The sequence below is a fragment of the Corythoichthys intestinalis genome, chromosome 8 (assembly GCF_030265065.1).
Source record: "Corythoichthys intestinalis isolate RoL2023-P3 chromosome 8, ASM3026506v1, whole genome shotgun sequence".
In the NCBI taxonomy this organism is placed as follows: Eukaryota; Metazoa; Chordata; class Actinopteri; order Syngnathiformes; family Syngnathidae; genus Corythoichthys; species Corythoichthys intestinalis.
This window is the reverse complement of record NC_080402.1, coordinates 29,992,417-30,064,505: the sequence shown is the minus strand read 5'-3', so window position 1 is coordinate 30,064,505 and position 72,089 is coordinate 29,992,417. Positions and strand designations below refer to the sequence as shown.

At 38.3% G+C, this 72,089-nt stretch overlaps 2 protein-coding genes across 2 annotated transcripts; both read right to left on the bottom strand.

Annotated features, from left to right (window-relative positions):
• Window positions 1-14,003: 14,003 nt before the first annotated feature.
• On the bottom strand, window positions 14,004-26,053 carry LOC130919882 (uncharacterized). The gene is made up of 5 exons (XM_057842503.1): window positions 25,993-26,053; window positions 19,025-19,451; window positions 16,112-16,174; window positions 15,755-15,834; window positions 14,004-14,482 (listed from the first exon to the last, which is right to left on the bottom strand). Exons 2-5 carry the CDS (start codon window positions 19,441-19,443, stop codon window positions 14,313-14,315), a joined length of 732 nt encoding a protein of 243 aa, XP_057698486.1. The 5' UTR covers window positions 19,444-19,451; window positions 25,993-26,053; the 3' UTR covers window positions 14,004-14,312.
• A 55-nt stretch (window positions 26,054-26,108) lies between these two features.
• rab11fip4b (RAB11 family interacting protein 4 (class II) b) lies at window positions 26,109-54,422 on the bottom strand. The gene is made up of 13 exons (XM_057843910.1): window positions 54,042-54,422; window positions 38,368-38,600; window positions 38,091-38,276; window positions 36,340-36,474; window positions 34,892-34,927; window positions 33,803-33,902; window positions 33,538-33,641; window positions 33,316-33,456; window positions 33,124-33,205; window positions 32,860-32,997; window positions 32,623-32,781; window positions 30,293-30,436; window positions 26,109-28,068 (listed from the first exon to the last, which is right to left on the bottom strand). The coding sequence occupies exons 1-13, from the start codon at window positions 54,117-54,119 to the stop codon at window positions 27,952-27,954; spliced, it is 1,653 nt and encodes a 550-aa protein (XP_057699893.1). The 5' UTR covers window positions 54,120-54,422; the 3' UTR covers window positions 26,109-27,951.
• Between the last annotated feature and the right edge of the window lie 17,667 nt (window positions 54,423-72,089).

Genomic DNA, 72,089 nt, shown 5'->3' with positions numbered 1-72,089 from the left:
GCAGCCCGAGTGTGTAATATGTTTACATAAAATGATGCTGCTGTACAGCTGTTATTCCTGTTGCACTCTTTTTCAAGTTTTGATATGTTCTACAATATGCATTTATTTTTTAGTTAATTGATAAAGAAGAATGGTAGTTATAAGATTTCAAAGTAGGTCCACGTTGTTTTGCTTGGAGTAAAATTACAGCTCTGTTGGATATAAAAATTCGGATGTGCATCATTAATCTTGGTGTGGCACACTGATTGACAAGAAAATTTGAAAGTGGCACTCCACACTACAGATGTCCCCATCCGATATTTGGATTGGATCGGACGCTGATATGGGCAAAAAAATGCGCATCGGTATCGGATCGGCCAACGGAAAAATTCCGATCCAGACTTACGATCCAGTTTTTTTTGAAAGTCCGGTCCGGGTTTTCCAGCACACCGATTTACATAATCCATTCCAGTTTTTGCTTCAGTTTCCCTAAAACCCGGTCCGCATTTTACGGCACACCTTCAACACACTACATTTACATTACCGTCTCCCAATTTACCGAGAGACTTTATCGGTAAAAATGTCAGCTGTGTGGGATCATTTCACCTTAAAGGATGACAAAGACGAAGAGTCAGAGTGCAACATATGTCACAATAAAGTCAAGCGTGGTGGTAAGGCTGTAAGAAGTTTTAATACAACCAATCTAATCAAGCATTTAGCGAAATACCACCACAAACAATATAAGAAGTATGTTAAGAAAACCGAAGACAAAAAGAAAGGTCCTACGCAACTAACACTGGCAGAAACTTTTGCTATGCGTGACAAACTGGCACTCGACAGTCCCAAAGCCCAGGGAATAACAAGAGTTATTGCCGAAGAATTCATTCTGGATGACGAGCCATTATCTCTCGTGAGTAAAGACGCACTATCCAACACTTAGAACCACGGTACAACATGCCCAGCCGTCGTTACATCCTTGAGCGATTCGGCCGTGGAAGATTCGAGAACGATTCACAAACATCCAAATTCCGATTATTGAAATACTGTATGTCAAGTAAAGCGGAACTAATACACAGCGGGGTCTTCGGGACGCAATGAGAAACTGACCGCATTGCGTCCCGAGAGTAAACATAATGCTTGTCATAGACCCGAGTAATGCCAATGCTCAACTCACGGCTTTAGCTCAACTCATGCCGCTGGATAAAAACACAAGAATACCTGACTGCTGCTGACAGCCGCTACAAACAACGTCAACATCGTTTTACTGTAGATAATAGATATCATATGTATATAGAACTAGATGCAAAATGACAGACTCGACGGCGTTAGCAACATTGAAGTAGTTGCGTTAGTAAACAGCCGCCATTTTAAAGCAGGAGACTTCCCTAGTAGGCTGTTGTGAACCTTCCAAGCGAACCTAATTAACTTTTTATCTAAAATACTCCTAAATCGGCAAAATCATGACTTGAATCTATCTTCAAAACAGTTTTAAAACTTTCACATGTCGAAAGTAGACAGACGGGACATTATGGTATAACGGGAGCAATTTTAACAACTTTAACAGTTGATTCGCAAAATTAAATGAATTGAATGTAGTTTAAAGCTGCTGATACAGAATGGGGACTTGAGTATTTTATTTACTGTTTTAAAATGTTAACTTGATACTGAAATAGTCATTTATTTAAACCTGAGAGGCTTTTTATACAATTTTTGTAACTAATGCACGAAACATTAAAAGCATCTAATAGCTTGTGGGGTTTGTGGGATTTTCCACTGAGGTTGTTTGTGTGCTTTGCTTTTTTTAAAGACAGTTTACAATATTATTTGCACCTTTTACTGACTGACTATGCCATTTCTGTCTGTTATTTATAATGTTTTTTGTTTGTCACTGAATAAACAGGTCCGTTTCTTGTTAGCAAACGTTGTGTGTTATTCAAACTCACCTTATTCAGCTGGCTAGTTGTTATCAAGAGTATTAAAACCTTTTTCAACATGAGTCTGATAACCAAGTAAGGAGGCTAAATAACTTTAAACTTTAACACATGCTCAGACAGGCCGGTATCGGTATCGGCCAGTATCGGTGTCGGATCGAAAGCGCAAAACAATATCGGATCGGAAGTGCAAAAACCTGGATTGGGACATCCCTACTCCACACCAAAAAGGTTGCTGACCTCTGCTGTAGAGTGCAGCATTAATTTCTTCTGTAGGATTTTTCCAGTGCAAGGATTTTAATAGCAAAGCTTAAATAATGAATTCTTGCAATGATAAAACTATATTCCCAGTGAACCAAGTCCTGTAGGTATGCTTAAAAATGTCACAGATCACACTTGATCAAATGAAACCCAATATGAAAGAAATGGCACCAGAGCTCATTTGAACTAAAACAAGTAAGAATATACAAATTGACATAATAATTTAGCATCAGTGTCGAGGCAACAGACGAGACACAACATGTGACAACCTATAACATGAACTGATGAACCTCGTAAAATGGCTGTGCTGAACACCAATTACACCCTTGAAATGCTTAACAAGAGGTTTAATCACACGACTAAAATGCAGCTTCACTTCGTGTGGCTCCGTGTATGCAATGGCGAAAATACATCAGATGATTGACGACTGTCTCTCTGAGGTGTCTGCTCTCATTTTTATGAGTTCACAGCCCAATTTAGAAAAGAATTCCACGTGAGCGGTGCAAGCAGAATATTAAGTAGACGCGGCTAAACAATCTGACTGCGCGGAGTCGCGGCACCAGCTGAGCAAAAGACAGTGAGTGTTAATTGGGGTAATCCGAAAACCATATTAATTTGCTGATTCAGTTGCTGCCTTGTTTGGCTCGCAAATTGATGAATAGCACCTCTCCCTACAAGCCTCAATCTAATAGGTTTAGTCTCTTTTATGCAGAGTTCTTGTCTCCCCTCTTCCCTGTGACCAGCTGTTTGTTTTGCACTCAAGTGTGCGTTTCGACCAGAGCGACGGATAGCAGAGTCTATTTTTTCCACCTGGAAGCTTCAAACCAAGGCAAAGGGAAACTCAAGATTGGTTTCAGCCACTTCCTGGAACCAAGAGGGAGGCCCACGGGCAGACAGGGGAAAGGGGACTGTGTGCCAGGGTGAACCTTCTGGTCAACAGATAAGGAATATGTGTGAATGAGTGGGAGTGTTTGTGTGTGCTTGAGAGAAAAATGACAGAATAGTAAAGAGCACACTCCAGCCGGGGGGATTTGCTGATGCCCGCAAAGATCTGTTTACACTGAGTGCCCCTGATGACCCCCCAGAGGATGCAGCCAGCCCTGCCAACACACAAACACACACACGTAACCACGCGCACCACCACAAACACACAAGCACATACACCTTTCTCTTCACGGAGAAACATTTCTCAGCAGACATACTGTCGATGTGAGGTGTTTAGGGCACCTGTTAGAAACATCCGGCAGGCAAATTCCCAACCCAACATGTATCTTGAACACAGCACTAAAAAACCTGACTGGCTCTGAATTTTAGAAGTGCACGAAGGGAAATGTACCTCGAATTCAGACATAGTGGATTTCTGAGCGAGGTTTGCAACACAGGTCAACAAGGAGTGTACATGTGGGAGTTTGAAAAAAGACTCCTTGCAAGTCCTGAAGGGAGAGAGACTGGAAGCAGGGTGCGCAGAGGCAACGCTTAAAAAGAGTTTTTGGAACAAATAAGGACTATGGAAGAATGACAACAGAAGAAAGGGTATAGCCATTTGTATTGATCTCTGTATGCCTATATAGTTTTATTTGACGTGCAGTAAGACATGATTGGCAGATATATGAGGTGGAACTGACTTATGAGCCAGGCAGGCTTCTTTCCTTACATTGTAAGCGCGTTGTGCCACAGTAGTAGTTCCCTCCAGCAGATAATTCCTTGTGCAGTTTTTGCACTCAGGTTATTCGCATACTCATTTCACCCCTAACAGTGATGATTGTTTAGATTAAGCCTTCACAATTAATTTCATCTACTTTGTGCTTTTACTGCAACAGTATAAACGCATACACAATGCACACAAACACCCCCACCCGAGCGCACACACACACACAGTGGTTAAACCTAACCTTAAGTATTTGAAATAAATAAATAAATAAATAAATAGTAAAAGGGAAAAAAAACAAAAAAACAAGTGTGCAGGCAGTGGGAACACCAACTCTTGCATATTTGGAGACCGCAAACCCATACCTGTCAAGTTGTACGGTTTCGGCGTAATTTGTACAAGTGAACGCTGATTTTGAAATGTGTACGCCATACTTTCAAAATCTGTACGTTTTTCGTGCATTACGTTTTTTTTCTCCATTAGGACTTTGTCACCGTTTCGGCAACGAGACAATGTGTGTTACTATGTGTTGCTACATTGGTTGAATGACACGAGAAAAGTCAGAGACCCGAGAGAGAAGAGCGGGAGTGGGAAAGAGGGAGTTGTGACGCCGTTGCAAATGCGATGCTAGATTAGGTGGCTCCAATAATACCTGACTGTAACCGACAGCCTAAAAACTACGCCCACATGATGCAACGCTGGATATCACATGTATATGAACTGATGCGAAACGATACACATGCTGGTGTTGGTAAACAGCCGCCATCTTAAAGCAGTAGACTTCTCAGAAAGGCTCTGTTGTAGCGAACATTCCTAGTGAACCTAAGTAAATTTTTATCTAAAATGTTCCTAAATCGGCAAAATCTTGACTTGAATCTATCTTTAAATGATGAAACAGTTTTAAAACTTTCACATGTCGAAAGTAGACAGAAAGGAACTAATGCAAAAACAGGAGCAATTCTAACACCTTAAACGGTTGATTCACGACATTAAATGACTTCCAAACATAGCAAAGGTTACTATGTTTTTTTTGGGTTTTTTTTTTGAAAAATTTCAGTGTCATAAAGATGCAGTGTACAGAATGAAAAGTGATTAAAGCAGAGCTTTTATGCTGCCAATTTGTTGCCAAACACAATTTGCCAGCAACTATTGCTGATCACTTCTCAGAATTAGAATAAGAAATGTTCCCTAACTCAAAGATTGCATCGGTAAGTTAATTTTATCAATTGACCTTTTTAATTTATAATTGGATACACTAACAAACTACCTTCAAGTCAAACTGAATTGCGAGCTGAAGTGCAGCCATCAAAAGACATGATAGAAATTGTGAGGGCATACGCCACTATTTGTAAGATTGCCAACGGCCTCGGGTTGACAGGTATGCAAACCCTATGTCCATCATCACTGTGTTTAAGACATAGCTATTGGAGAAGATGTTGATGTTCATTTCGGGATTCAATTTAATTTTGTGTTGAATACCTCTACATAAATTCTTGAGTGCAAGGATTTCTTGTATTTACACAATAACCTAAGAAATGGGTGTGTACTGTTCTGAAGCAACCTTGTAAACTTGTTCTAATTTAATAGTAAAGTTTTATTTTTTTAATTACAATTTAGTAGTAATAATAGTAATTATTTTTTTTCCACATCATCAGTTTCCTTTTACTACTTTGGAGATTACAGTTTAAGCGATAATAGCAGTGCTTTACACATAATAGATAACATGTGGCACAGTGTAAATTTGCTATAAGATGTCGTTCAAGTGTTCCCCATTCACCCTGATCTTCATCTTTGCCCTCTAGATTAGCACTGCTGTGATTTTCACATTTGCACACCGTCGTGAGGTTTGGATCCTGTCTGTTACATTTCGCTCGGAGGAGCCCCTTTTGACTCACATGGACGTGCACGCCAGCTGACTCACCAACCTTGTCTGTCACAGTGATTAATGCTGTGTGGAAACCATGGCTTGCTAATGTGTAATAATAGGAGCAGCACAAAATTGGACTGGTTGAGATTTACAAATGGCTGAGACAAAACAAAGTCAATGATTAACTCGTCATAAGCTTTTAAACTCACTGGGCATCACTATGGTTTAATAATGTGTGTTGAAGTCCAAGGTGGCTATACAGTAGGTGGTGTAGACAGGCACAGTAATGCATATTCAACAAGTCCACTTAATGTGAATGTACAGGCTCAGAAGATCTGATGTTGTCTTTTGGTCATATATAAATATAAGCATTTGTGCGGGCAAAACATTAAAGATACAAGCAGAAAGTGGGACAGAATCCCGCCTCTCCTTCTCTTTCCGCTCTCTTTCTGCGAAGGAGGTCACCAGCACCTACGAGCACTCAATCAACCTGCAGACGACCTTGCTCGTCCTAGATACAGTGTCCCCACTGTTTGTCTGTCTGCTCTGCAGCCATTACTGTGCTGCCTGTTCCAGGTTACAGAGTCATGAGCATGGAGGTTCCATTCCACTAAACACACACTGCTCAAGTGAAAGCATGCAACAATGTAGTATGTAGGTGTACCTTTATGTTTCATTTAGAGAAATTTACTGACACACATTATGACCTAACTTACTCAGAAATACTGTATAAAAAGTGTGTGTTTTTTTCCCATACTAGGAATGATTTGTTAGGGGAACAACTTTTGTTGAATTGAACGAAACCGAAGCTTGTTTCCTAATAAATGCTGCTCAAGAATTCACTTCTCGAAGCAGAAAAAGGGAAAAACAGCTGGAAATATGTAAGTGATAGATGACCACGATTCGACCACTGACAAGACTTTCTCCAGTGGTACCATTATGACTATTTTGACAATAAGGTGGGAGCATTTCAATGCCTTTTGTCAACAATGGTGTTTGATGGTTAATTATGAATATTTTTAAAATAAGTACTGAAGAGGGTATTAATAATTTGCTCAGGGTAACAATCAGGTTCCAATAACCCCCCCCCCCCCTCCATGTCATGTTTGCCTTGTTGTTTGGCAGACATTTTGAAAAAGTGATGAATTAAAATCAATACTTCACAGTATCTTATTTTTAACAGCATCCAGAACATTGTTGCTCTCCAAATATTTCTAACCAATTGTTTCCAATGCGGGGCTAATAAGGTGTGAAAAACAAATTGGATTTGTCATTTTGTAATATCATTACATTTTATGTGTGGGCTATACCAAAAAATGGGTGGGAATTGTTGCATTGACCTGAACTGAAAAGCACAAGAAGTATGTTCAAGATGTGTAAAATAATGACAGGTTGTTTACCATTTTGGATTAAATAAAGAAAATGAATGATCTTGATCTCTTGTTCAACAGACTCTTTTAGGCAACACAGCAAATGCCTTGAGCCATTGTAAATCATTTTCTAATAAATGAAAAGAAGCAATGTGACAAACTTGAATTCTGAAAGGGTTTCACACAGGCAGGATTATGTGATGAAAAAAATAAAAAATAAAAAAAAACAGGTTATGTCAAACAGCAGCGACTGGAGAGGTGCAAATTAACACACAAGGGCGCGGACATCAGCTGTGACAGTCAGGTCAAATTCCTTTCTTATGTGCGGCCTGATGGGCCTTCCCCCTCAAGAATGCTACTTAAAAACATGGATGCAGCTGCAACCACGCTGCTACAAAAGGTATGGAAAGACAACACACAGGTTGATGGAGGGGAGGGAGTGGGTGTAAATGGTTATGTTTGTGTATCAAACTACAACTCCATGTGTGTATTTAAAAGCAAACGGGAATGTGGGAGAGACAGGCAGCCGGGGAAGTTAATCTGTAAAAGGCCAGATTCCTGGGTGATGTCCATGTCCATGTGTATAGAGTAGAACTAGGCGTGGGAGGTATATGTGCATATTAGCTACAAGCCCTTATCGCTGCATGGAGCAATGTGGAAAATGAGGATGCTGGGTTCTACCCTGTTGATCAAAAGAATGAAGAACGGCTGGAGCTAATTTGCTCACTTTCCATTGTGCTCTCTCAAGCAAAAATTCTGTCATACGTACACACACCAATGAAAGGATGACAAGCTGAGCAAACATTTTGCAAGCTAATGCTACGAGCAACAACTCTGTGCTGAATGAGTTGTCAGTCAGTGTAGCTAAACATGTGGGTTTGGCTTAGAATCCACACTTGTTTTTCGATGTCCTTTTTGGACTTGGTGCCGTGTTCCAGGAAAGCTGGAAAATTCTAACCTGGCTGCTTGAAGTTGGAATTCCTTCTTGGCATGACGTCATTATTTGTGGCAGCCAGAGAAATAAAACTCGACAACGATCCTGCCACTGTCCAATGAAAACTGTGCATGTCACCCCCCCTTACTGAAGAGCAATAAAACCAGTTTTACAGGGGCGTATCTCATAAAATGACCACAAATGTCAGTTAATACATTCTTTGCGACAGAAACAACTGTTTTCAGAGCCATCCCTGTAATATTTTGAAGTAAACAATCATTCATTTATATTTACCAATGTCTCTATTCTGAAAAATGATCATCAGGACATCAAGTGAGGTTGAGTGCGCTTAAGGTTATCTGAAATGGTAAGGTTTGCTGACAGACATGTTGATTCACAAAAAAAGCAGTTACATCATAAAACCTGTTTATTGTTTGTTGGACTGGATATTGGGATAATTTTATTTTACTAACAGCCTTGAATGCAAAGTTACATTCCAGAATAATGAAAGTAGTCATCCAACCAACAGTCATTCACATCTGTGCACAAGTCTGAGTCTTCAACAAACCTAACATGCATTTTTTTTTTTAATATGGGAAGCAGGAGTCTCACGAGCACGGTGAGAACACTGCATACCGGAAAGCCTGAGGCAACATTCAAAAATTTGGATCGCTCCACTAGACTTTTAGCCAACGACTATTACATGATAATGCCCTAAAAGTACCCACTAGAGCTTAAATATTTATCTTATGTTTTTGAATGACAAATCATTCACTGATGACAGTGGTCATAATGGCTAATGTTGTGTTTGTCTTATCAGGGATTACATTAGTCATCACAATGATGTTGTTTAAGTGTACACATATGAAATGCAGTAAGAGTTTAACTTGCTAAATCGCAAAAACAGTCATCGTTGCAGTCTTTATACAAACAGTCCATGAGTGTCAATTGAATAAGAGGAGCAGCAAAACAGCCAAAAAACAATCACAATTACAGACCTTTTTTGGCACTGTCAATTCATCTCCTTTCAAATTTAGCTGTATAATTTGCGTAAACTTTCAATTTGTTTATTCCTTTAACTGTCACATGCTCCACCAGCCTTGCCTGTTCCCTACTCACGTACATGAGTAATCTGTGGGGCGCTTGTTATCCAGCACCAATCCTGACATCACTTGGCAGGGGAGCCAGACAGCCACAAACTGGAAAGTGTGCACAAAGACAATAGACAAGCGAAGTGAATGAACCTCTTAGACGCTACTGCAGTAAAATTAATGGGGAGGAAAGAGAGTAAGAGTGTGTGTGATGAAACAGTGCAGGTAGGAGTGGCGATAAGGCCATCTTGTCGGAGGCAGACAGGTGGGCAGAGCAGCCAGACAAGCATGTCGTTACAGGCTGGCGTAGAGCTGGAGGCTGAGCTACGAGCTCAGCATCTCAACAGACTAGAGTCACTAGAGCTGTGCTGATAGATACTGCCCCTATTTGGGCCTGGATAGGTACTGCAGCATGGAAAGAAAACTGGAGAGCACACAGGCTAGAGGTTCTTCAACTGATTTCCAGGACTCATTACACCAGACCAGATTTTTCAGACACCTCATATTCTCTATGTAAATTCAACATACTGTAACTACAAAGTGCATCCCTCTAAAAACAGACACTACAAACATACAGTAGGTACTACTCTATCTTATTATATATATATATATATATATATATATATATATATATATATATATATATATATATATATGATTATGTCAGGTTTGGGATACTTCACAATCATATTATTTAATTGGTCCCAAACCAAAGATTTAATAGGAAGGACTGATTTGCATTAGGGTTGTTCCGATCATGTTTTTTTGCTCCCGATCCGATCCCGATCGTTTTAGTTTGAGTATCTGCCGATCCCGATATTTCCCGAGCCGATTGCTTTTTTTTGCTCCCGATTCAATTCCAATCATTCCCGATCATATACATTTTGGCGATGCATTAAGAAAAAAATGAATAAAACTCGGACGAATATATACATTCAACATACAGTACATAAGTACTGTATTTGTTTATCATGACAATAAATCCTCAAGATGGCATTTACATTATTAACATTCTGTGAGAGGGATCCACGGATGGAAAGACTTGTAAATCTTAAAGGATAAATGTGACTTTGTATATTCTGACTAAATATTGCCATCTAGTGTATTTGTTGAGCTTTCAGTAAATGATACTAATACTGTAGACATTTAACTGTTCTGCCCAAATGCATGATGGGAAGTGCAACCATGACTGTGCGTAGAGGCATCAATTGATATATCTTCTCTGCGTTGGGAAATAACATAGGGTGCTAAGAAAAAGATCAACTACTACCTTTCTTCCCCACATTGCTTCCCACGACATTTCTAATTGATGAGAGAGGGATTGTAAGGCTTTAGCCATTTAATACAAGGCTCCAAAGACTGCCAAAATTTACTCATTTTACGCTGCCTTATAGCTCTATATACAGTGGGGAGCGCTTGCGTTAAATATTTTAACGTGATTAATTTTTAAAAAATTAATTACCGCCGTCAACGCGATAAATTTGATAGCCCTACTTTAAGCCAAAACTAAAGACTCTGGATGAGTGTAAGACATTTTGTCTGTAACGTTAAATACAATTAGAAAACGATTTAATAAAAAAAAAAAAAAAAAAAAAAAAATTTAAAAAGGCATGTCCGATATTTTTTGCTGATTCCGATACTTTGAAAATGACGTGATCGGATGCCGATCGATCGGGACATCTTTATTTTGCATAGTAGGCTAACTACTATATTGTATCTTTCCAATTATTATAAAAGATTGTACACTCCCAAGTTACAGCTGGAAGTTAGTTGCTGTACAAGATACAAAATATGCAAACATCTTTGGATAAAAACTAAATGTGTAGTGATGTTAGCTAACTACTTTGGAAGGAGTAGGTGACCATCACGCAGGCAGGCTCTACATCCACGTGGTGTACTCATATGTCACTGTTAGGGGTTTTCTATTCAAGGCAATGCATGCTTTATTGCTTTCTAATGAACTCGGCCACAAGACAAAGATCATTAACAGTGCCACAATTTTGATCAGTTGAGATGGTCTTTCTTCTTAAAAACATTGTTTTGTTGATTTCCCATTTGTAACTACATCGCTGCAAGCATATTAAGAAATTTACATGGATTTCTCATCTCTTATAAAGGTTTTTCTGAGCACTGCATATTCTGTTATACAGTAAATTTACAAACTTAAGTTTTCGGTAGAGTGCACTCTGATGTAATCCACACCTGTTTGCTGCAAAATCTGTTACTCAACACAAAACATAACACTTTTGCAGGAATGCAGATTTGCGGTTTTAATTAAAAAAAAAAAAAAAACAACAACAAAAAACGCATCTTCTAACCTGATGTAATATGTTTCATCCTAAACCATATTAACCTAAAAAATTTGTGGAAATCTGGGTAGTCAATTCTTAGTCAATGTACAGTTCAAAATTGGGGGTGCGTTCAGGTTGTAGTCAATTCGGTTCAGTTTTCACCCCTTACAATTCAGCACAGGATATTAATGATGAAAGATGGATGTCTCATCACTCTGGTCAAAATAACCAAACCAAAGACTAAGCTTAAAAAAAAACATTTGACTGAACCTCCATGAATACAAGTGTTTTTACAAGGCCACATGTTAACAACTCGAACAAAAATCGGTTTTCAGTAAAAGATAATCAACAACACACAAACACACCCTCATGCACACACAACCACACTGTTTCATGACTAGAAGCAGGAACACTATGCTCCACTTTCACAATATGTTGAAGATTTCACCCCCCAAAAAAGTCCTGACTCACCGACTTGGCTGAATGTGTGGCCTTTCTTTTGTTGACAACATGTGGCAAGACTTCATTTAAGAACAATTCGCTCAAGGGAACCAGTAGTAAATTTATTTTAAAAAACATTGTGTATTGCCATGAGGATTTGCACCATTTTGTGTCCAGACTGCAACGCTGCAATGATCCGTCACCTAGATTGCGACAACCTGGCTCTTTTCCATCTGGGTCAAGTCACAAAGAAAGGATCTTTACAAGAACGAAAGACACACCAGAGAGCTCAAATCATGGAACAATCCATCAAATCCCATCCACCCATTCTATCAAGTCAGAAAGTAATACAATGTAATGGTCAAATATATGTGAGAATAAATTCCAATTTGGCTAAAACTTGCACTTAAGTGGACAGACTGAAGCACATTTTAGGCTCTCTACCTTTAACCGATTTTTACAAGATGACTGCAGACACCAGCTTCTTCCCTAAATGGCAAAATGTAAAACAAAGTTGTTGTTTTTTTCTTTAACTGTTCAGGCCTGGTTGTGGTTAGCTAACTGCTGCCATCTTTGTTTACGTGCCAACATACTGTAAAGGATCAAACAGGACCATTGCTCTGACAATGAGCAGACACTGAGGGCAAGATGAAAAAGACTCAATTGCATGTGAGTCACAGCAGAAGAGAGAATGTGCTGCCTGTGTATGTGTTTTATGTCCAATACAAAACACACACAGAATTGATGCATGCTGTTTGCCTGAGCAAGAGGAATTCATCTGCTAGTGCTGCAATTGATGATGGCCAAATGTGAACTTGCCATGAGCAGATTAGCAAGACTAATGAATGATACAGTGGGGCAAATAAGTATTTAGTCAACCACTAATTGTGCAAGTTCTCCCACTTCAAAATATCAGCGAGGCCTGTAATTGCCAACATGGGTAAAATGAGTTTCTGTATGGGGGTATTTTTGGCCATTCCATCTTACAAAACAACTCCAGTTCCAAGTCAACTAATTTGATGGTTGCCAAGCAAGAACAGATCATCCTACACATTTTCAACGATATTCAGGCCTGGGGACTGGGATGGCCCTTCCACAACATTATCCTGTACTTGCCCCTTTGTATGAATACCAGAGTAGATTTTGAGCAATGTTTCTGAATCGTTGTATTGGTGTAATATCCAGCATTACTTCCAACATTGTGGCTGATTGTCAAACATCCTCAAGACTCATGGTATTGAGCGGAATCCAAGCGACTCTCATTTTTAATTCCCAGTGTTGGAACTGGCCAAACAGCCTTACAGTAGTATGGATCCACCACAGCATTTTACTACGGGTAGCAACTAGCAAATGCTTTTCTTGAAATGCTGTGTTCTTACATTATGAAGCACAACACCCCTTGTTACCCCCAGATAACTCAATCTTTGCTTCATCAGTTTCATTCTTCTAGGGTAATGTATGACAGACACTCGCCCTCAAGTCAAAAAAATGTTTTGGGAGTTTTTTTTTTTTTTTTAAACAATTTGAGTCATTGGTTTTGATTTTTTTCTTCGTTTTTCTGATAGCATCAAGTAGTACACAGAAAGAAAGAAAAAAGCCTTTTATATGCGAATTACAAACACAAAAACACACACACACACACACAAACATTCCCCGTCACGTTTGTAATTTGCAACTTAATGCCGTTTCTGTTGTGTGAAAGGCCCTGGCAATGTGATACATTTTTCTTCTGGACGGAGTTGAAATCCTAAAATCCTACACAGCTAATAGTTTCAACTGAATGTCACAAAATGTGTGCCTAAATGTGGGAAACCAATGGCCAGAGTTGTTTAGAGGCAGCAAATTCATGTGTAACAGCACTTGGCCGTGGATTACACCATTAAATTGCATGATTTTAGATGAACTTTAGATTTTGTGTTTTATTTCTCATAGCATAAAAACAGTTTTAATTGGCATGTTAACAGTTGCCTTGCCTGCATTAAGTGCTTAATGGATGAAACTCCAGGGAGAAATCCAGTCAGTATGCAAGCGAGTCCTTGGAAATAAACCCATTGAACTCCCTTCGCTCAGAGGAAATGACAGGAAGCTGCAACAACAGTACCATCAAGTGGCCAAATGAAGTTATCGCGACATCAAACATATTTTAATGGGCGATCAGACAAACTTGAATAAAAAAAAAGGGTTGCATGTTGGAACATTTGATTTATTTAGGTTATGAGACAAAAAAAAAAAAAAGAGAATCAGAACAAAAGACTTTTAGTTATTTTGTACAATAAACAAGGAATGATGAGAGTTACACTGGTTGTACACGGCACATAATTCAGAACTAATTTGTAATTGTGTGGATATCAACCTAAATTCTTTTGAAATAATGTCTGTAAATAGGCCAACAAACAAAACTATCATAGATATTCTATGAATGACCCTCAATCTTTATAACCACCTTAAGGGATAACGCGTTTGACTGTAAATCAATCATGTTTATACCAGAATAAAAGCTTACTCATCAGCATCGGCAAACTGTTCAGGCTCAGGAGCGACGTCAGAACAGGACAAGAGGAGTGGGCCTGGGTGGTGTACGGCTGGACTGTAACAGGCTGTTAAAGGCATGTTCTTCAATGGTTCCAGTGTTAAATCCCGCAAAGCCATCACACAAGCATCTTCTGGAACTGGAAGGAGCACATAATATTTTCAAAAGACTCATTGGGGTATCTAGACAGTATCGTGGAAGGTCGGTTAGCACATTGAACAGGGTGAATAAAAAAAAAAAAAAAAAAAAAAAAAAAAAAAAAGTTTAAATTTTCTATAGCTGCAAATGTGAGTGTGAATGGCTGCTTGTATGTGGCCTGTAAAAGCGAAATAGTACCGTGATTTCCCGAGTATAACGTGCACTTTTTCCCCCAAAATCAACTTGTAAAATCATGGTGTGCATTTTAAACGGGTACATGGATGGAGACAGAAATACATATATAAACCAATTTTTAAAAAATTGACACGACCACGTTGTGTTGAAGAAACGTATGCGGTGATCCGTTGCCGACCATTACGGTACGTGACGTCGCCATTTTGTTTCGGTAATACTTCACTCTGATCGGCCGAATGGTTTCGTCTGTGTTAAATTCTGCTTTTTTCACTATTCATAAAGCACAGAATTTAGTTTCTTGAACTCATTTGATTCAACGTTTATTGCAGCTCCGCAACTCGGACCATAACAAACGTAACAACACAGACTTCCTGTGTGTGTCCGTCAACTATATCTGTCCCTCGGGAAACTCAAACCCAAACAACAATAGTTCTTATTGTTACTGTCGTGTCGACAGCAATGAGCTCTGTCGGATTTCTGACTTACGTTCTCACTTTCATTTTACAGTATCAATCCATGCAAGAAACATTTATTCATCATGATGAAACGAGCAAGTTATACAGCAGCCTTTAAAAGAAAAGTGACATCTGTTTTGTTTTCTCCTAGATTCTATTAAGTTGGAGAAGTTGTCAAATCATATTATTACCGTAAATATTGTCAGTTTATGGTAATGTTTTGAACTACCAATATGCTGTGCTTGTGCTGTGTTTCACCAGTCAGTAAAATGACATTTCTGTATCTGTACACGAGCTCTGTTTTCTTGTATTCTTCTATTTATTGGTGCTAAAATTAGGGCGCGCGTTATAAACGGGTACAATAATTTCCCCTAGATTTTACAAGTAAATTTGGGGTGCGCATTATATTCGGGAAATTACGGTATTTGATTTCAGAAATCAGAATTTTTTCCCCCCACCATGAATAAATTACCAAAGAAATGGAAATCAACAATATGAGGCAATTTGAGGAATCATAGTAATCCAGAGAACAAGGGCACCACATTTCATCAATGTGTGTTCACATTACAGTGGCAGACATAGTGTAACAATACTAGTCAAGAGTAAAAATAGAAATTCTTTACCACAGGTTTGGACTTCAACTCTCTTTTCCAAGTCGGCCGGGTACTCTTTTTCCCAGTCTTCTTCCTCCGGTGGCTGCTGGCTAAATTTGTTTTAACATGCAATAGAAGCTCAGGTGGGTTACTTGGGGTACAATGTGAATTAAAACATAGTATGTCACCACTGAAGGAAATAAGGTAATTTAATTGATAATGACATGTTTTTATAGGGCTTTTCAATAGGTTGGCCCTAGTTGTTCCACATTCTTCCGTATTCCTAGTTGTAAATGGCAAGTCGAGGTTATCAAGGGATAGGGTTAGTGATGAGTTGAAATACCAGTGTTGAGATTTTTGATGTGATGTCAGACATGTAGGATTTACCTTAAAATAAATTGTGTGGTCTTCAAACGACCACCAGGAAGCACCTCCCTCCTACTTTTATTCCTATACCGAAACAATGTAGGAAATGAACTTAGTGCCGTTTTTGTGATTGGAATTTGAGTTCATCATTTTGTTTAAGTGTTGCTATAGATAACAATATACAGCAGCATTTACAAACAATGGGAAAATGACAAGAAAACCATCAAAACATTAAAAGACATTTTTATTATTGGAACAATCAACATTAAACCATTTCTTCCAGATGATTACCATATTTTTAGGACTTCAAGCCGCTACCTCATTCTGTTTGTACCATGCAGCTTTTAAAACAAAGCGTCTTAAAGAGTATTTAGAATTTTAACACTGACAGTTTTATTTTTTTTAAACATTAAATTAAATAAAACAAATTAAATATATAATGAACTGAATTACAAATGAAAAAAGTAGGTTATGGATAAAATTATATCTCGATCTTATATATGGCGGAAAATACAGACAAGGCTGAAAAAGGAGTTTCTGCTCTTGCACCCCTCTTTAAAATAAACTACTCTATTTTAAGCCAAAAGAACTGTTGTGTTTGATAGGACATTATGTCTATATGCTGCCACTGCAGGTTCATGGCGCATTAAGCCCCCAAACTATTTTCGTCTGTTTTACCCTGGAAACCCCCGTTTACAGATGTTGCGCAACCGCTTTTGTTTCAACACAGCCACATAAAGAAGGTAATTATATTCATTATTCAAAATGTTTTTCATTTTAAGCTTAGAATCATTAATTGATGTCCAATATTAAAAAAAAAAAAAAAAAAAAAAAAAAAAAATTATTCACTTGCATATATTAAACTTTTAAACAAATTACGTCACAATGAAAAAAAATGGTGTCTGTAAATATGTCACGGATATCTTTTTGTTGTTGTTACTGTAGCATTTTCCCCGATAATTTAGATGATAAATAATTGATCCAAAGAAAAAAATTGAAGAAAAACAAAAAAAAAAGTTTAAAAGGGTAAATATATGAAAAAGAAAATCTCGACCACTCCTTGATGTCTGCGATTTCTGCATCGCTACCCTTGTTATATTACCATGTTTCCCATAAAATTCCCCAAATATCCAGCTGTGGCCATTCACAGCTGTGTCTTGACACTTGGTGATACATGCTACATGGACTTTTTGGATCGAAAAGAGGTAAGAATGTGATAATATCTCGTTACTTAGAATCATGGCGTCTTTAAATATGCTCTCTCACGCTCTCACCTCCAGTTAGGGTTTCGCTGTTCATTTGTATTTTTTTTTTTAAATGCCCCCCTGTTCAAAAATTTTCTTCCCCTAGAAAATTGAGATTTCAAGCTTTCCAATGATGTATCACAAATGTATAAAGGACAATTTTGAAATTTGGCCAAATTGGGGGTCTCAGAGCAGAACTTCAAGTCACCTGAGTGTTTTCCGCCAAATATATACGATATAGACCCCAATCACCAACGTCACACAATCACGTGATCGCTGTATTGTGCCGCCATGTTGTCCGTATTTGTGTGTCCGTATTGTCAATGATTGTAGTTTCTAAAGGTGGATTCACTTGCAAATTATGGAAGCCCCGGTGCTTTCAGACACTGTAAACTCATTGGGTGAGTTGCATAAAAGAGGTTATTTGGAAAAGCTTCGGTCGATCCAGTCGCCAGATCCATATTTGATGCCCAAACCGATGTTTCCTCCCGTCCGGTCCTGTCCCATGCGTCAGAGCTCGTCCTGAGACCACAAAATTTCCAATCATACTCCAGTTTATGTCACGATGAGGAGTCAGGTACCCAAAATCGGCACCAGCCTGAATATAAACCGACATTTGGTCAGCTGAGCGTCACCGTTGTCACGATTGTAAAATGAAACTTGATCGACAACGAGCCGGTGTGTGCCGAAAAATAGCTGCCCCGCGTGAAATGCCCCCCCTGACGGGAGCGCTTATTTATAACGCTTTATTGACGTGAAAACAAATGTTTTCATGGACACATTACAGTAATGGACTCACGACTGTAAGATCCGTTTTAAATAATTAAATTACACAAAATATTAGTACTGTATTTTAGTAACAAATCGTGGCCTGGGCCACCTAACCATCTTTGAACAGAAATGTATTAGTCTACAGGTTTTCACGACCATATCCTAATGACAATCACACAGGTATGACATTTATTAGTTCAAGCAGAGTAAAATAATACATATTCACGGTACAAGAAAGTCGTTTCCGTGTGGGCGCTCCCATCAGAGGGGACATTTCATGCAGGGCGGCTATTTTTTGGCACAACACCTGTTGTTGCGCTCCTCTTCTTGCTGCGCGACCGTGGCAACGAGCTTCGTAGTCTCCGTATGATGTCTGCGATCGTGTTGGCATCATATTGATGTTTTCGCCGCTGTTTAACGGCTGTCGAAACAAACCCGTCATGGACCGAGATAAACAAACTGTGCTGCTTTCGAGATTTGCCCTTTTAACAATGGGCACACAGCCACTACTAAAATGACCGTTTATCTTCTCTGTTACTGCAACCAACCGCCACACATGCCTTCACCATTTTGATGAATCAATGTTAACGATTGTCAGGAAGGTTTTTGGGTTCGTTTACTAGGCGGTGATTCCTTAGACAAGCAGAAAAACACGCAGTAATAGGAGGAATGTATGTAGCGGTAATATGTAAACACGATGAGCTGACGGACAATATGGCGGCACCAGTCAGGGAGGCGGAGTTTCGACGTCACGTGATTGGGGTCTATATACGATATACTAACTGTATAACGTCAGTTTCTGATTGGTGAGCAGCATGTGTAAAACAACAGATCTCAAGTTCTTCAGGGTCTTTTAAAAACAAAACAAAGAACACTGCTTTCATGTTTTTTGACCTAACAATAAATCATTGAGCCTTACCTCCAAATCTTCTTTTTGAAAGTGGTTGTCGAAGGGGGGTCAGCTTCTGTTGCTGGTATCTTAGAGGTGGACAACCCACAGCCCTTATTGGTGGTCCCTTTAACGAAGACGCACCCTGCAGCTGAAAATTTGCTTCTTTGTTTCCTATTACCAGTAGTCCTTGCATGTTTTGCACTGGTAGCCTTGTCCTTATCATGGTTCAAGTATCCATTAACCACATGTAGTGGCTTGCTAACATCTGGTTTGACTGTTTTCATTAGTTTGCTGGCTTCGGAGGCGCCAGATGGGTAGCCATTAGACAATGTCGGTCCTTTAAAAAAACACGGAACTGCATCATGAGGACTATTTGGACAATTGGTGCTACAGATTTTCTCATTGTCTTTCAGTTTTTCCAGGAAATCTGTATGACACTGAAGCATCTCAAAACCTATTAAAAAAGTAGCCTGGTTTTAGTACATTAGTTTGTAAATGCACTTCCAATTCCAATACACTTCAATGGCAATAGTAAAAAAGATAAGACAGCAGTATAAATGGCCTTCATTTGAGATTGCTTTTTAATTTCTTAGGCCTCTGACAATAGAGAAAACAATAATTTATATACCTAGTAAGTTATGGAGGACCAAAACTGCAAAAGGGAATAAATACAAAAGATAAATAAAAGTGAAAAGACATACAAATATACATTTAAAAATAGTAATAATAATTAGAGATGTCCCGATCCCGATCGATCAGGTCCGATCACGTCATTTTCAAAGTATCGGAATCGGCAAAAAAATATCGGCCATGCTTTTTAAAAATATATATATATATATTTTTTAATTAAATCGTTTTCTAATTGTATTTAACGTTACAGACGTAATATGTTACACTCATCCAGAGTCTTTAGTTTAGGCTTAAAGTAGAGTTATCAGATTTATCCCGATAACAGCGGTAATTAATTTAAAAAAAAAATGTATCACGTTAAAATATTTAAGCCAATTAATGCATGCACTGCACGACCCACTCACGCATTGTCGCGCTCAATCTGTAATGGCGCCGCAATATGCAATAATTGCATTTATCGCGCGATAAATAAAAATGAAGGCGGTAATTTTTCCGCTGCGATTTTTCGCCTCGCGTGCACACGCGCGTGCGGCAGACGTGCTGTCAAAAGTTTGGATTCCTCGTTACCAACTGCGCAAAATACATCTTAGTTCCAGGTCCGGCAAAAACTAGCGCCGGAGCCAATCGTTCCCATTATATCCTATTGTTCAACATATACCGGCCGCGTCAGTGCTCCGGAGTGACTGTGGACCATCTATGGCGCGCCGGTGTTGTTGACGTGTGGGGCCGTGGGCGCTCCCGTCAGGAGTGACATTTCACGCGGGGCGGCTATTTTTCGGCACAACGCCGGATATTTACAACGAAGTCCGCCAAAACATTGTTACTGACTTGGCTGCTACGAACAACCCCGCTTTGACAACGGACAGCTGAATAAAATTAAGAGCACTGTGCTTCAAACTCCTGTTTATGAAAGTCGATTGTCATATGCTGCTGTTGTGTAGTAATGAGCAGACGTGACTTCAGCGGCGCTTGCAAACTTTTTTAATGCTCCATTGCGCGCACACACTAGACATCATGAAATGGCAAACTAAATGTACTACGTCCCATGCCATTGGCTACGTGAGCCCAGAGTGATTATGGGACACGTAGCCCATATACTAAATCGATAAATTCTAAACTGTCATGACTGAATGGAAGTTAAGAAGGCCAAATAAATCCTCACCATTGACTATAGATAATGTTGCAAATATTGTTAACCCTTGAGAGTCGAAGGACGCGCCGACGCGTCCTCAGCGCACGTCGTCTTTGAAGCGCCCTCACGTTTTAATTACGTCACCCACATGCCGTTGGTTGGTCTCGTTTTAAAGTGCGGAAGTTGCGGTTTACTCTCGTTATTATTTGAAGTCAATCGACCAACTAAAACGTGAGATATTGTCATTTAAGTTTTATAGTTTTATTGTCCTCTCAAAAAAACATTAAAACGCTGCATGGATCATTTGTTTATGTCTATATTTCCATCATTTGTCCTTTTTCAAAACGGAAGCTCCATGAAAAAAACACAACTCAAACGAACCCTTTCGAAGTCGCAGTGGAAGCACAAAATGCGTTTTGTAAAATAAATATAATTGCCGTGCGAGGTTCCACCGAACGAGAGGGAGGAGTGTTCTGAAGCAGCGAGGTGGCGAGCGACGGCCGTTTGGATTGTGCAGCGACTTTGTGTGACTTTGAGAATGAACGGAAAACTAAATTTAGCGCAAGCTAAAGTGCTTTTTGATCAACTTGAGGAAGAGGATGGTCCAAATTTGTCATCATCGTCTTCTTCGGAAGAGTCCTCGAGTGAAGATTTGAACACGTGGGTGACGCCATCGACGAGCAGAGGTAAGCAAACTCACTTTTTTTTTTTTAATGCTGAAAAAGTTTCTTTTGAAAGTTTCTTTTGATATTGCAAGACAAAGTTAATTTTGATGCAATATAAGTGTGTGTTTGTGTATATAATAATAAAATGTGCATATCAGATCAAAGTCGTATGTGCACTGTGTGTATCCAAGGCAGGAATTTATAATTGTGGTGTTCTTCTTTCTATATGAAGATTAGGGATGTAGCACATATTCAGCTAAGTATTCTTTCTATTGTCATACATATAGATTTCCATTATTACTGATTGCTGTATATATTTTTATTTTACACTTTATTATTTTCATAAATACTGACTTTTTTTCATGTACATTTATAGTGACAATGAAAGTAAAGTGAAATGAAAATGGAAGGGTGGAAAGAGGACCGACACCCCAGGGAAGTGTGGGCTGTGTGATGTCGCCCTGTGTCTAATTCCAGGACGAAACTGCTTTTCGGAGTGGCATGCCTGAAATTTTTTTTTTTAACTTGTTTATTGTAAATATTTTTGAAAATACTTTTTTTTCCAATGTTATATATATATATATTTTTTTCCCACAATCAGTCTTCTCAATTTGTGTATATAAATGTGTGTTCAAGAAGCTTGATTGTGTGTACATAGTTTTCATCAGGTGATGGGCCGCAATACCTAAACTCATAAGGAGATGGCCTCCAAACACTTTTTGTGTTAGATGGTATATATTTTTTCACTGTTCGGTCTGCTGTATATAACCTGTTTTGACTAGAGCATGTATAAAGGCAAAAAACGCCTATGGCTATACCTGTTGTTTATGTTGAATTGTCAAATATAAGACAATTTATTCAAAAAAATTTTTGTTGAATGTTCATCCTAACATGTTGAATAAATAATACAAAGTTTCAAAACGGTTCGTCACGCATGTTTGGTTGTCTATTGGACATCAATATTAAATATTTTGACAAAACGATTTTGGAATTTTTGGTCTTTTTGGGCCCAAAATGATGATTTATAATTGGTCAGTGAAGGAAACAACAGTTTGGACATGAAGTTCAAGGTGTCACAAAAAAAGGGACCAAACCAGGCCATCGTAAACAATTCTTTCTTTGAAATATAAAGGCAACTTCAAAGGCATGCAAAATCAGACAAAATGGGCCCAGACCTTAAAGGGTTAATTAATAGGATAGGATGTTTTGCTCATGTAGTAAACCTAGCTGCTAAGAGAGCTGTAGCAATCAGCAGTGTGTCCTGCCTCACTTTACAAACAGTAAAGATTGTTCTCAGCACTTTTATACAAAATATTTAGTAAGCACATAAATATTATGCACTAAAATGCATGTTTATGTGATGGCAATTTAATTTTTGCTCGTTAGCAAAAAAAACAACAACATATATATATATATATATATATATATATTTTTTTTTTTTTTTTTTTTTTTTTACAGAGCATTAAATGTATTGAATCGGATCGAAAATCGTGTCCCCCGTATCAAAAATCATACCGAACCATGACTTAACTGTATTGTTGCATCCCTATGGAACACCATTGCACAAGCTATGAAGTTTTCATTTGCCTAAATGCTCAAGTTATTAAGTGCATTTAAAAAAAAAAATTTTTTAAACACATTTTATTTATTCTGTGTTTCTGTGCGGTATCAATATTGTTGTTTTTTACTTAAGAGGCATGGTCTATTGTTTTTAGTTGTGATTTCTTAAAAAGTATTTTTGAATTTAAGAGTAAATATTTATTGCGTTTAAATGGGTGTACTTGATCTATTAATATATACCGTATTCTCACTGTTTTATTGTAAATTGGTTAAAAAAAATGGGGGGGCGCAATAATATCGCATATCGCAATAATTTATGAGAATAATTATCGCACACTAAAATTTGTTATCGCGACCGGCCTACTATATATAGAGATAAAAGGCAGCGTAAAATGAGTAAAGTGAATTTTGGCAGCCTTTGGAGCCTTTTTTTTTTTATTGGCTAAAGCCTTACAATCCCTCTCCCTACGATTAGAAACATCATGGGAAGCAATGTGGGGAAGCAAGGTAGCAAATGATCTTTTTCTTAACACCTTATGTTATTTCCCAACGCAAAGAAGATATATCAATTGGTAGCACTACGCACAGTCATGGTTCCACTTCCCATCATGCATTTGGGCATGGTTACAGTATCATTTACTGAAAGCTCAACAAATACACTAGATGGCAATATTTAGTCACAATATACAAAGTCACAAGTCTTTCTATCGGTGGATCCCTCTCACAGAAAGATTATTAATAATGTAAATGCCATCTTGAGGATTTATTGTCATAATAAACAAATACAGTACCTATGTACTGTATGTTGAATGTATATATTCGTCCCAGTTTTATTCATTTTTTTCTTAATGCATTGCCAAAATGTATATGATCGGAAAAAATTATCGGGAATGATTGGAATTGAATCGGGAGCAAAAAAAAAGCAATCGGATCGGGAAATATTGGGATCGGCAGATACTCAAACTAAAACGATCGGGATTGGCTCGGGAGCAAAAAAACATGATCGGAACAACCCTAATAATAATAATAATAATAATATATTATTATGTAATAATAATATAAAAAATAATACAAGTTATATTGTTTTGCCTTGTTATAACTTTGCTCTTGAATTTTGCCTTTTGGTTTCCAAATTAATTAATTTTTTTCTCTCTATTTCTTCTTTAAGCGGGCGTTAAGTACAGCAGTTAGGGAACTTAGGTTAGTTGGGGTCAAGTGTCTCCCAACTCACGTATGTAACTCCCTATTTTAGATCCACTAATTAGGGCGGTGACACTCACCCATTTATTTTGGGGTACTAAAAGTACCTGACAAAATAGGGATTACCTTGGGGTTGTTTTTTTACTCTTGGTTTAGTCGGGGATTTTTGGGGACTTTTTCATTTGCACTATATACTGTAGCTCTGGAGTTGGGGTATTTGTTCTGTGCTGTGTGGCCCATGCCTAAAGGTTTTTTGTTGTTGTTGATTTTTTTAAAAATAAAGTTCTGTGTAACAGTACTTTTGGTTGTCACTGCCTCCTTCATTCACACTCTTTGCCATCCTATGTTAGGTTGGCAACCTCTGATAATCAGGGGAGGACACAAAACCCCCCTCATTTCCTTCGGCATGTTCATGCTGATTAGTGATGCACGGTAATGCATTATTCAACCGATAACCACTAACTTCATCCACCTTCCAGCCTATAACCGATAATGTGAAGCCGATGATTCAATCATAGGATATATATATATTAATTTAAATTATACACAAGAGCAACTGTTACTGTGCAAAAATCCACATCAAATGTGAACAAATAGTACATTTCAACATCTAAACAATGTATATTAATTAATATTAATAAATGCCTTTAGGAGGGGTTGAGGCCCCGGCTCAGAATTGGACAAAATTAGTCTCTTGCACACATTTGGAGGCTTAATCAAGTATAAAATTATCAGATTGCATTATCGGTCGAATTAAAAAAAAAAAAAAAAAATTTAATCTGGATTATCGGGGTGATGTCATAATTGCCATTATCGGCTGATAATTAGCGGTAACCGATATTATCGTGCATCTTTAATGCTGACAATTAAAAAACATATGAGCAAAGCACTGTCATTGATTGATTGACATTTAAATCAATTTATATATATTGCATTTATTTCCACATACATTTTTTTTAATCTATTTGTAATTTTTTAATCTTGAGTCTATAATTTTTTTGTTTAATATTTTTATTTACTTGTTTTTTTTTTGTATCTATGTTTAATTTTCGAATCTTATTTTTGTATTTATATTTTATTTCAATAATTATTTTGTATATACTGTATATATTACACCTGCTTTTTTTTTTTTTTTTTTTAAAATAGTTTTTGTTTATTTATAGTTTAAGCAGCTTTGGTCCTCCATAATAAATGGGTGTTGTTGGCATAGGTTGAATCCAAATTAATAAAATAACGACCAGCCTATTTAGTTTATGAAATCATGTAATGAGGATTGTAACGAGGTTACTTTTTCAAAGTAACTGTGGCAACCCTGAATTTATGGTTTGTATTCGTCAGCCTCGGTAAGGAAAGAGGAAAACCAGACAACAACCCAATTATACGCATATGTACCGGTGAGGTATTACATTTTGGCAGAACACCGGGCCTGATTTTTGCGGTCGTTTTGTCCTCGAATTTTAAAAAAATACAGCGATAAACCTTTAGCTAAACATAGTTCACCACCTATCAATTTAAATACAGTATCAAATTACGCAACAAAACATTGGCTCCGTTACTTGTCCTAACACTTCAGAACTAGAACATATTGGTATGAACGACTTTCACTGTTAATTGCATTTTTGTGGTTAGCTGTGTACAACTTTCCTTTAGCGAAAAAAATGAACGGCGGGCGAGGGGAGAAGCTAATTTTAACCTAATGATTGACAGCTTCTGTTTAGCAAATAATAATGGGGAGGTGACTAGGACGTGAAGTTTTATAGATAAAGGTAATAAATGTCACACGTTATTTCAAATATATTGCGTCTCACCTGCTCTCCAGCCTGCCGCTCAATCCCAGTGGCCTACTGATTGATCAGACATGGCTCTACCCCCACCCCCACCCCCACCCGGAAGAGGAAGTTCGACTCGATGAAGAGGGCGCCATATTTGTGGTGTTAGCATATCGCGCAGCTATTATGCTAGCGCAAGTTCTTTTCATTAAAAAAAAAAAAAAAAAAGATTTTGAATCAGTGGAGAGACAAATATGAAGCCAGTCTTAAATAATGAACACTTATGGTATCATCCTTAGTTTTCTTTCAAAAACAAGCTGCACTATATTCATCAAAAAATATGAAATGGAAGAGTTCAGAATACAAGTAGTGCAAGTGTTATTTATTTTCACTTAATAACGCTGTGACGTATTGTGAGTATATACAATGTGTGTACATGCGCGCGCATGTGTATGGTCTCACTCAAAACAATTTTCATACTTTGAGAACCCTGTTAATGCCATGTGCTTCATTTCTAGTATAAGTAGCCCAAATAAAACCATTTGTTAAGCAAGTTAACAACAAAAAAGTAGAAAATAAAAAGTAGAAAGTAAAAAAGTAGGTATTAGTGGATAAATTTGGTCTACACCACTGAGCACAAATAAGGAAGACTTAACAATAAAGCACACTGAAACTATATTAACCTTCTGTTAGCAACAACAACAAATTCTCCTGCAAGATGATTTTTTTTTTAATTGCCAGCGTTCGCACATGTAGCACACAATGTATTGTGCAATGCATCCACTAATAGGCCACTTAAGCAATTGCATGTTCTTTCCTGATAAAATCTGTAGAAAATAGATTCCTTAAAAAGACTAATCAGTGGTACATTTACAAACGATCCCTACGTAATTACAAAATTTACATGTTGCGAGAAAAATTAAGACATAGAACGTCTGTTTCTGAAAAACGTCTTCCAAGGCACAGACGAAACATAAACCATGCAGATGGAGAAACAATTTTTGTGCAAGGAAGCAAAACTCAAGTTTCAGGTAATTACATAGTACAGCATATATGTCCCTCTCGCACATCAACATGTACATTCAAGATATTTACAGTTTCATACAATCATTTGGGCTGTGTAGTCATGTCTTTAGTACCACGCCGCAGCGGCAACACAAATGTCACATTCATTTCCTCTCGTCACATTTCTGTTGAGCTTATTATTGCTAATAACTGTGTAAATTGGTGAGATGCTAAATAGGATTAACATCAATTCCAGTTTAATGCCACTCCTTGGCTGGCAACACCCTCCAACCCCTAAAGTGACGACATGAGCAAATAAATGAAGAAATCCTTGAGTGAAATAAGTGACACAGTATGTGTCATTGCAAAATTTTTGGAAGACATTTACTCAAAAGTAAACCCAAATAGCTTGTGACTGTCATTTGACTTCCCCATAACCCTCCTGTTTGGGTACATGACCCATTATACTCAAAGTCCTTTCTGATCACCTTTGCCTTATTTCACAACCTTCTCTTTAGACATGCCAGTAGCAAACACATCACTTACAACTGTTTTATTTCAGTATTTCACTTACTTGACTGAAAATGTTGCCATTTTCAGATCAGGCGGTAGTACACTGGCCACCTGTCTGACAGTGCTTATCTCCAGGCCTACACTGAGCAAAACTGTCCTTTAGCTAATAGGGCAATAGATAATGGCAAAGCACAGATCCGCTGGATTACGCTGCTCCAGCTATCATCCCAGTGTGCAAATAGTTCAGTACTGTAAATCAGTCGACCAATCCTAAAGCACAAGGATGATTGGTCTTCACAGTTAGAGTACAAAAAAATGCGGATGATGTTCAAGAGTAATAGAAACATAACCATCTGGTCAACTCCCTTTGTGTCCCTGTTTTTCCAATCCATAAACAGCAGAGGGAGATATTCCAGTTGTTTATGTTCCATAACAGGGTGTTTCATATTATGTACAGACTCTTAAAAATCAGAGTCACTGCTAGTTCTTGATTTCCAGAATAGATGGATTGTGATCTAGGATAGATAGAATTATTTTGTCCATGTACTGTCGCAGGCGCATGTTGATTTCCTCCTGCTCCTTCAGTGCTTCCATTAACTGTGGAAATAATAGCAGCAAAGGTCAGAACGGTTTGATAATTAACCGATTTGTTTGGCTTTTTCATTTAATTATAGGCGTGACAAGCCAGTGGGGCGTTAGGAATGGTTCTAATGGTGATCTTCATATTGCATAATAGCTGCACTTTTGACTCAGATGAGGAAAACTGTCAGGCAATGCAGTCCTCATGCTGACTCATCCATTTCTGCTCCCCAGTGCACAGTAATTTGACTCAGTTTTGGCCAGTCGGTTTTCAGAGGCATTATAAATGGAGAATGAGTGAAGCTATAAATAAATCAATAAAAACATGTAGAGAACCTGAATCTCTGTATTTTCATTTTTGCATGCGGCTCTGGTAAGGAAACATTTTATTCAGGCAGCTAGAAAACTGACTTTGTTGAATGAACGATTCATTGATGATTTTATTTTTTATAATTAAAATAGCAAAGATATACAGTGGGGCAAATAAATATTTAGTCAACCACTAATTGTGCAAGTTCTCCAACTTGAAAATATTAGAGAGGCCTGTAGTTGTCAACATGGGTTAACCTCAATCATGAGAGACAGAATGTGGGGAAAAAAAACAGAAAATCACATTGTTTGGGATGCCTGGCTGTGTGTTTGGGATCATTGTGATGCTGAAAGACCCAGCCACGTCTCATCTTCAATGCCCTTGCTGATGGAAGGAGATTTTCACTCAAAATCTCTCGATACAAGGCCCCATTCATTTTTTCCTTTACATAGATCAGTCGTCCTGATCCCTTTGCAGAAAAACAGCCCCGAAGCATGATGTTTTCACCCCCATGCTTCACAGTGGGTATGGTGTTCTTCGGATGCAATTCAGTATTCTTTCTCCTCCAAACACGAGAACCTGTGTTTCTACCAAAAATTTCTATTTTGGTTTCATCTGACCATAACACATTCTCCCAGTCCTCTTCTGGATCATCCAAATGCTCTGTAGCGAACCGGAGACGGGCCTGGACGTGTACTGGCTTCAGTAGGGGGACAAGTCTGGCAGTGCAGGATTTGAGTCCCTGGCGGCGCATTCTGTTACTGATAGTAGCCTTTGTTACTGTGGTCCCAGCTCTCTGTAAGTCATTCACTAGGTCCCCCTGTGTGGTTCTGGGATTTTTGCTCACCGTTCTTGTTATCATTTTGACGCCACGGGGTGAGACCTTGCATGGAGCCCCAGATCGAGGGAGATTATCAGTTGTCTTGTATGTCTGCCATTTTCTAATAATTGCTCCCACAGTTGATTTCTTTACACCAAGCGTTTTACCTATTGCAGATTCAGTCTTCCCAGCCTGGTGCAGGTCTACAATTTTGTCTGTGGTGTCCTTCGACAGCTCTTTGGTCTTGGCCATAGTGGAGTTTGGAGTGTGACTGACTGAGATTGTGGTCAGGTGTCTTTTATACCGATAATGAGTTAAAACAGGTGCCATTAATACAGGTAACGAGTGGAGCCTCGTTAGAAGAAGTTAGACCTCTTTGAAAGCCAGAAAATTTGCTTGTTTGTAGGTGACCAAATACTTATTTTCCACTCTAATTAGGAAATAAATTCTTTAAAAATCAAACAATGTGATTTTTTGTTTTTTTTCCACATTCTGTCTCTCATTGTTGAGGTTTACCCATGTTGACAATTACAGGGCTCTCTAATCTTTTCAAGTAGGAAAACTTGCACAATTGGTGGTTGACTAAATACTTATTTGCCCCACTGTACATAGTTTTTCCTTTAATTCCACATTGTCATGACTGAATGTTGTGTGTTGTAGAGATGAACCTACATCGCATCACCATTGAGATTTTTACTGCTGCGATAATCTCACCTCATGAAGCAGAATTTTATTTAACCCCTCTCACATTTGAGTGACTTAAGCGACAAACCTATTCACCTATCAGTGTCAATCCTCACTTTCCTGGATTTTGTGGCCAATCAGAAATGGCAATAAGAAACAAGTTTTTCTGCACTGCATTGGCTGCTAAAAACACCAGTTGTACCTCGTTGTGGTATAAACAAGATAGTTGTGTAACGGATAAATCGTCATAGTTTGGCATGCACGTATTTTCACTCAAAATCGTGCAGCCCTGGTGTGTAGGATTCTGAGTAAAATATTGTATTTCATTATAAAACAAAACCAACACATAACAAAATTTGGAAAAATTGAAGCACTCTGAATAATTTCTGAATGCTCTCTGCAATCATAAACCATGTTATGAGTTTTACCTGGTCTCTGGAGGCGTTATCTATCTCAGCAGCCAGAGACTGGGCTTTGGTCTGCGTGGCGAACAAATTCTTGGCTTCGTACAGGCTCAAGCTGAGTATCTGACCGTTCAGCTCATCATTCTGTTCCTTCAACCTCTGGTTCTCCTATAAAAAAAAATGGATAAAGAGAAGAAAGAGGAAACCATTCAGGTCACAGGGATGAATTTCAGTATTTTGTAAGTGGCTGCTGCGAAACCTTGCGGATAATTGCTAGCACTTGCTTGGTCATCCAGCATCAAAGGCAGCAGTGCACATCTATTAAAACAGTCAATACCTATGGGGTATTAAGCAGGTTATGAGTGCTATCCTGCCTTGCCTGGTGTGTTATGAAAGCTCCATGATAACCTTGAACAGACTATTGTACAGAGTGAGTTTGCTTTTTCTTGTGAGCTTTACTTTATCATTAGTTGCCAAGTCCGGGTCAGCTGGAGCCAGTTCGTTGTACTCCATTGAGATTAGTGGGGAGGGGAGATGTCAAGGAAGCAATTTTACCATTGAACCAGGACGGAGCAGTGTACCCAAGAACCCCAGCTGATGGAATTCAGGGGGAAGAAAGTCTTGGGACATGTATTGCTGCGCACACACACATAGCATAAACATTTACGCAAGCATGAGATTATGAGTTTCTCTTAAGGGACACTTAATTCTGACTGTTTTGCTATTCCTTGTTTTGTAGAAGATACATATTAAGTGAATAATGTTGATCAATTAATAAAAGATGTAAATACAGTACAGTTACAGGAAAAATAATGACCTTATTTTTCCGACTACAAGCTGTCACCTTTTTATCTCCATTTGTACCCTGCGGTTTTTATAACGAAGCAGCTTATTTGTGGAGTTTTGGGGGAGACAAACGAATTTCACATTTTCTCATAAAAAGAAAAAAAAAAAAAAAAAAAAATCATGTTTCCATTTTGCTCCATGGCGCATCATGACGTTCCCAACTTGCCACATAGGGTGTGTTCAACGTCTCTAAAGACTTGGGCGAGTGTTCCATTATGACAACATTCCAATGTGTATCCACGCGCACTCAGTGTATATTCTATTCACCAAAATATTTAGTCAACGAACACTTTTTCATGATGATGTTGAGACAATAACGAGCTAAAAAAGTGTTTTGGGAGACTAAAACATAACGAGCCGAATGTCAGTGAGACGAGAACGAGACGAAAATGCACAATATGAGTCGACTTGTGGTGTCTGGCTCCCCGATTGACAGGCTGCTGTATAAGAATGAGAAGGACGCAACTCTGCGTGTTGATGCAGTTCATAACGATAGTTTTGATATTTCGGTCTAAGATCTTTGAGAAGATTTTTGAAAATTGAAAAAGATGGCGGAGGGAAATATATTTTTTGTTTAATATGGTTTCTCTAGGAGGACAAACATGACCCAAACATTCTTTCAATTCATCAATATTGTAATGAAGTTAAACTTGAGTTGGCATTGTACAACAGAGTAATCATGTGGTGCGTCATTCTCTATAGGATCCACAGCAGGGAAAATAAACATTTAATCATGAAGGCAAATTATGTATTTGTAGCCAACTAAGTCATTTTGATACTAGGCTTATATGGCTCATATCGATACATACAGCCGGTGTTGCTTTCATTATAAGGCTTATACAAGGCTTTTATTTTTTTTGCAGCGCCAGACATACTGTACCAGTTTGTTTTTTTTGGTCAAATATGGCTCTTTCAACATTTTGGGATGCCGACACCTGGCATATGAGATGTAAGTCGTACTATTGCTACAAGAAAAAAATTACACGTAGGGTAATGTAGCTGTTATCAGCCATGCATTTTATGAACATACCTACCGTAGCTGAGAGCTACGACATTAGCCTGGCTAATGAAAGATTACAAATATACTGTATGTTTGTTATGGTTTTTCTTGGGGAAAAAAACGTGATTTTTTTTTTTTGCCGTGGCACGACATGGTTAGGCTGTCGGACGCAGCCCACCACCACAGCTTCAAAAAATCCTAGAGTAAACCCTGTATAATGTTTTTGTCATAGTTTTTGGACTATAAGACATGCATGACTATAGGCCACACTCACCAAATTTTTACAAGAGAACTGTTCATATATAAAGAGCACGGGGCTATTAACCACAAGTGTCCACATTGCATTACGTTTTTACCAAAATGCAGCTCATTAGCCTGTAAAAATCCTTGCATAAACCGCAGTGGAATGCAGGGAGGAAATGTGGCTTCTTATAGTCAGAAAATTACGGAATGTTAAAATGTTGAACACCAGGAGCCGCGGGGAGCAGACGATGCTTTTAATAGGTACCTGTTTGAGCCTCTTGACCTCGTACTCCAGCTCCACCTCTCTGGTCCTGCTGTTGTATTCCGACAGACTAGAAGAAGAGCTGCGTCCTCTTCCAGGTTTCTCTGATTCCAACTTGAAGAGCTGCAAATGCTCCAACTCTCGCCGCAGGTCTTCAATTAACTGCATAAAAGTAGTCAATATGGTTAATACAATGTCATTGTTATGTGACAGACTAATTCGTGAAATATTTATTTCCACCTCCTGCATGGCTTCTTTCTCTTGCTGGAACTGCTGCCTGTTCTGTCGCAGTTTGTCCATCATTTTCCTGTACAAGTCCATTTCATCCTTAAGGCGCAAGCTGGTGTCTTCCAGTTTATCGGTCATTCTTTGCTTCTCCTGAGCACAAACATTTTCAGGTTTTTGCGCAATTTTTGTAGTTTCAGGAAAGAAGATCAGGACTACAGAAACAGATGTTGCTAAGAATGAGCTAATCAAATCAAATTTAAAAAAATTGTGGCTCACCTCATCTAATTTCTCTGTGTGAGTCTTGAGTCTGCACATGCTGACATGCATTTCATTTTTCTCATCCTCCAGCTGTTTAACTCTAACAGTATAAAACATCCACAGTGATCATTTAAACTACACACAAGAGGATAAAACAGCAACGTGCGTCTCTCACAACAAAAATGCTAGATGTATGTGTGGATTTCTCACCTGTTGTTGAGCAATTCAATCTCTGTATTTTTGTCATTCTCCATTTTACTAAAGGCTTCTCTGTGTCTTTTCAACTCATCCAGTAGATTTTGGCTCTCGCGGGTCTCCTGGTCTTTTAGCTGCTCCTCTAGGTCATTTACTCTAAAAATTAAATTTACAACAATTAAGATTATCCTTACGGTACAACTGATTTCAAATCATATATATTTGTGGCTATCATACCTGTGTACTAAATGTGTGTTGTCCTGCTTCAATTTGGACTTCAGATCACCATTCAACAAAATGTCATTCTCTAGTTCTGCAACTTTCTTCTCCAAAGAGTTCACCTAGCAAAAAGGGAGAGCTTGATTGTGCTCTTCAGAGTTAAGCATGGCTAGTAATCAACAAATGCCCTTTAATCACTTTTATTTTTTGCACTGACACATGGAAGCCATACACTTTAATTTTCATTTTATCTTATATTGTACTTTTAAAAATGGTTATATACCTTCTCATTTATGTCGATGTCACAAGAGTCGATGCTATCTCGGAAAAGGTCCTCTGTACTGCCGTTCCTGCTACTCAAGTTGCTATTGTGGAGCAGCTGCCTGCTCAAACACACAGTGTCACATATTAGATCTCTTTAGTGTGTTTGCATGACTGGAACAACAAGTGCAGGGCAGTGGGAACTATCGCTCCAAGGAAAGCAGAATGATAGAGGGACTACACCCAGGGCCAATGTCAACAAAAGAAAGTAGTGCAAACAGAATTAAAATAGAACTAGCTAGTTCAGCTGTGACGTAAAGAAGGTGTTTCTATGTTTAAATTGACGTTTGAATTGTGTTTTTCATGCTTATAAACGACAACAGCAGCCTTTCTTTCTTGAGGGAAGAGGAAACTAAAAGAGGAACAGATAATGAGGGCAATAAAACGGAAAGAAGGAACCAAAGCAGACAGAGAGAGGACAGTGTGCACATCAAGTACTATATTGAATACATAGATCAGCTCTGACAGGCCATTTTCACTCTGTCACTATAACTCAATTGATGCAGCTAGAAAAAGTAATACAACAAATCACCCTGATCAGACTAACAGACCATGCGGCCCAGAACAATGATTTTACAGCACTTTCTGTTAGAGATGTCATTGCTTTTATAGGAATAAGTAGTTAGTAATTAACTGATTGTTCATGTATACCATTGCAAGGGTTAACAGAGATAAGGAAGTTGAAAATGCTTATCTGGCGTATCATTTTACTGTAACGCAAATGATAAATAAACGTTTCTCACTTTTATCATTTGTTGGACTAAAGAACTTGTAATGTCAACCAGTCTATTTTCAGAAAACTGATGTTCGAATACAAACGTATCGAAATGGGTTTAAAGCAAATTGTTGTCCATATGGATATGGACAGTGTGTGTGAAGATCAAAAGACCCATACCAATGGAGCATTTCTAATATTTTGGCTCCCTCACATGAGAAAATATTTAAAACTGTTTTCAGTATGATGTAATATAGAACTAGTTTGGTCCTCAAAGCAAACTTGAATCCCTACAAAGATAGAAAGACAGGAACACTAAGAGAGGGTATCACTTACCTCCCAAATGCTGTGCTGGAAATTTTCCTGTTGGGGCTGCAGCCAAACAAATGTGAGAAAAGGTTTTATCAGTAAATTGCTGTGGAGATGCCTCACAGTTTAACAATTCAGTAGAAAAAAACAGCATATGACACTTGGGGGCCAGGTTTGGCTCGCCACGTTAATTTGTGTGGTCGGCAAAAGGAAATTATGAGCATCAGCTTCATTTTTTTTCTTTGTTACTACAATGAAATTTAAATAAAATTTCTGTAATTCATAATGAAAGAGCAAGGACTGAAAAACTATGAGAGTATTCATTTTTTTCACACAAAAAAAAAAACAAAAAACAAAAAAAAAAAACTGCAACATAAGAAAAAAATGAATATTTACTTCTTGGGCCATATAAAATAAATGTAAATGGGGAAAAAAAAATAGAAATTTTAAACTTTCCTAATTTTAAATAAAAACAAAAAGTTAAAAATGACTAATGAAACTACTGGCTCTTTAACATTTTCTAAAATGTAATAAAAATATACGAGACAATATTTGCAATGAAAAAGTTCAAAGAAATACGATTCAAGCAATTTGAGGATGACAATCTGAGTCTGTCATGGCAACCCTTGTTGGCAGACAATGGCATTCCGAAGGAACCCATAACTACAAAGTGGCAGCCACAAAGGTGAGTTTGACACCCCAGCTTTAAATTGTGTGTGATAACAGGGATGTAGAACACTAAATGAGAAAGGTCAATCCTTATTTGTTCAATGGAAGAAAAAATTAATGCCTGCCCAACTTCATGAGTGTTATCCAGGTAAAACAGGATGCAACATATTAAATGTGACCACTTCAATTACATTCACTAGAGATGATGAAGAGCCAAAAGGCAGCCAAGCCTATTCTAGTCAAACATTCCCAATTGATGTATTTCCATCAACTCTTTCTGTCCATGACTACTCTATTATTTATATTGAAAAAGCATGTTTTTTTCTGCCTAGTCAGCTTTGAGTACCTCACTGAATTCAAGATGAATGAGTGGACGTAAGCAGGTACGACTATTGAGGGTCACCCTGGATTGTATTTCCATTAATAGCTTCCCTGCCGCAATGCTTGATGAGGTAAGCGTGGGAGTGAAAGCCTTATGTAAGAATCAATTAAGCCTTTACCTTTGGGAGTGCATGCACATGTATTTAAAACAATGTTTTATTTGTAGTAACTAACTATAAATGTATGGTTGTGCACGAACATCATCGTACATCTTCGAACTGTTTGCTGTACTGTATATCGTGTTGCATCGACAAAAATACAGGTGAATCATTACAGAATTTAACTGATATGTGCATTCTTTACTGAGCGGTAAGTCATTTGAAGGCAAGTGATCAGTGATTGGATATCTTGATCATAATTCATATGATGTAAGACTACCAGATCAACATTGAACAGATAGTAAATATGACAGAGTGGCATTCTACCTGTTAGCCTTGAGATTTTTTAGACGCGCTTCCAGGTCATTAAGCAGGTTGACTTTTTTGCTGCACTGAGAACAGTAGACATCCACCATCTCGCTCGGGTAAAGATGACGCACTTTCCGAGGCGTCTGGCCTGCGCTGTAGACATACATACGTGCACAGACGTGAATCTCACCAGGTCAAGTAAATCTACTACCATGTGACTTTATTGTGAAAATGGGGTGTCTTGTGTTAGTAAGTACAAAAGTTGAGTCATCTATACTCCTTTATATTTAGGCAGTGCTTTGAATAATGCCCTGTGAAACACTCTACACACCCACTTATGGATCGAATTGTCTTTCCAGACCTTCCCTATAATTACCTCTCCTTGATGTTAGGGAGATTTTGTTTGAAATCGTTCCGCTTTGTTTGGTGCAGTTAGAGTAGTGCAAAGGTTGCTTTCACTCTGCACTGACTTAACCACTTGTCGCATGTCAAGGTGCAATCGTTAAATGTACACGCGTGATTGTTTTTTGGTCATGAATCAAAGGCTGCCACAAAGCAAAATCACAAATAATTTCTGTGCATTTTGTATAAACTTGATGGTTTAGGCCAAAGTGTGTCAAATTTACTCAATGGCTTGCTTACATAAGTGAAGATGGGGGGAGTACAACTCTATCAACATCTATCGCTGTCAGTGGCAGACAATGAGTTAACGGAGAGGCCTTTATTTGTACAAATGATATTTTCAACTAAGTTGCATTGCTCGCGGTGCTTAAAAATGTCAGCAGCAACATCGCTGAGAAACCTCAGGTCAATGTGAATTAGAATTGCATTGAAAGGGTTAGTACATATTACATGATTACAATTAATAAATGGGCAGGGGATCTTGTTTAAAACATACGGTTAGAATTCACGCATAATTCCAATTTAGAGATGTTGAGTGATTAGATGCTGATTTTGATTAGAAACAGAGGCTGCAAAGCAGTTAATTATTAACCTCATCTGAATGAATTACACATACATGAAATAAAATACATTTCAGAAAATTATTCTCCCAGGTGGGAAAAGGGAGGTATCTATTTCTAGGAGGGATTTGTCTTAACTGAAGGACTCTTGTTACTCTTTAGGGCAACTTCTTGTATTATAGAAATGGGATGAAAGAGCTCCAGTTTTTACACTTATCAACACGGTGCTAGAAGAGCGTAAAAAGAGATTTTGGATATTAGATAACTCTGATGGCATACTACCAAACCAAAATGTCACAAATACTGGATTTACAGGTTAATTACGTACACAAGTTACACAGGTATATTGTGGCAATTGTTAACTAATCGGGATTTGGGGCTGATCCAATTACTGTAATGAATTGCATCTATTTTTCTCTGAACATGTAATGTAAGACTTCTCCTAAATCTGGCTCTCATTTTGAATATAATTCTCTCTTTACCAGTTGATTTAGTTTTGTTTGTTTGGGATGCAGGTAAAAACCACAGAGCTTTTTTTCGAATTGATCAGTCAAGAGTCTTAATCACATTAAAACAAAAGCCGCTGGTGAATATCAATGTCGATCTAGAGGCAAATGCTACAAAACTACTGCTCCGCAAAATGTATGACCAACTTCATTCGGATGGTGACATACAATGTGGCCACCTTCTTGCAAGCACTGAGTTCCACGAGCTCCATTGCCAGCTCTCATTAGAGTGTGCAAGTGTTGAGTCATTGTCCGACATGAAATGTCATGTTCTGTTTTGTATAGTGTCTCTGAAGTTTACCTAGAGGACACAGATGAGCCTAGATCAGAGTACCCGTTTATTCGGGTCTCATCGTCTAGACAGGGACTGCTGGAAGCATAGTCTGGCTCCTCCCCTACACCGTAGTCCTCAAACTGCTCCTCGTTCAGTGAAGCCGAAGAGCGCGTTGACAGGTCAGAGATCACAGAATTGCTTGTGCAGCTCGTCCTGATGTCAACACAATGAAAGAATATATTGTTGGTGGGGGGAAAAAAGAATTTGGGTCTTCAATGGACACGTAAAATTAGATGTAGCCTACTTCTCAGCAGGAAAGAAGAGATCCCCCAATATATCTTCTTTATCCCCAAATCTCGTGGGACCCTCCGAGGTGTCAGATCCTTGGGTGCTCTCCACTGCACTGTCTCTGTCCGAGTCCCTTTCCTTGCTGTCGTCTTCCTCGGTGTCTCCAGGGAACAGTGGGCTGCTGGGTAAATCGTCCGGATAGGCCCGTGTGCACATAATGACCGGACAGTGACGCTCGTCCTCGCTTGACTAGTGGATGACAGGAAAAAGGACACAATATTCAATCATTCAGCCTCATGAAAACATTTTAAGAGGATACTCCAGTGTTAATGCATTAAAAAATATGGATGGCATGGCGAGGAAAATGAATGAATGAACGTACTATGTAAAGAAAAAAAAATCAGGTACGTTAAGTCATAGGAGGCAGGGCAGGTGGAGCCCAATTTGGTCATTAATCGGACTAACATATTTAATTTTGCTGATCCCATAACATTTCAAAAACAAGCTTAAGGTGAATCTCACTGAAGAAGGTTTAAACAAATGGATAGTTTCAAGGGACTGTGTAGTCCTTTTGCTTTGCTTCTTAATACATGAAACATGTATTTAGTTTCACGTTTAGTTTAATTTTGAGTTTGACGTAATTGCTCCATGAATTCAGATTCGGGAGACTCGACAGTTCAGCCCGCCGCCACATTCTTGAAAAATGTGGCCCAGATCAGATTTAAACCACATACGAATGTGACCCAGATCGGATTTAAAATGGTCCACTTCTATGCGACTTGTCCCGTTCAGACCGTCAACTTAATGCTTCACTGGAGTCGGAAAAACACGAAAAAATCGGATTCGTGCATTAAGACCTGCGGTTTGAACCAAGCCATAGTTTTCATGAAAAGTTATGTAGGTACACATTTTTCTGGTCCTATTGTATGTGTATAACGTGACTTTCTTCCCAAAATAAATGTTGTAATGAATGCTAATATATTACAAAATTTTCAAAATTTTATAACAATGATTTTTAACTATGTTACAGTTTTGTGTTTAAGACTATCTTCTGAAGACTTATTTTGCTTTTTCTGACATTAAAAAAAATAAAACTTAATATATCTGCAATGTCACAGTGGGCCACATTAATAAATCATGGTTTAAGGTGGATTAGACCTTTAGTAAATCCCCTTTCTGTGGGAATGTCCCTAAACCAAAGACAGGGGGTCTGGAGCTGAGGAGCTGGGAGGGGTGAAAAGGTTCATGGGTCATAGGCCACAGGTCCTGCTACACTACATTCAAGTATTTTTCAATCCAGTGATTCAACAAGCTTTAGCCCAGCATGACTAAGCAGTTGAGAGGCCACAGAGCAAAAGGGGGATGTGCAGGTGAAAAACAGCGATGAGATTGGACGGACTACCTAACAATTTAGATGCAGCTAAAGAGGGGAAACACTTAGCAGAGTTGTGCAACAAGTTAAAGAGTGAAAACTCAGTTTAATAAAAAAACAAACAAACAAAAACTGATTGCAACCAAATACGAGTTGCCCTTTTTCTGGCAATGTCAAACGATGCAAAAAATTGTCCTAAACATGTAGGCAATTAAAAGCCTGTCCATCAGTGTGGTGTACAAAACAAATGAGTTCTGATGATATGTTTAAAAGGAAGTGACTTACGGGTTTAAGGGCCAAAGCAAAGCCCCCATCGCAATTTTTCCAGAAACTGCATTTTCTAGTTAGCGAAGCAAATTTTCCTGGTTGATGAAATTACCATCTTAAAATGCTTCACATTGTACAGCTGCAGTTAAAACATTCAATAAAACCCTAGTTATTTTTCAACAGTTACCAACAACTAAACAACTTAGGGTGAATTGAGGTGAGTTTGTTCATGCAAGTGCTACCACAATAGGAATCATGATTCCCGCTATTTTTCTAGCAGGTTTTCTGACAGTTCCTGTTTCATGCACTCAACTGATTGCACATAAGCCTTGCCAGCACTGTTTACATCACAAACATCTGATACTGCGGGTGTGTCGCCATTAAAGAAAGAACTCATGGCACACTTAATCCAGATATTAGTTTTAATAGTCGTGAATTACTTTCAAAAAGTATCCGACCAGGTACTACCATTGTTTCTGTGTCACAGTAGTTGCAGATCAAGTCCTGTAGTCATGTGGATGACTCCGTAGAAAGGTTTTGAAGAGAACGTTTAGTACTATTATTTGTTTTATATTGTTAGCTTTTGATTGCCTACCTTGTTTGTTCTCATTTAAATTCCAAGACCTCTCACCCAAAGACAGTGTTGACCAACAATTTGTAAACAAAAGGACTTTCGTTTAATGATAGTCAACGTTTTTTTAGTCGCATTTGTGTATGTGGGCATTTGGTGCCTACTACTGCAATATGAATGTAAAGAAAACTGCTTTGTAAAAACTTGGATTAAAATTAATTACGAATTGCTAACGTAACAAAAATTGTTCTGCAACTGGCCTTTTGTTGTTCAGCAATAGCACACAAGCTTAAAGGACAAGAAAAAGAAACCCTGGAGCTTGACAATTACTGCCTTGGCATGAATGAACCTAACATAAACCAAACTCCAATGATCAGATTGATGCAGAATGCTATACATCAGTGTAAGTCAGCACAGGGGAGGGAAAACAGGATGAGTTGGAGCTGGATAATAATGCTGGAGACGAAAAAGAAGACAAAAAGGGAAAAAGCATCACAATGATAAGATAGGAATACATCTACATCTGTAACTCTCTTCTCCTGAATTCAATTCTCATTGCTGCTGGGCAACTTAAATGTTGGCAACAACAAAAATATTCGCAAGTGCATTTATTGCCTCGCCTCTGATGTTCAGGCCAAGCTGTCGCCTGTGGGTGCTTCTGTCATCTCGCATTCTTTCAGCCTCCAAGAGGAGGCTACAAAATTCTGGAAGTGGAATCTCTCTTCTTTAGGGTGCAGACACGCAAACAGAAAAACTATCCTTTAACTTTTTAACTAACTAAAAAGTTAATTCTTAATTTTCAGCGTCCTTTTTTGTTTGGATTATTGTTCAAAGTTTTAATATACCAAAGTAACCTGATAGCGTCAAATATCAATTAACATTAACTGTCATCATTGTGAATAATGTGATGTATTGTAGGCAGGTGAATATACAGAGAATCAGAAGATATAACTTCTGTGTCTAAAGAGAAAATTATCCTTAAATAGCCAACATATAGTATTCATTAATTTATTGTCAATCACAATCACACTGCTCAGATCCGACAAACTACCAAAACACTGAATCAAACCCTTCTCCGGTTGCAAAACACTGCCTTAGGTTATTTAGCACACCACTCAGAACAGTCACCAAGTCATCCATCTACAGCGAAACAGAAATTACTCCACGACCCAAAAGCCTGTATAGCAGTCTTGATGACTTCACTCACTCCATGTTGAGGGAGTGATGATAAGTGTTCCCATTTCAATTCGGTAAGCAAGAAGTGCTTTAATCTGGAAAAAATGTTGACTCACAGGCATGAAAACTTGAATTTCGACACTACCTCATTTCTAAATGTATCTTTATTTACAAACTGGCAGTTTATGTATCAACACAGAAACTTTGGCTGTACCCTGACATGTGACGTGTCAAAGATAAAAAAGAAACATTTAAGTTTATGAAGTAATCTTCTGGGTTTTAGGGCACTTTCTTAACCTACTTTCATGCACTCGAGGAAGGATTCTTCCGGGGTCCTCCACAGGACTGCTATAAAAGCTGCCTTGAATTAGGAAGGATTCCCCATGACGGCTACTTTCAAGCAATTAATTCAAAAAGATATCACACAGAGCCAGGCCAGGTGAGTAGTCAGGCTGCTCCAACATAGTAATGCCAGGAATTGAAGGTGTTAAATGAATTGTGAAAAGCCGCGTTGCCATGGTGAAGCGGCCAAAAATTGTTCTGCTCAAACTCTTAGCCTATTCCCGCACATAGAACAAAGCACACTCCACAGGATCTCTTTGTTAATGTGTAGGTTAATACTTTGGGTCATTATGATGGGCAAAATATTCAGCTTTTTGACAACAGTTTTTTTGTGTACAGGTAGCCAACAAGGTATACAAGTATATTTGCACACACCCCCACTAGCCTGGAACTCCAGGCTACACCCCCCCACACACACACTAAGGGATATTATTTTGTTTCCAATGAACACCCAAGGGTCGCAGTTGGCAGCTTGGATTACTAGGAATGTTGGCCTACATTAAGCACAATACAGGGAGGTGCTTGTGGTTGTTTGGAGGTATTCATACCGAAACTCAGGTAAGAACAGCAGGGTTTCCCCTAGATAAAAAAAGCAAAACCTTGCAAATGAGTAGGCCTGTCGCGAAAACAAATTTTAGTGTGCGATAATTTATCTCATTAATTATTGCGATATGCGATATTATTGCGCCCCCCCCCATTTTAAAAAAAAAAACAATTTACAATACCACAGTGAGAATACAGTATATATTAATAGATCCAGTACACCAATTTAAACGCGATAAGAAATCACAACTAAAAACAATAGACCATGCCTCTTAAGTAAAAGACAACAATATTAATACCGCACAGAAACACGGAATAAATAAAATTTGTTTTTAAAAGGAAAAAAAAATACAATTGCAGTTAATAACTTAAGCATTTAGGCAAATGAACGTTCTCCCTCGTAGCTTCTGCAATGGTGTTCCATAGGGATGCAACGATGCAGTTAAGTCACGGTTCGGTACGATTTTTGATACGGGGGACACGACTTTCGATCCAATTCAATACATTTAATGCTCTGAAAAAAAAAAAAAACAAAAACAAAAAAAAAACTATTTTTTGTTTCTTTTTTTTTTTTTTTTGCAAACGAGCAAAAATTGCCATCATATAAACATACATTTTAGTGCATAATATCTTGCTTACTTCTTACTGATCTGAAGAAATTTAGTATAAAAGTGCTGAGAACAATCTTTGCTGTTTGTAAAGTGAGGCGGGGCACACTGTTGATTGCTACAGTTCTCTTGGCAGCTAGGTTTACTACATGAGCAAGACATCCTATTTGTGGTCCGAATCCATCTGTGTCACGTACTGAATTAACAATATTTGTAGCATTATCTATAGTCACTGGTATGGATTGATTTGGCCTTCTTAACTTCCATTCAGGCATGGCGGTTTATAACCTATTGATGTAGTATATGGACCATGTGTCCCATAATCACTCTGGGCTCACGTAGCCAATGGCATGGGACGTAGCACATATAGTTTGCTATTTCATCACATCTAGTGTGTGCGCGCATTAAAAAAGTTAGCTATAATGGGAACGATTGGCTCCGGCGCTATTTTTTGCCGGACCTGGAACGAAGATGTACTTTACACAGTTGGTAACACGGAATCCGAAATTTTAACAGCATGTCTGCCGCACGCGCGCACACGCGCAATAATTCCATTTATCGCATGGTAAATGAAAATGAAGGAGGTAATTTTCCCACTGCAATTTATCGCCTCACGTGCGTGCGTACGTGCGTGCGGCGGACGTGCTGTTAAAAGTTCGGCTTCCTTGTTACCAACAGCGCAATATGCTGTGACGAGGATTCACTGTTTTATTGACTTCTGGGTATGTTCATTTTTTACACATTTGAGTTTGCGTGACCATCATTCAATGGGGGGAGGCGGGGCCGAGTTCACCGTCGGCGTACAGCAATGAGCGAGCAGAGTGAGGAACTCGAAAATGGACGGAAAATGCTGATTTCCAAGCCAAACACCATATCCCCAGTGTGGGAATATTTTGATTTTAAACCAAATGAAAATGAAACAAAAAGGATGAACCAGTCTGCAAAATGTGTTTGGAGGTTGTTTCAACAAAGAGGGCCAAAACAACAAATCTACATGCTCATTTGTAACACTATCACCCTCTTTAGTTTTCACTGCTTGGTAAGAAAACTGCATCGCAACAAGCAGAGCCTTCCTCATCACGTCAATCGACAATTACAGAGGAAATCAAAATATGATCACCCTGGAATGACATACAGCTAGCATGTGTCATTTGTTTTTATGCTTCTGCGCATGCGGGTCACTTTGCTGAGCGCATCTCAGACTGCAAATTAGTGCGTATGCGTGATACTTGAACGGGCTCCATGGACAAAGGCAGTCTGAACGGGCACGCCAAAAAAACAGACATGACAAAAAAAATCAGATTTGTCATTAAGACCTGCAGTATGAACCAAGCCTTAGTGAAGCCAAATTTTTGTTATTGCTACTTAATTAATGTATTTTTCTCTGTTGTTGTTGAAGTGCAATTGTTTGTGTTACTAAAAGTTATACCTCTGTGCCTAAATGCTTAACTTATCAAAGTGCATTGTTATTTTTTCTTGAAAAAACATTTCTTCTGTGATTCAGTGTGGTATTGATATTTTTGTCTTTTTTTACTTAAAAGAGGCATGGTCAATTGTTTTTCGTTGTGATTTCTTAAAAAGTATTTTTGAATTTAAGAGTAAACGTTTATTGTGTTTAAATGGGTGTATACAATATTACAAAATGGGGGGGGCAATAATATCGCATATCGCAATAATTTATGAGAGAATTTATCACCCACTAAAATTTGTTATTGCGACAGGACTACGTGTCGTTGACCTGAATTATCGCGTCATACCATGGCATGTGTTCGTTGCCGACGTCACTGGTTGTAATTTTAGATGAGGATTTTGGAAAGAGAAAAGTTCATGAGGACGACAATCTGCTCGCAAAAGGACTATTACCTTTGAGGTTCACATTCAGAGGTGCCCTTCAGTTCCGAAGCTAATTAACACTCATGTTCTGAGAAGTAGAAATAACCAAATGGTTATGGCAAGCGTTGTATTTTAATGTTGAGATAGCGTTTTAAAAAACTGAATGAGGCAAGATCACAGGAACTTAGGAGGCATGTCTCACATCGACTATAAATGGACCACTCATTGCTGATTTCCCTTATGAAAGAGCCCTTTTTTTGTTTGTTTGTTTATCCAGGAAAATCAAAAGTTCCAGGCAGAATGCAATATTTGCAAAGAAAGATCTTTGTTATGGTTTTCTTGGAAAAAAATTAATTGTTTAAAAACAAAAATTCTCATTTGTTATGATGTGAAATAATTTCGCCGTGGCGTGACATGGTTGGGCTGTCTGACTGCGATGCAGGTAAAAAAAAATCCCAACCCTGAACAGAAAACCACAAGGAAATAAATTGGCTCATTTTTACTTGCCATGTAAAAGTATAAAAAAAAAAACATTGAAACCTTGACAGAGAACTGTTTACGCTCAGGATAGGGGTAGAATGTGAACAGGCAGTAACTTTGTTGCGATATAACTGCAACAAAACTTTTTCCTTTACTCAAAACTCAATTTAAAATATAAAAATCTAAAATTGGGAGTGGGTGGATAGTTGGATGTGGTGGCAATCACTGACATCATCGTTTGCTTATTATTCAAAACAAAAGAACCTTTAATAAATTTTTTTTTTTTTTTTAATTGTCGCACTAGTAATGTGCATAAATACAAGTAAATATGATTACGAAAAAGTGAAGTTTAAAACAAGAAATGCAGTGAAACTGAACTTAAAAATTGCGTATACGAGGCAGTTGACAAGTTGAATATTCTTAATGTATTAAATGCGTGTTTCTCCACTTTAGTTCATCTTAAAGACTGTTTATGTGCCTATTCCTCACCCAACATGAGTTCAAAGCAGCATTTGTCTTATTAAATAATATTGCCTGTAAAGTATCAGTTAAGAAGGAAAATTTGTGTGTATTTTTGCATCTTTTACATGCATATTTTTGCACTATTGGCGTATCAGTGACTGAACTGATGAAGCAGCATATGGTTGTGATTGTTTAAGTTGGCTTAGCGACAATGTCTATGACTGAAAAATAATTACCGGTAAATGTGGCAACATCAGTGCCTGCGTCATGTGTGACTCCACTGAATCTTGCTTGACAAAGAGAGTTGCTACAACAGGGTGTGAGTCTCTGGTAGAAAGACTTCACATCCAAGTCACAACTTTCCGCTATTTAAACTGCCACCCTTCCACTTCTATGCCACTTGATCAACCTCGTGAGCTCCAAAATTTGATTGGATTTGATGGTTCATTGCTATATTTTGGGCCATCAAACTTTTCTGTCAAGTGGATGACACAACATGTGATTCATTAAGATGGCTACTTAAACTAAACGTTATTATGTTTTTAGTTGTTAAAAGTAATTAAAACTCCAAAAGCTAGTACAGTCAAGCCCTGAGAGCGTTGCACAATTCTTGCATATAATGTCTTATGGAGGTGTCAGTTGAACAAGGAAAACCTGAAATTCATCCCTGCATCAAAAGTGAAAACTGGGGATGTACTCAAGCAACATTCTTGGCCAAAGCCGAAACCCAAATATTGGAAACACTTGGCCGGAAACCCGACTAATACACAAGTATACAATCCATTAATTATTTATTATTTTTTGAAATTTCAATAATTTTTTGATTAATGCCCTTTGACTTGGCACTATCCCGCGGAAAGGTTTTCACCATCTAAAAGCCTCCGCCAAAGAACAAGACTGTATGCTGGGAGCAACTCCCCCCGTTTCTGTGAGTTTCTTACTGGTCGTATTGCTCTGCATGCTTGTAGGACAAGAGGCTGATTAAAAACCTGAGGTGGAAATATTTTTCGGCGTTGAACCCCGTTAAGACACTTCAGCAGAACTGATTTTACAGACAGCTATCCAAGCATCTTTCTTTGATGGCTCAAAATACTTAAAAACCGCGGACATATCGGCTGCGACCCAGACATGGAAAACAACATCAGCTAGCTTGTTCCTTGCCGCCATGTTTTGATTAAGTCATTACAAGAGGACTAAGGTTCCTCACCGAATTCGGTGGTAAACATTCGGTCTTCAAAACATTTCAACTGAAAACCGATAATGCATTTTTAGCTATTTTTGGCCGACAGTTTTCGGCTCCGATTTTTCCGTGACAATCTTTAGTGAGAACTAGTTTTGAATTTTTATGACTCATAAAAACCAAACCATAAGTCACATTAAGGCATCCTACTGTCCTGTTGATCAAGAGCAAAGTAGAGGAAACATTACATTCTCTGACACACAGGTACATGACTCCATCAACTGTTAGTAATCTCAAACTAAGAAAACATGTCTATGCTCTGTAGTTTCACAATATTTAATCAACTGAAGCACAATTGTAAATAATCCACTGAAACCTGTGAGTGTGTCTGTTTTAAGTCCATAAACCCCAGCGTGGCAAGCATCTGTTGAACTCTTGTTTCAGGACCCACAACAGACACTTTATATCAACACAAAGAAAGTATAATGAAAGTAACACTAAGCAGACAGGAAGTAAAACATGTCAGAGTCATTGTTTGTTTTAAGTCCTAAAATAGCGAGGTACTTTTTAATTTGGGTTCTGGGAAAAAAAACTTGAATCATTCACCAAGCATTTATGGTTTTTATAATTTCCCCAAAAGTAGAACGCATGTTAAAGACAATGTGAATTGAGAGCATTTGCGATGTGACAAATCTTCAAACAATCAATACAGTAAACACATGGTTACAAATGCATAAAATGACATTTCTAAATGGCAGTTCATGCTTTGACGATTTAGAATTCCTATGCTAGAAGACGAGACTTTAAATTGATTCTACAAACTTGAACTAACAATGATATTGCTCGCAGTTGACCGAGCTAAAATATAAAACAATGGAGTTCATTTAAATAAACCATAGCCACTCTGATCTAGATCCAGAATAATTCTCTTCAAAAGAGATAGCAGAGCAAATAGTTAAGGTTCTTCACTCAAAAGTAATTTTTCAAGGCTACCATCTTGACAGTCAAAGTGTTTTTGTGTCTGCTGTCTGCAAATGTCAGTGCCAAGAAGAAGAACGGGAAGCAACTCTAGGCATTCTCCACATTGAACAAATGTCTTGCTGGCAACGCACTGTTTTGTCAGCCCACAGAATGGGGGTCATTTCATTGTGTAGCAGCAGACCCTAAGCAGGTGGTCAAGGCGCTCATTTGCGCTGCCACATGAAAACACTGGCACAATTCTCTGTTCTTGCAAAAACATAAACAAATGTTTAAAGGTTTTTTGGGGACGATGCTGTCAATGTGAAGGAGTCACACTGAAATAAAAACTAAACTTGACATAATGTGAAACATTTTACTGGGTAGTTAAGTCTCCAGAACACAAAAACATGCAATCATTTAATCAGAAGTGTTAATATTAACAATGGTGTCAATCATGTGACACATGGACTATTTCATTGTTTGTGATGCTGGCACTAAGCTGAATAACTTGACCGTACATATTTTCACACATACAGTAGGGCAAATAAGTATTTAGTCAACCACCAATTGTGCAAGTTCTCCTACTTGAAAATATTAGAGAGGTCTGTAATTGTCAACATGAGAGACAGAATGTGTGTGTGTGTGGGGGGGGGGGGGGGGGGACCCAGAAAATCACATTGTTTGATTTTTAAAGAATTTATTTCCAAATTAGAGTGGAAAATAAGTATTTGGTCACCTACAAACAAGCAAGACGTCTGGGTGTCAAAGAGGTCTAACTTCTTCTAACGAGGCTCCACTCGTTACCTGTATTAATGGCATCTGTTTTAACTCATTATCGGTATTAAAGACACCTGTCCAAAACCTCAGTTACACTTCAAACTCCACTACGGCCAAGACAAAAGAACTGTCAAAGGACACCAGAGACAAAATTGTAGACCTGCACCAGTCTGGGAAGACTGAATCTGCAATAGGTAAAACGCTTGGTGTAAAGAAATCAACTGTGGGAGCAATTATTAGAAAATGGAAGACATACAAGACCACTGATAATCTCCCTCGATCTGGGGCTCCATGCAAGCTCTCACCCCGTGGCGTCAAAGTGATAACAAGAACGGTAAGCAAAAATCCCAAAACCACACGGGGGGACCTAGTGAATGACCTACAGAGAGCTGGGACCACAGTAACAAAGGCTAACACAATGCGCCGCCAGGGACTCAAATCCTGCACTGCCAGACGTGTCCCCCTGCTGAAGAAAGTAAACGTCCAGGCCCGTCTACGGTTCGCTAGAGAGCATTTGAATGATCCAGAAGAGGACTGGGAGAATGTGTTATGGTTGGATGAAACCAAAATAGAACTTTTTGGTAGAAACACAGGTTCTCGTGTTTGGAGGAGAAAGAATACTGAATTGCATCTGAAGAACACCATACCCACTGTGAAGCATGGGGGTGAAAACATCAGGCTTTGGGGCTGTTTTTCTGCAAAGGGACCATGACGACTGATCTGTGTAAAGGAAAGAATGAATGGGTCCATGTATCGAGAGATTTTGAGTAAAAATCTCCTTCCATCAGCGAGGGCATTGAAGATGAGATGTGGCTGGGTCTTTCAGCATGACAATGATCCCAAACACACAGCCAGGGCAACAAAGGGCTTCGTAAGAAGCATTTCAAGGTCCTGGAGTGGCCTAGCCAGTTTCCAGATCTCAACCCCATAGAAAATCTGTGGAGGGATTTGAAAGTCCGCGTTGCCCAACGACAGCCCCAAAACATCACTGCTCTAGAAGAGATGTGCATGGAGGAATGGGCCAAAAATACCAGCAACAGTGTGTGAAAAGCTTGTGAAGAGTTACAGAAAACGTTTGCCCTCCGTTATTGCCAACAAAGGGTACATAACAAAGTATTGAGATGAACTTTTGGTATTGACCAAATACTTATTTTCCACCATGATTTGCAAATAAATTCTTTAAAAATCAAACAATGTGATTTTCTGTTTTTTTCCCACATTCTGTCTCTCATGGTTGAGGTTTACCCATGTTGAATATTACAGGCCTCTCTAATATTTTCAAGTGGGAGAACTTGCACAATTAGTGGTTGACTAAATACTTATTTGCCCCACTGTATATACACACTAATGGTTGTGGTATCAAAACTTTTTCCCCATTTAATAACTTTGCTCCTATAATATTTGGAACTTATATGTATGGTGATAGTAAAACTTATTTTGTATAGTTTTCACTTCATAGAAAAAAAATACAGTATTTAACATCATAGAACAACTTAAAATTTGTAGGATATATGTTGATATTCATAACATCTGTCTTATTTTTGATTTGCCACCTAAACACTCCTTTAAGATTAACATTTGACTTTAGAGGAACTTAATGACTCAAAGGTTTTGTACTTAAGTCCCATTTCTTTTGTGTGGATATTAGGGCTGCAGCTATCGATTATTTTAGTAGTCGATTAATCGATGTACTACTTAGTTCGAATAATCGAGTAATCGGATAAGGAACATGAAAAATTAAAATACCTGAGCTGAGCCTCAAACGATATTTTTTTTTTTTTTAAATAAGGATTTATGTACAACAACAAAAAAACAATTGGCTAACTTACATAGCAAGTCCACTAGCTTAAACGCTATAAAATAATACTGTTAATTTTTTTTTTTTTTTTTTTTTTTTAAATAATGCTCTTAACAAATGGTTCAGACACATATTCCGTCAAAAAACGACTAAATATACCTATAAACTAAATTACGAATGCATTAAAAAACATTAGCTCAAACAAAAACTTGGTTTACATTGGTCCTAACAGGGAGCAGTTGGATTCAGCCATGTAAAACGAGGCAGACCAGAGGGAAGTGTATCCACCCAAATTAATCAAACTAAATGCAAACTTTCCAAATGAACCATTACAACGCCACTTTAATTAAACGAATACTTGAAGCAACAAAATTTAATTCGAATCTTTTTTTCTAATCGACTACTCGAGTTAATCGATTAATCATTGCAGCACTAGTGGATATTACTTCTTACTCACATTATCATTACGCCAGGTGATATAAAAGAGATTGCGGCTAAGGAAGAACGGTTTTAACTCCAGATTAGCCTCCATTCATTCAGTACAGCTCAGTAACAGGAGTTAATCTAGTTATTCAATTGCTAGTGTATACACATTGCCAGTAGGGACACTTGAGGCTTAAATATTTTCTTAAAGGGAACATAAAACTTGATGGGAGTAGTAATCCTGTCTGACAGGGGAATACAGTCATTCAAGACGACCAAGAAAGAAAGACAAAAAGTACTAACAAGAGTGTTTTGTATGACACGACCCGATGGGAAGGAGTAAATCTCATTATGTAAGGTCCAGTACCTGGAGTATTATACACGTCACATGTTGCTATTGACAATCACACGGCAACTACCTTATGTCATTATTCTACTTCTGGACTATTCATGAGTATCACTTGCCCAGCCATGTGAGAAGTACAACCTTTACATGAATTGGTATTGTCATAAGTTCAATGTTTCTTGATTTTTATTGAGCTATCGCACTCATTTTACATGCGCAAAATCACACAGCAGCTCAGCAAATAAAAATGTCTCTATTGAAAATTGGATCTAATTATGAAGGAGGATCAATGCTGGAGTTTAAAATGTTCTTGATACCTCACATTGGAAAAGACTAGTTAAATATTTACAAATGTCTGAGTGAAAGTACAAATGTGATTCTAATATCAGCACCTCATCTGCCATTAACCACACCGCATGTCATTTAGTGATGTGCTCAAAACAACACTACCTGAAAACAAGAACAGAAGGAGTTGAAACCAAGAGTTGACAAAGACCAAGACCATAAAAATTATTGATTAGATTAAGATAGAAGTAATTTATAGAGTTCATGGTTAGCGACAAGAAAATTATGTTTTGTTATTTTATTTATTTCTTATTATTAGCACATGAATGAAGTTGAAAAATAGGAGATCAGTGCTTGTCTTTTGACTGATTTCGTCACAAAATTCTAATTCTGGCCCTCCGGCCAGTCCTAGACTGAGACAAGACCACGAAATTTGGGAGTTGAGACCGAGACGAGACTAAAACTATGTTTAATTAATTTTTTTTTTTGGTCTAGCCTATATATTGTAAATACATGTGTAACTCGAAGTGTAAAGGGAATACATCTATGACATCACAAGCCCTGTCGCAGTGTTTACGGAAGTAAAGCCTTCACATTTTTGTGGTAACTTTTGAGGATTTTATATTAATAGAGCTAGATCGTCCAATCTTGATTCTTTTCATGATTTTTCAACTTGGTGTTTATATTGTTTTTCTGAACTGTTTGTTTTTATACAACGGCATCTACCATTGTATATTAGCAGTAAGCTAGTGGGCACTCAAAAATGAAATTATTTTTTATATTAGTGCACAATATTTGCACTTTTACAGTTTACCTCGCCTGGAGTGAAATAAACAACTTGAAAACCATCAGCATTGGACTCTATGAGGGAATATCCCAAATCTGCCAAACTAGTCAGTTTCCATCAACATACGCATACAGATCGTTAAATATGAACTCAGCTAATCACAGAGTTTGGAAAAAATATATTTCAATCTTCATATTAAAATTAGTCAGCCCTAACCAGAGCCAACATTTTTAAAAACCTGATGGCTTTACGTGCGTAACCAAGAAGGTTTGACATTTTCTGCGCTTGTCGAACAGTGGTATTTTGCTTGTTGGTGACATATGGGTCACATCCCAGATAGCAGACTGACATTGAATAAAAATTGATTTTCCATCAAAATTATCAGTCTGGTTGACGTTGAAACAATGTTGTTCTATGGTGTGTCAGGCGATGGTTGGGTTAACATTGTTTTATAGTTGATGAACTAATGTTGACAAATAGTTGATTTATGATTGACCGGGAAATATGATTGAAAAGCCATTGAAATATGGATGAGCGGGCGTTTTGGTCGAAAACATAATATTGATTCAGTGTTGTTCCAATATTATTAATAATTGAAATGACGTTTAGGTTTTGTAACGATTTCAATGATGAAACAACATTAATTGAGGGCGCAAAAGTAACGTTGATTCATCGACATACGATCGACAGCGGAATGTTGATCCAACATCTTTTCAATGTGGGTCTGCTATCTGGGAAGAAGTTTTGATATTTTCTGCCCTTGCCGAATAGTGCTGATGTATTTTGCCTGTTGGTGACGTATGGGTCACATTCATACAGATATGTGTTAATACCGCAGAAGTGGTGGATAGGAATCTGATTTTTATCCACATGTGGATCAGCGCGGGTCGAATATCAAAATAAATCTGAGTAGGACTCATAATGCATGGAAAAGAAATAGAAATTGAACTGTAGTGTGAATGTACAATGTAGCCTAAGACCTTCAACTTAGCCTGAGTCTTGAGAACATGTGGACCTACATGACAGCTTACATGACATTTGAACATCTCGACTACTGTTTTAGGAACGCTAAAATATGATGCACATTTGTTCTGTAATATATTTTTGTTGGGCTCTCACACCTGCCTTTGGGCCCCTGTATAAAATTAAATCTTAAAATTAGTTTGTTGTAGGAATGGCTTTATTGTAGTTGTTTTCTTGTTTGTATTGGTTGTCTAAGTTATCTATGTTTTTGTTAACATTTACCGGACTCAGTGATTGTTGAGTGAGTCATCATCATCATCAACGATCACGTAAACAGCAAAAGGGACAGCAAATTATATTGAAATGTTTTTGGACGCCAACAGCTGAGCTTGACTGACAGGCATGAAGGTGCTAATGATGGACCAGATTCAAACTAATGTATTCTGCTTTTAGAGTCATTTAAGTAAGACAACAAAAAGTGTTAAACAGTGAGCCATTTATCATCACCGTCACTCACCTCGCTTCCTACAGAGGGGGGTCGACAGTCCACGGCCCCCCTCTTGACGCCAGACAAACCTTCATCCACCGAAGTCATCCACTCGCTCCAAGGGAGAAGGGGGGGACGTTGGTCCTCCGTCTCCGATTAGCAGCCGACACAAGAACAGGTGCTTTCCTCGTCTAGTCGCCACAGAAGCTTCGAGAAAAGTCCAAGGGCTGCGTCGCTGCTTGTTTAAGTAACACGGTCAGCCCAATCAAGGATAAAACCTACTAACGGGTCCTTCACTCCTATTTACACCTACAAACAAGCAACGAGTACCAAGCTCACACGTCCCCTGAGAGAGTCGCTCACACGGCTTGAGTTGTTCAATTCATGGCCCCTCCCTCTCCTCCTCCTCCTTTTCTGTGTGGGAAGTGGAGAGAGAGTAGCGACCGTTGTTCGTTGCCGGGCAACTGTCTACATGGGCGGGACTTGTAGACACCGCCCACTCATGCTATATTTGCATATGAAGCCTCGCCCCCTTCAGTCTGTGAGTGGCGTGATTGTCCAAGAGACCAAAGTAAGTCTGCTGTGATGCATGGAATACACAATGGAATTCCATACTATCAGATTATCACATCTATACTATTCGCATATGTTTGTTCATTTTACTTGGCACCAAGGGCGTAGTTTTTTTTTCTTTTTTCCAACATTGGTAGGGATGATATAACAGAAGTAAAACCAGCATATACACTATTTGCTGTGGACGGGACATGAATCGGACCAAACAGATTGGGTGAATGGGGGTCAGGCAAGGGCATAGGTTTGGTCTCAAAATTGGTAGGGACGCTATAACAGCATAACCTGCATGTACACTTTTTGCTGGGGATGGGACATTAACTCATTTACTCCCAAAAACGTATAAATACGTTGTATTTTTATTTGTTTCAGTGTCCCAAAGACGTATTTATATGTCTTTTACGTTTTTTTTTGGTTTGTTTTTTTTTTCCAAAAAAGACATCTCTGGGTTCTGATTCAATTTAGCTCCAAAGCACAAAGCTGAAAATCCATTTTAAAGCAATAAACTGGCCACTAGAGGGCAGTAGCGCATTTGGTAAGACCCGCAACCCAATTTAACGGCAACGAGCGGCCAAGCCGCACGTCCGGGCGCCGGCTAAAGACGACTGAATGGATGCCAGGTAGCGGATGACGAGCAGAACAGCCGGTATGATGCCTGGGATGCCAAGCGCTGGACGACCGAGGAGAACGAGCGGGACCACTAGTGCAGCGGACAATGCCTTTGAGTCAGTGCTGCTCACGAGCAGAGCCTGCAGAGACTCAAAAAAATAATTCATCTTTTTAAGACAGACAGCGATGAGGGAAAAGTTTAACCAGCTGTCGCGGCCAGAACAGCGTCATCTTTCAGTTAGTTATGTGTAAATAAATTGTTGTTACTTTGCTATCAAAAGCTCTATTTGTCTTGTTTTTTAACTTATTTTGTAAAAGGAAAACATTATTCAGATGTTTGGGATGTAACTAAAGCAAAAATTAGCTGTGTATGAGTCAAAGGTATGTTTGAAATGTATGCTTTCACAAAAAGCTCTTTTTTACATTGAGCAGTTTAAATTACTATTTTTTGTTGCAGAATTCAAAATTAATTCTTAAACGAGAAAATCTACTCTCAAAATATTGTTAACTTTGTTTAAGTAAATAAATAAATAAACTGCTTTCCATCCGCTCCTATATTCTTTGTGGGGAAAAAAATGTGATTTTAAAATGTAATATTACAATTTTATACCAAAAACCTTAAAACCAGATTTTTAAAAAGGATTTTTCCAAAATTAAATCATTTAACAGTCATTAATGTCGCAACATTTTCAAAAACCTTTTGAGCTTTTTTATCATTTCAACTTTTTTTCTTACTAATTAGCTAATTGCTAATAGCCCTCTAAAATCATTTTTGTTACTTCATCCTTTATCGTATGAACTTTTCTCATATTGTTACTTTTTAACTTCTTCCTCAAAATTGAACGACCTAATACATGTGAACAAAACCTCTTTCTCTAATATTATAGTATTATTCTGAAATAACTGATAAATTTTTCAGGAATATGCACAATAAGTTATCAAACTGATTAAAAGTTTGTAATGACTCAACAACACCGACCACTTAGTTGAAAGAACAAACTGAGGGCTAAAACCACAATTTTTACATTGGCAGTTGCTTTGTTAACACAGTGAACCACAGTTTAGCATCGTACATCTTCTCATGCAGCAACTGAGTTGACCTAATTTCAGTGGCACTGCATAATAACGAAACACAGTCACAAGAATTGGACTCTTTCCTACTAACCGAACAGTGATGAAAACAATTATAAACCACTGGTTTTTACTGTATTTTTCTTTTGTTTCTGTGCTGTTTGTTGAAGGAAAGTTCTTTCTCTTTGCAAATGCAACCATTTGCAATTCTTATCATGTACTGCATGTGACACTACTGACACACTAAACTGCGAGTAGAAGGGACTACCTCTGTTGAAGGTGGATTGGGTTACATTCAAAATTAGACAATGATTACGCCAAAGTGATCAATAAAGACTGCTGTGAGATCTAAAGAACTCAAGTTAATGTATTTGAGTTGACAAAGTTCAGCTGAGACAGCACTAAGGAGATTCTCCAATCTCCTCCCACTGCTGCTGTTCGCATTGCAGCAAGACGAATGATGTAGAGATCGCAGAGAGGAGAGAGCCAGCGCGAAAGCGACACTTTACACAGAAGCGAGTTTGTAGGTCACTTATTTGGGCCAAGTGAGTAATTCTCTTATATACATGTGTGGTTATGTTACAGAGAAACGTGCGTATTCACACAACAAATTGTGTCCTTTTCACACTGCCAGACAATATATGTGCCCATGAATTGCATCAATTTCCTCAAACCCAATTGTCCACATTTGTTTGGAGATATTTAGATTGGCATACTTTCATAGTGTCAAACATGTTGTGAGAATAAGTCATCAATTCAATTATGGGTAATATTTCTGGTCCATGTTCAGAATGGACTACTTCCTCATGAATGAAATGGTTGATTGTGTTGAGCTTGCCCGGGGGTGGTACACTGACACAATTGTGAACATACTGTATTGATTATTGTTCAGACTGGCAGGATGTGAATGAACAAGTTCAAACACGGACTGACTTAACTATAAAGTTGATCCGTTTGTTTGACAGTACATACAAACCTGTGAAGCTATATACAGTAATACTCTCTATAACAAATACGTTAGTGAATTAGTATAATTATATATATTTTTTCTACCAAAAAGCTAAAAACACAATATCAGCACACCAACTAACAACCCAAATTATCAATAGCCAATCACTTTTCAGGTTAAGTTTACAATTTGCTGATGAAGACTGTGTTCAATTTCGCCATAGACAATACTGGGGGGGAGGGGCGTGGGGGGGGGGGGGGTGAAGAGCCACTACTAATGCTACTTCCTAGTTGCTTGGGCAAATGTTGTGAGTTAAATGTAGGCTTTCCCTTTCTCTATAGAGTGGTTGTTGTGGGTGGCATGTGAGCCGAACTCAAACAATGCACCAAATGGTGCTAACTGCCCTGATGGAGGGGGGAGCAGACTGGGCCATGAAAGGAGTTATTGATCTGGATCACAGGAAATAAAAGCATTCTCCAACAGTGAACAGTGAAAATAAGGAATTGTAAACTGAAGTAAATACCGGTAAGCAAATGAGGTCTAGTGTATCAGTAGTTGTTGTTGTTTTTAATTTTTAAAAATAACTTGGTCCTGTGCTGGAACTATCAAACAAATCTTTATACGTATACTGACTGTATAGTGTAGAGCTATTTGTTCCCACATGTTTGTTCATTGTACTTGGTACCTTCATTTTTATATCATTTTGTACTGGATAAGAGTCACAGCTCTCAGCGTCTTCTCTGAATTAAGGTCATTAACCGATAAGACAGGTGCCTAGTGTTTTTTCCAATGAAGGGGCTGGCACTAGTCTGTCCCTTGGTATCACGAAGACTATAAACTGTATGATCTTGAGGCTTCGGGGCAGATCGTCTTGGGGGCACCTGTGTGCGTCTCTCGGGGACATTTGTCCTGGCTAGCCAGCTCTTACTTATTCTTTCTTGAACACATGTATTTATCATAGGTGATTATTGCTTTATTTTTATTTCTAAATTGTGTGTCGTCAACTCCTGTTCTTTAAGAAAATAAAATAACCCTTTTTCTTAATCAATAGTATCTACTTTATGAGCATTTGTAAGTTGAGAGGCTTCGTGATTTTCATAAAACACTGTATGTATTAGGGGTGCAACGGTTCAGTTAGCCCACGGTTCGGTTTGAACCTCGGTTTTTGGATCACGGTTTCGGTTTGCGTTTTGCTTTTTTTAATTTTTTAAATTTTTTTTAAACTGCCCTTATTTTGCTTTTTAAAAAATGAAATAAACACTTCATATGTAAACATTTTCGACTGTTAAAATGCCTCTTAGCTCTTTGGCTAGTGTAGTGACTGACTACTGAAATATACACACAGTAGTAAAAAAGTTACTTGGCAAAGTAACTGGTGATACCTTTCATTTTTTTTTCCCATTAAAAAAAAAAAAAAAAAACACAAAAACATAGTAACCTTTGCTATGTTTGGAGGTCATTTAATGTTGTGAATCAACCGTTAAAGTTGATAAAATTGCTCCCGTTTTTGCAGTAGTTCCCTTCTGTCTACTTTCGACATGTGAAAAATGTAAAACTGTTTCATCCTTTAACTCTTTCACTCCCAGCCATTTTCACCAGAGCAAGGCCCTTCGCTCCCGGCCGTTTTTTCTGGATTTTGACTGATTTTGCAAGGCCCACAGAAAATTCTGTTCTATTGCGATATAAACTTTGAACCCACCAAAAGAAAGATTAGACTCTCTTCTTTCAGCAGAAAAAAAAGTAAGTTCGTATCTTGTTCCATTCTTTAGAAATCAGCATTAGAAAATAGCTTAGTTTGAGCAATTTTCCCATTTCTGATGAAAAAACGGAGAAAATGAGCTTTTTGTAAACGCATACATTTCAAACATAACTTTGACTTTAGCAAAGCTATTTTTTGCATTAGTTACATCCCAAACATCTGAATAATGTTTTCCTTTTACAAAATAACATTAACAACCAGCCAAATAGAGCTTTTGATAGCAAAGTAGCAATTTATTCACACATGACTACTGAGAGATGACGGTTTGTCGCCGAGATGACGCCGTTGTCGCCATGTCAGCCGTGTAAACTTTTCCCTCATCGTTGTCTGTCTCACAAAGATGGATTATTTTTGCATTTCTGCGGGGTCTGCTTGGCGAGTCCCTCCACGGGGGGTTTCACTCGTTTTGCACGATCGTCCAGCGCCTGGCGTCCCAGGCGTCCTCTCGTTGTTTTGTCCGGTCGGAGCGCCGCCTGGGCTCCTCCGCCAGCGCTCTAACAATGCTGGCCGGCCGTTCACTGCTGATGAATCGGCTTGCCTGGTCATCCAAAATGCGCTACTGCCCTCCAGTGGCCAGTTTTATTGCTTTAAAATTGGTTTGGAGCCTTGTTCTTTGTTTCTCAATTAGAGCGGAAGCTATATATGCTTCTTATAAAAAAAAAACGCAAAAGACGTATAAATACGTAATCGGGACACTGAAGCATTTGGAAATAGAACGTATTTATACGGTTCTGGGAGCGAATGAGTTAAAGATAGACTCAAGTCAAGATTTTGCCGATTTAGGAGTATTTTAGATAAAAAGTTGCTTAGGTTCGCTCGTAAGGTTTACTACAACAGAGCCTTTCTGAGAAGTTTACTGCTTTAAAATGGCGGCTGTTTACTAACGCTACCGAGTCTGTCATTTCGCATGTAGTTCTATATGCATGAGATATCTAGGCGTAGATTGTATGCTGTCGGCTAAGTCAGGAAATATTGGAGCCACCTAGCCTAGCATCGCGTTTGCTACAGCGTCTCAACAAACACTCTTCCCTCTCCCTGTCTGACTTTTCTCGCGTCATTCATCCAACGTATTAACGAACATTGTCTCGTTGCAGAAACGGTGACCAAATCCGAACGGATGAAAAAAAAAACATAATGCACGAAAAACGTGCAGATTTTGAACGTAACATACGGCGTACACATTTAAAAATGAGTGCTCACTTGTACAAATTACGACGAGACCGTACAACTTGACAGGTATGAATTATAGCGGACCGTCACAGTTAGGTAGTAGCACTCTGTAGCACGGGACGTCCAACTATCAGTGGTCAGGGCGAAACTATGTGCTTTAGCGAAATCATATTCGATGGCTTTGCGTGCCATTTCATAAATGTCGGGGATTACGTTGTTGGAGAAATATGTCTGCGAGGGAACAATGTAACGCGGGCCAAGCGTTGCAAATAAATTAACGAAGCCCGCCGTGTGTTTTCACTGGTGTCATCTTCGGGGTTGTCCTACCCTGAGAAAGTGATATCTGTGGGTGATGCCGGCTGAGGTGCCGGAGTCATGTTATAAAAGTGTTGCCATTAGCATGGGGAACAAGCGCTGAGCAATGCTTGCATTTTTTTTTTTTCAATATTTTCTCTCCCTCCCCATTGTAGTCCACGGGGAAACCAAAATGCTGCCACATCGCAGATTTGAAAGAAGCCGGTGCTTCCTCAAAATTCGTTCTCTCCACTCCTCCGCTCGCCATAGCTATTTGTTTTCTGTCTTGTTTCACTTTCACTTCGCTCGTAAGCGAGAGAGGGCGTTACTCGGCTTCTATTACACAGGTGCTTGACAGCGATCTGACATTTACTTGCGGGGCGGGAATTTTTTTTACAGCGGTGCTTCACGTCACACACAGGCACACAGAACTCAATCAATTCATTCCACAAGCATTCGGAATACATTAATTGCAAAACCGATAAGGCGCGGTTCATAAAGGCGTATTGAACCGTACAGGGCGAACCGTACGGTTCGGCTTTGAACCGCAAACCGTTGCACCGCTAGTATGTATATACCTTTAAACAAGGCATTTGAAGAAACAGAGCTTGTTAAATGTATTTGCATGACACAGAAATGATGAGACGCCATCCAGCATCATCAAGAGCTTAATGTTGACTCTTCGCTTTGAATGAGTCTTGAAATTTTGCCTTGAAAGGTTTCCATTTTATTCAGAAACAATAAATTACACATTCAATTGATTTGTTTGTTGTTGTTGTTTTTTTAAATTCAATTTACCCCACAAAAAAATGTGTATTTAAGCAAGCAGTAAAACTCGCAAGCAGGATCCCAAGAGATAAAACCTCTGGCCTCTAAACTTTAGAGTGCTCTAAACTATAGAGGACAAAGAGGTTTTAGAAGCTTTAGCGTCTAAAGTAAGGTACAAGTGTAATGCAGTATGGTAGGCTATGTGAAGTCCATGGTAGCATCATGTAAAACGTGCATACAGGACATTCGACAGTCGGGTTTTTGACATCACTGTTGTGACATACTGTTGAGGAAATATGTGTGGAAACAATTTGAGCAAGTTGGACTGTTTCCAGTTTAAAACAACAAGTCACATACAAATCGTATATTCAAATTTACGATTAAATTAAGCTTTCCCTACGGCAGGGACTAGTTTTGACGTTTCAAATTTTATGTATTACGTACATGAAATCACTAAACCAGATGTTTTTAGGGTGTATAAATTATGTTTGGCTTCAAGACACAACTTCACACAGGCTCATATCTTGCATTGAGAAAGTTGAGGTTACATGCGCGTGAATTTGTTCAGAAGATTCTTGTAAATTACCTTGGTTCACATTACCACAGCAGCGTCTCGCTTTTTAGGCCCAGTCTGGTTTCACTTTCTCCATTTTCATTATGCCTTTGACGAGCGTATCCAAATCTACATGATTGTATCTGTTAGTATGAGAGAGACTGAGAGGGTGACAAAAAGAGAGTGAGAGCAATAATCTAGAAAAGAGCTCTGACAAGTTTGCTATTGAGGCAACACAAATCAGCGACCTAATTAGATAAAGGGGGAAGAGCATGACAAATGTAACAAAGTGAATTTGGAGTAAAGGACGGCCAACCGAATGACTAGAACAACAAAGGAAAATACTTGTAAACTAACTAAAATTTTTAAAATAAATTTCCTAGATCGCATACAGAATAAAATCATCATGATAAGCACGGAGATTCAGAATACTGAAAATGCCTGTGAGTAGGCATTTCCAGCTACTACAGACAATAATAACAGACAGTGTTGGAAGTCAGATAAAGGTCGCATGGTCTACAACAGTCTACAACAGTCCTCAGTTCGACTTCAACTCTAGCATTCATTTCCTCAAGTCTGCAACGTGACTACTAACAGCAGTAACAACTGCATAATAGATGCTGTGATGACAAACTAGTCTGGAGGTGTTAAATATTACAGCACATGCACTGTATTCATTAACAGCAGATCTATCCTACAGGGAACGCATATTATTTTATGAGTAAAAAAAATCAATTCCTCATGAGTGGTAATGTGAGAGACAGTGATACTAATTTGGAGAGAAATTACTGTATGTACATGCACGGTTGAACTGGAGGAGTGAGGATGGTGCCGGGTCGTCCCGGGGTGAAATGAGTGATGTTTGTGTTCATTAGCAGTCCTCCCGTATAGCTCAATAGTTACAGGATAATCATGCCGGCTTGTCCTTGATTGTCATTGGTGAGCTCTGCGGGGCCTTGCCTCCATCTGTGTGTTGTGTGTGCGTGTTTGTGGGGGTGCACGTTTATGTGTGTGTCTGTATAATTGCATGACACTTTGAAAACTTGGAGCAACCCTATACAAATTTTGAGAGAGCATTGTTTCGTCTCGTTCAAATACTTTAAAGCAATCAGATGAATGATTGAAACACACTTTATTAAAATACAGAAATCGCATCAGACTGGACAACTTCATTCATCTATTTCAAACGATGTAGGCTGCACCTTCAACTGTACACCAATTTGTTGCAGGGCACATAGAGTGACAGACGACCATTCCCACCCACAACCAAATCGTAACTGGCGGAAATGTAACGACACAGCCAGCACAAAAGTCAAGTGTATGTGGCACTGCACCATCCACTGAAAGTCTATTCACAAAGGAACAGGTGGAGACACATCAGACTGGACTTCTTCTGGAAACAGACCAAAGCAATCCCAAAACACAAATTCTTGTTACAGTTTTGTTGTCATGCACCGCGTCTGTCATCTTCTTCTCTTTTTTTTTTTTTTTTTTTTTTGTACAATTGTCATTTTTCAGACTTGCCACATTCTTGTAGATGGGCTGATTAAGTTTGTTTTCCAAACATTCATTCACAGATCTAACTTTATCATCCACCATTTTCTTATCTATTTAATCATCCTCTTCTCATCATGTCTCCTATATTGCCTTGAGGTCAATATACCATCAATAAAACTAAACAAATTCAAGGAATTATAAATTATTTTTGTTTACAATTACAGTTGCAGAATGATGGTTCAGCTATACAGCTAAAATGATTCATATATATATATATTTTTTTTCTGTTTCAATTTGCGAAATAAAATTAGTTTTAAAAACAGATCCCCAAACCATAGACTTCATAATGATATTGATGGGACACATTCCCCAGCCCCCACACCTTCAAGTAGGGGGCCGTCCTACACTCCGTTGCAGTCGGTAGAAGTTATTGTCAAAGACATGTGGCGATCAAATGTCGGATTTAGGTTGAAAAAGTACTAAAGATATACCACACACAAACAAGAAGGATTGTCTCAGGAGTGATTTGTTCGAGGATTCAAGGTAATTATTTTTCGTACCATGTATGAATTTTGAAACGTTAAGAAAGGGATCAATGGGAGAAATTAACCGCTACGGTATTGGCGTCAAATTCGAAATATTTACGTAAAATAAATGCAAATACCCCATTTTTTTGCTTCTAACCAAGAATCGAGACTATTTTATGTTCATATCTATAAAGAATTCAGGGATTTAAGCATTTATTCACAAGAATTTTCAACGTAAAAAACTCTTAGTGGTGATAAGGCAGCTCCACAGTGGCTTAAAGACTAGCAGCACATTTGACATATTTCCGTAAAATAAATACTAAATGCTAAGGGTGTAACCGTACATGTATTCGTATTGAACCCTTACGGTACTTGGTGCTCGGTTCGGAACGGAGGCGTACCGAACGAGTTTTTGATGTAATGTAACCATTTTTCGAAGCTGTGAGTCGATCAGGTTACAGTTTCTTTGTGTAGATTATATTTACTCCGTCTTCTCGACTATAATGAGGATCAACACGGTAGGACAGTATGAAATGTCAACGGCGCGACAACGTGGCCACCGCGAGAACGCAGTGAAACGCGGCCGTTAAAGTCAATCAGCCAATGCACACCAGTGGCAGTGCGGCCACGTGTTATACGTGTCCCAGAAGCGGCTCAACACGATGCACGCGAAAAAAACGGCAGAGTTTATTATTTGACGCGAGACGCGGCCCTCCTGCATCAATTCTACTAGCTAGCAGACCGGGCAGACCGGAAGTCACTCGTGTAAAAATACGGTGGATCCGGTCGATTTTCAAACTAATATGCAATCGTAACCCACTTTTTGAGTCCATCAAATCTCTTGAGTGGTAGATCGGGGCACAGTTGACTTGTCTTTGTTGATTTTTAGTTTTCTTCTCTGCTATAATAATAACCAACACAGCCCCGTGTTCAATACAAAACCCTCCTACCACAACAAAACAAGTAGGAACAAATATTCACATAGGAATTAAAGTTATACAACATAAAACATACAATATAAATGAATACTACATCACATTTGTAAAATTCAAACACATGATAAAATAAATAATAGCCCATTTAAATAAAATAAATTGAAATGAGCTAAAACACCTGTAATTAAGTAATAATAATACACAGATCCTGCTTACACATTTGAATTTATCAATTTCTGTGTGGCGCTTTAACTTGAGAAAATCCACCAATAAAGCTTTTGAAAACCGTTCATAAGAAAAAAAAAATCATTGAGGCATTTCATTTGTAAAATACATGTTAAAATCTTTGTCATTGGGATTGCTTTTCTCTTTAGCACATAACTTCTATTTTCTTCTTTCTTTCAGAAGGAAAGCTGACCAATACACGGGGTCTGAAAGGCAAATTGTTGTTGGATTATTATCTTTAAATACCCGCTACTTTTTGAGCAGAATTCTAGCTTTGTATAGGCTACTGTTCCTATTGTTGAAAGCACAAAAGTGTGTAATAAACAACTAGCACATTTATATTTTGCATTTTGTTTTCTTACTCTAAAACACACACCTGGTAAGAAATGTCTTGATGAGAAGCATTGTCTGATATGCATCATGGCTCGGTCAAAAGAGATGTCTGAAGACCTGCAATCAAGGATTGTTGATTTGTATAAAGCTGGGAAAGGATTCAAAACCATCTCTAAAAGTCTGGATGTTCATCAATTGACAGTCAGAGATGTTGTCTACAAATGGAGAGAGTTTGGCACTGTTGCTTCTCTCCCAAGGAGTGGCCGTCCAACAGAGATGACGCCAAGTGTTCGGCGCAGAATACTCAGGGAGGTAAAAAAGAACCCTAGAGTGTCTGCTAAAGACTTACAGAAACCACTGGCACAGTCCAATATCTCTGTGCACACATCAACTACATGTAAACTATGGCCAAGAATGGTGTTCACGGGAGGACTCCACGGAGGAGACCACTGCTGTCTAAAAAAACAGTGTTGCTTGTTTGATGTTCGCAAAAAGGCACGTGGACACTCCACAGAAGTTTTGGCAAAATATTTTGTGGACTTCAACCAAAGGTGAATTGTTTGGGAGTAACACATAACGTCATGTGTGGAGGAAAAAGGAAACAGCTCAACAACATCAACACCTCATCCCGACCGTGAAGCATGGTGAAGGGAGCATCATAATATGGGGCTGTTTTGCTTCCTCAGGGCCTGGACAACTTGCAATCAATAATGGAATGATTAATTCAAAGGTTTATCCGGATGTTTTGCAGGAAAACCTGAGGTCGTCTGTCAGATAGTTGAAGCTAAAAAGAGGATGGATGATGCAACAAGACAATGATCCAAAACAAAGAAGTAAATCAGTTTCAGAATGAACAATGAACAAATGAACAAAATACACGTTCTGGTGTGGCCAAGTCAAAGTCCAGACTTGAACCCCATTGAGATGCTGTGGCATGACCTAAAGACAGCGATTCATGCCAGACATCCCAGGAAGCTGACTGAACTACAGCAGTTTTGTAGAGAAGAATGGGCCGAGATTAGTTCTGATCGATGTGCCAGACTGATCTGCAGCTACAGGAAGCGTCTGGTTGAAATTATTGCTGCCAAAGGGGAGCCACACAATATTAAATGTGATGGTTCACTTACTTATTTTCCCCTCTTCTGTCATTGTTTGCATACTAACGTCATTAAAATATGAAAACCTATAAATTTTTGGGTGGTTTTAGTTAAAGCAGACACTGGTTTTTCATCTGTGTGATTTTGACAAAGATCAGGTCACATTTGATGGTGATTTTATGCAGAAATGTGAGAAATTCCATAAGGTTCAGGTACTTTTTCATACCACTGTAAGTTCCCTAAGCAATACTAAAAATCATCTTACCCTATGTGTAGATGGCGTCTTTAATGACGATTAGCATTCCAGTAGACTCTGACTCTGATCACACCACAGTGCTGTAGAGATCAGGTCACATTTGATGGGGTTTTAATGCAGAAATGTGAGAAATTCCAAAAGGTTCAGATACTTTTTCATACCACTCAACACACTTAATAAACATACTGAGACTAGACTTGACTGTTGCTATTTTAAATAGTTTTTGGAGTTTTTTTCCCCAACAATTCACATAGCCGTATGGCAGATGATGAGAGTTCTCTAGAATACAAATCCCAAGTGACATCAACTGGAGTAGCTGTGAAAGGCCTGTCATTAGTGGACTTGACAGAGGACCACCGTGTCCAGTGACGATAAGAAAATTAGGCAATCGAAAAGACAAATCATCATGTGCTATCACATCAAATCGGTCCGGATGGTTCACAGCCTGGCATCACATCACACAACATTTCCACGCACGTCAGTGGGACTCTCAATCAAATGGCTCATAATAGGACCGGAAAGTTCCACATGTGGCTTTTCTGCAAGGCCTTTTTGCATATTCTTCTCTTACAGGAATCCTGCCTTGCTCTTTTTACTGTTTTACAATACATTAAACCACTAATGAGAGAACTTATCATTTTTTATTAGTCAAACATAATTGAAGTTGAATACAACCGAAATGTAATTGAAAAATGTTATGTTGTGTATTTAATTCAGTCTAAATTTCACATTCATCTAAAGCAGTAGTTCTTAACCTTGGTAAAAGTACCGAACCCAATGAGTTTCACAGGTTACATTCACCGAACCCTTCGAGATTTCATAGTAAAGCCATTTTTTCATGAATTCAAAACCTAGCAAGCTAAGATTTAAGAGAATTCCTGTTCGAATTTCTTCAAGACTTCTGATTTACTATAAATATTTTGCTTTTTGCTGTTGATATTCACGTTGGTAAATTAAATGAAACTCATTTCATTTCACACTGTTCCTTTTCATTTTATTCCCATTTTGTTGCCGCATCCTTGCATCACATACTATTTTCATGACGTAAAATGACGCAACTGTTATTTATTTATTTATTTAAATTATCTACGCAGTTAACGCAGCCTGTAGGTCTGCTATACTTCCTCATCCTGAGTGCGAATCACCCTTCCACTGAGCAAATTGATTTCTCCTATTGGATAGAGGGCTAGCAGTTGAAAGAAATGGAATAAAGCCAGTAATTTGAGGGCAAACAATTCCAAAACCTGGTCAAAAAGGCCACTTTGCCTAGATTTAGTCAGCATACAAAATAGGGTCCTTAACCTTCACTGAACCCCTGGGGTTCAATCATACCTCAAATAAGAACCACTGCTCTAGAGTATACCAATGTACTACTGGTCGTATCGTACCACACATTGAAAACTGTGATTAATGATTGTGGTCTAAAAGACAAACTACAGTGGTACCTCGACATACGATCGCTTCGACACATGATCTTTTCGACAGCCGACGTAAAATTTGACTCGCCATTTGTTTCTACATCCGACAACATGCTCGAAATACGACAACATGACAGCACCGCAGTCGAACACAAGGGGGATTTTCTTGTGTGAGAAATCAATACAGGTTTCAAAAAGGTTGGTACAGGTGGTGAAACAAGGAAAAAAGTGACGCTTATCTTCTAAATCAGGGGTCTGCAAACCGGTCCTCAAGGGCCGCTGTGGGTCCTGGTTTTTGTTCCAACCGATCGCGTACGGACAGTTTAACCAATGAAATTTCTGCTAAAGCAAGCAGCACTTGATTGCAACCAACTGATTACACTTGTAAGACACCAGATTGGTGCATATGTGTTGTCTTGTTTTTTTGGAATGAAATCCTGCACCCACTGTGGCCCTATGGGGAATAGTATGGAGACCACCTTTCTAAATGAAGATGCAAATTATAGAGAAATATGAGCGTGGGGTGCGCATCCGTGAACTGGTTCAACAGTACATCTCCACTGTCCTCCTCCGACCACTGTTCGCCAGTCTTAAGTTAAGGTGACAATTATTATTGTGGTAAAATCGCCACAGAAATCGCTAGCTTGATCACGTTTTTATCATTTATTTCACAACTTATCCAGCACAAAACGCTTACTGCAATTGACAATGTTCTCAAGAAAATATTGGAAACGAAAGTAAACTCAAACTCGCCCCTCCCTCTCTCTGTCAAGTCAGCCACGCGGTGCGTTCAGGTACAGCAAAAAACGTCCGTCATATTAGAACCCGATTCGTTACATTATTGCAGGAATAATTATTAATATTATTATTATATTATTGCGATTTTTATTTATAATTCATTTGTTTTGCTATGTGTAATTGCCATTTGTAGTAGTACTAGCAGTATTTATTGAGGATGTGGTGTTGGTTTTTGGGCTGTGGAACGGATTAATGGAATTATAATGTTTTCCTATGGGAAAATTCTGATCCACATACAACCATTTCGATTTACAACCAAGGTCTTGGAACGAATTACCTTTGTATGTTGAGGTACCACTGTACTTAAGCACACGAGTCACAATAAACTCCAATTCTTGTAGGGACTGAAAATGACTTAACCATAATGCATTGCAGTCAAAAGGAAACTATACAAGAAAAATTTTGTATTTGTTTGAAAAAGTAGTATTTCAGAAGTGCTTGAATTGAATGAACTGACCCAGAGCTGTCCTTCATAATACTAAAAACTCCCTACTGTAATTGAATTTGCTCATAAACCGAGTTTAAGGGAGGGACAGGGCCCCCTGTTGGCTGAAAAGTCTCATTGCATGTCATTGGCTTTTCCCTATATGATTATAAAATTTAGAGTATTCCGGTAAAATATTATCTAAAAAAGTTATAAAGCAATAAAACAAAAAACAAAAAGGAATGAACTGAACAAAAAAACAAAGACATATTTTTATAATGGGTCAAAATTATTTTTCGAACAGATCATGTGACTAGCACCTTAGACAGTCATTTGCTTTGCTTAGCCAAAACCACCCAAGGACAGAAGAGGCAAGTTGGATACACATAATTTTTTCAAACCTAAGATTTCAAAAGTGACAACAACTACTGAGCAAGAACCAATTGGATTGAAAATGTGGACCATGAAACGCCAGGCAGCACCGACAAAATGGTGACCGGAGTTTCAATTTGCCCCACTAAAAACGGTGTCTTGCCAATGTCGTTACCCCCGTCAAAAATGGTATCCTCTGTCTGTGGGAGCGCACACACATACATTAGTTATGAGTTGTGTCAACTTAAACAATTGAAGCCAGAAAACAACCACAGTTATATATTTTGGACATCGACATTTATTAAACTGGAGAAACTCCATACAGGATTTTATTTACAGTAATAACAGTTATTGGTCATCCTACGAGTAAAACAGTAAAACATTCCGCAGTGGCTCTGCCCAGGGGATACAATTTTTGACGGGGGTAACTACCTTGGCATGACACCGACGCGTGTACCATATTCAGTGGATGACAATCTTAGCAAAAAATATAGCTGTCATAAACAGCCTGATTTAGAATTCCCCTCAAGAATGATGCGAAACATAAAAAGGCTCATTTTCAACTTATTATACTGTAAATAGTCTTGTAAGTTAATTTTATTACTGACATTGCATTTCGGGGTCATCAACATGTTGTGACCCCCTGCCCCAAAAGTCAAACTTTGCTTCACAATTTTGGGCCTGTATAGGGTGCGGAATAACAAGCGCTTCCTTGAAATAAACCAGTAGAAGTGGCCTAAAAGCAAGCAGAAGGTTATTTATATATTTCCTAGTAAAGTGGAACAAAAGAAGAGAACACCTCCTTGTTGTAAGTCAAGAGACAAAGCAGGTAGTGACAGTGTTGTATTTCAACCACAGTGAATATTTCAAGAGCACTTCTCCACTGAAAGTTATACGGCATCAGCGGTAGTAAAAAGCCACTTAGTTCGATCAACCTGTCTCGCTCAACCATCTGAAACTCAAATGACACAAACATCTTCATTGAATCTCACAATGATTCTTTTTTTTACTTTGTAAATTTCATACTATTGGAAGACATTGCAAAAATATGTCAAACATCTTCTAGAGAAATAAATGTAGCCAAAAATCAAAACTATTCAATCTAAAGAAACCTGCTACTCTCATTAGGTCTGGGGGTGGGGGATTTTGCAGATAGTAATCATGAGAGCACAATATTGGTGCTAACCGGCCTGATATTTTATATTATGTTTAAAATCATAACACTTTAATGGACTATAGGCATGTGATGCAAAAAATAAAAAATAAAAATAAAAAAATAATTGAAAACAACCTAACATGAGAACTAAATTACAATGGAGGTATGTCAGGGAGATTATTTTACTGAACAGAAATTTTAAGTAGCAATATACTGTCCTCTAGTGGTTGAAAACAACCTAACATGAGAACTAAATTACAATGGAGGTATGTCAGGGAGATTATTTTACTGAACAGAAATTTTAAGTAGCAATATACTGTCCTCTAGTGGGCAGTAGTGTTGGTGCAAGACTTTAGAATTCACCTCCGCTTGTAAAAAAATACAAATGAAATGCAAACTAGAAAGAAAATATGTCAAAACTGATGACCTGTTGTAAGTTATTTTACAGTGTCTCGATTTAATATTGACTTCAATGTCGTTGTTATATCATGTGTGCATTCACACACTTTTTTTCTTTCTAACTGTAAACGTCCTTGGACTTTTTGTTCCTTTGGATTAACAACATCATCTGGTTAAAAGATTCAACATAACCTGCCTATATAGAAGAAAACTTTAAAGGTGCAGCTATATAAAATAACTTTCTGAGTCAGTTTTGAGACAGGAGGTGGGGAGGGTCTAATAGTTAAACCATATAAAGTAATGTCTAAGAAAAAGTTGGTAATGTCAATTAAAATGATACTAATAGATTTAAGGCATTATGAACGGTAAAACCCATCCTAATACAAAGACACAATCTTCAAAACCTGGCTAGCCGTTACATACCTTTTCAGCAAGTAGTATTGTCATTGTTGAGCTCTTTCCTGAATTTGGAGGTTTTTCTTCTGCGTTCATTTTTTTAAAAACACCATGCTGAAATCATTTTATACCCAATGTATGTCCCAACATTATTCATAAATGTACTGTAGGCTCAGGGAAAAATGCAGGCAGCCACCCACATAATCATTTCATCATCAAAATGAAAAACCAATGCACTTAAGTTTTATGTAATTAAAAAAAAAAAAAAAAAAAAAAACGGCTAGCTACATGCAACCAAAGCCAAAAGATGAATTTTATAAAGCAAGTATAAACTGTCATACATTTTATTGGAAAGAAGAAAGAACGAGAGAAAGAGAAAGAAAGAAAGAAAGAAAGAAAGAAAGAAAGAAAGAAAGAAAGAAAGGAGAGAAAAAAAAAAAAGAATAATCAGAACAAAATGTTTGTTTGATCGTGCTCCTCTGAGGACTTCATAGAAGCTAAA

What these genes read in the sequence shown, in the direction of transcription:
- LOC130919882 (XM_057842503.1), bottom strand. Translation starts at nt 19,443, where the DNA reads ATGCTTCAGTGTCATACAGATTTCCTGGAAAAACTGAAAGACAATGAG. An exon ending in TTCAAAAAGAAGATTTGGAG is followed by an intron (nt 16,175 to 19,024) that starts GTAAGGCTCAAT and finishes GTTTCGGTATAG; the next exon opens with GAATAAAAGTAGGAGGGAGG. An exon ending in ACCACACAATTTATTTTAAG is followed by an intron (nt 15,835 to 16,111) that starts GTAAATCCTACA and finishes AAACAAATTTAG; the next exon opens with CCAGCAGCCACCGGAGGAAG.
- rab11fip4b (XM_057843910.1), bottom strand. Translation starts at nt 54,119, where the DNA reads ATGACTTCGGTGGATGAAGGTTTGTCTGGCGTCAAGAGGGGGGCCGTG. An exon ending in TCCAGCACAGCATTTGGGAG is followed by an intron (nt 33,903 to 34,891) that starts GTAAGTGATACC and finishes GTGTTTGAGCAG; the next exon opens with GCAGCTGCTCCACAATAGCA. An exon ending in ATTGAATTGCTCAACAACAG is followed by an intron (nt 33,206 to 33,315) that starts GTGAGAAATCCA and finishes TTATACTGTTAG; the next exon opens with AGTTAAACAGCTGGAGGATG.